Source organism: Mixophyes fleayi, chromosome 9 (assembly GCF_038048845.1).
Source record: "Mixophyes fleayi isolate aMixFle1 chromosome 9, aMixFle1.hap1, whole genome shotgun sequence".
In the NCBI taxonomy this organism is placed as follows: domain Eukaryota; kingdom Metazoa; phylum Chordata; class Amphibia; order Anura; family Limnodynastidae; genus Mixophyes; species Mixophyes fleayi.
The window spans coordinates 117,810,588-117,882,676 of NC_134410.1; the positions used below are offsets into that span (position 1 = coordinate 117,810,588).

Genomic DNA, 72,089 nt, shown 5'->3' on the forward strand with positions numbered 1-72,089 from the left:
GAGGAAAAGTCTGCTGAATGGTGCCCAGCTGGCAATTTTCTTCTAAAAACGGGGGGAGGAGGAGAACCCCTATCTGACAAGTTAATAAATGTCCCACATCAGAGCTAGAGTATGACACTCACATGTCTCTGCCGGGTACTTCCGGCCAGTCAGTCAGCCAGCCAGCAGTAGCCTCGCTTTGGGTTCGCGCCGACGTCATCGTGAGATCGCCCTATCTCGCCCGCCGTGCGCCGTCGCGTGGGTTGCCCCTGGTTTCCGGCGGAAGTAGTTCGCCCGTCTGGTCGACACCGAGTTTCCGTTTCTGGGTCCCGGGCGCAGTGAGTGAGGTCGGTGAAGCGGCGGCCTCCTCCTCCTCCTGTGGGCGGTGGGTGACATGGCGGAGATGGTGCAGGGACAGAGCGCGGTCCCCGTGGGGATCAAGCCTGACGGATTCGCCGACGCGCTGCACCACCGGGTCCGGCAGGTGAGGCCGGCGGGTAGTCCGGGAGAGGCCGCAGCTCGGGCTGGGGGGGAGAGGGTCATAGCAGAGGGGATGGATTGGGGTGGCGGCCTATAGACACCTTCCACCACCACCACCACCACACACGTCTGTGCTCTAGGGAGAGTCAGGCCTGAGGCCTCATCCTGGGCCCAACCCAACTGTCCCATCCCCCCACATCACGGCAGCTACTGCCTGGCCCGCAGAGCTGACACTCTCCATCTGCTCCTCTAGTAACCCTTTCCCCGCCACTGGGCTCCAGCAAGAGTTCTGCAGCTTCCCCCCCACTCCTTGCACTTCACTTACACAACTTTTTTTGTTTTTTTTTGTTTAGTGGACTGATCTGTTTATACCCCCGTGTGGTTGTTCTAAAGCTGGGTACACACTACAGAATTTTCCACCAACTTTTTATGCCGATCGATTTTACATGCGATCGATGTTGCGATCGCTCGGTCCATGGACTGCATACACACTAGCCTTGTTTAGGACGATAAAGGGAAGAGCGGAGGTTTAGCCATGTTGTCGTGAGCGATGACTGTAATTTTATACTCATCGGTCGGAAGTTTATACACACTACACAACGTAAACAAGATTTGACCGAAAATATTAAACGGTACGACCAACCAAATGAGGCGACAATCATCCATTTGGGCAGACTTTCGACCATCGTGTCACTACACACACTGACCCGACTTTTGAACGAGCGGTCGTGTATGTCGGCTGATTGAGTCGATTATTGGACGAAAACCGTGTAGTGTGTACCCAGCTTTAGGCAGTTAGGGTTTCTGCCTCTGTTGTGGAACTACAAGAACCATCATGCCTTCCCCCCCCCCCCCCCCCCCCCATCAGAGGCTGGCAATGCACGCTGGGACTTGTTGTTCTTCAACAGCTGGTTCTCAGTTACTTCTAAAGACTAACATCCTCTTACTCCTTCCCTGTTTACCACTCTATTTGGGGTGTATTGCTGCTTCTTCCATACTTTGCATGTTTTAACTATTTCATATACATTTTCTTTTGACTGTTATATTGGCGAATCTTGTTGCTTGTTAACAAATAAAGCAAAGTAAATGTCTTCTCGCCTTTTCTCTTAGCGGACTCTGCCTTCTTTATTCTAACTGTTCTGTAATGCAGTTTGCTAACAAATCAGCCCGTGTCTGGCCTAGAGTGAAAATAGTTGGGGTATGATGGTTGACCGTTAAGCAGTACATGTGGTGGGCATGTATCCTAGTGGTATACTTTGGGATTGTGTGCTTAAACATTTACATGTTTTGCACACTTACAGTTATTGTTATATTGGTGTCAATTTTTTATTTACATTTTTTGGAACGGTCATTTACAGGCTTGAGGGTCATACTTGTGGCCTTGAAAACATCAAATAAGTTGTCTTTCATAGCACAGTACAGTAAGGGAAAATATAGCGTTTGACATACATGCAAATTAATTTAAATTTACAAACCAACACATGATAACAGTCTACACCAGTGGATCCCAAACTTCCTCAGTCTGAGGCACCCCTAGGGTCTCAATAATTTATTCAAGGCACCCCTATGCCAAAATAATTACCAAGTAGTCCCCCACCTTGCTTACCACTGGCTCTGGCCGAGGCACCCCTGTGAGATCGCCGTGGCACACAGTTTGGGAACCACTTGTCTACACACTAAAGGATCCTGTAAAACTATTTGGGTTTGGGCCCACCAAAATAAATTGGAGAGTACATATGGATCACCAAAGTCACAGCCCTGTTTTGTATGATAGGTGCTTTTAATATATATTTCTATAGCTACTATTCTTTTGGAACCTTTCGTTGTCTTCCGTGTCGTCATCCTTAGAGCACTTACATGATTGAAATTTAACAAGTGGCAATAATGTTTCTAAATGGCAAAATACCATTACATTTTCTATAGTTATACACTCAGGAGTCAAGCAGTATTGACCTTTATATGTGTGGCTTGCCATCAGTACACTTTGACCTTTGCCAAAAACTTTTGCTGTTATGTTGCAAACTTGATCACGTTATTTGAGCGGACGCAACAGCTAGATTTGCGGACCCTACAATTTTAAGGGTGGTTAGTCCATCGTAGAACTTGAGTAGAATAAACCCATTTCTCATGCTAAATCCAGCACTTTGTTTCTCCCATCTCAGCAGAAACTGATAGGTCATGTGGGGTTGTTCTAATTTCAGTGCCCCTAAATGTCACTTTTGTTATCTTAACCAACACCATTCTTCCTTTGCTTGAGATGTGTGTGTATATATTTTAGATGTTAACTTGCATTCGTTGCCGAAACCTTTACAAGATTCATAGAAAAGCAACAGCAGCTCTGGATCATATTTGATCTAGCAACTGATATGCGATCTGGTTGTTTGGTCTAATCCACAACCAGTCAGATTTTTGAATTATTGGACCATTCCCAACATCATTTGGCCATACTGGTAATTTGATAGTTGTGATAAATGACCACCTTGCAAGGGCCCCATCTTTTCTTATTGGCCATGGAAACTGCTTGCATCCTCTTTATCATTAGCTGACCAGATTTTCCAATCAGCTTTGTCAAAATTAATTCAAATTGTTATGGAGCAGAATGATAGATCATTGATAGTGACATGGTTCCAATGTGATTAAAAACAAGTTGAGGCCAGCTTCAGTGTGGAGATCTCTAAACGTTTCAAGGACTCGTGTAGCTATAGAGAATGCTATCGTTAAATCTTGCGTTAACCTTCTGATTTACACTAGAGGAGGTGAACCCTTAAGTAGTCGCCATCTTTGTGTGAAAGCAAATTTTCTCTCTCCTTACCTTCTCATTCACCAGCTGCTGTCTTACTATGATCTGAGCTGCTAGAATATTTTGACCGCATGTTTGCTGTCCATTGCAAAACATTTACTGTATAATAAGTACACATAACTTGTACTTTTTTTTTTAAATAAACAATATAGGAAGGAAAAAATATTGACATAACGCTAACTTAAATGTTAGTAGTGAAGGCAAGTAAAACTTGTTTTTATAAAGATTAAATACACAATCTCAGCCATTGCTTAAAACAACAGAAATGAGGTCAAGTGCAGCTATAGCAGACAGTTTACACCTTGCAAGTACTTGGGGCAGAAATATACTTGTAATACTGCTGTCAATCACTGTCTGATTTGAATTTCCACAATTTAGTTCATAGTTGCAAAACTCGGATTTAGTCTTGAATGTCTTTCAGCATATCAACCTTTTTAAGTGTCTGTACTTATCCCTTCCTTAGTTTACCTCCAGTATATTGTATCCAGTCTTACAACTGTGCCCTAGTACAATATCAAACAGACTTTCAAATGGCATCATCACAGTTACATCGTCCGTCTTGGGCTAAAGCATAAATCAGGTCTTGAATGGGTGTAGTTGTGAGTTTTGTTGTTAGGGCTCATTGATCTCTACGAACACAGGATGCTTAACTGAATATTAGCATAGGTAGCCATAATCTCTAACCTTGAAGCAGATGTTCAGGTCGCCTGTGCATTCTGTGGGGAGATTTAATTGATTCTTGAAAACCACTGCCCTTAAAATACAGTAGGTGGGACAATTTACTGTATAGTACATGTAGAGATGTTTTCTATACTGGAACAGGCCATATGAGCACACAATGTAGGCGTTATATTCTTAGAATCACTTCACGATTTTAATTCTAGCACAATGTACCTAGAACTTTACAACTTACACCAATCTCCTATGATTTTAATTTTTTTTATTTCTCAGGCCAATGATCTAACGGTCTGTTGTCGTGGTTCTCTATTCCCTGTTATGATATGAGCGAGTACCTATTATCTTGCTTGAAGGTCACACAATAAGATTAACTTGGAGAGCGGACTAGTGTTGCTTAGATCCCCTGGTGTCACATTGACTTTCATCTACTTGTACTTCCATTTATTGAAATGTGAGCTCTGTCTGGATTTTGTGATGCTGTGATTCCCATTGGAAAGACCATGACAAAATGATATCCCTTCTGCCATCAGAATTCTCCCTGTGAAATTAACAGCTGTTAATCGAGCCACAGACAGGGTGCTAAATCCTGAAATACACTATATAGTGGAGGAGCTAACCTGGGACAGTGCCCTATTGGACCTCCATGTCAAGCATGTGGCCATTGACCGTTGTTAAGAAAAAGAGTTTCCTTTAGACCAGTGTTGGCTAACCTGTGGCACTCCAGGAGTTGTGAAACTACAAGTCTCAGCATACCCTTCCACCAACAAGCTACTATATATTTGCAAAGCATGCTGGGACTTGTAGTTTCACAACAACTGGAGTGTCACAGGTTAGCCAACACTGCTTTAGGCACTTGGCTTAAACCAAAGATATGAATCTTTCCATTTTTATTTCCAGATCGCTGCAAATTGGCAACCGTCAAGCCAACGCTATTTTCCGTTTACTCTTTTACAGATAGCTGCTAAAATTGATGGAATCCCACACTTGAATAATTCCGGATCTCTCGTTGACCCCACAGTGTATGGATATGGAGTCCAAAAAAGACCGCTTGATGATGGAGGTAAATGTGTCCCACTTTCTTTATTCTTCTGTGCCTGCTCCATAGTTTAATCTGGCTTTTATGCAGTTGTTGGTTTCAATGTGTTCATATTTAATTTGTATTTTCCTTTGCAATGTCTCATTATTTCAAGTACGAGCTGCAAATCGTAGTTTCATTAGCTCTTTGTGGTTATTCTTAACTAAATATGTCCGTCATGCTGTCTTTCAGCCCTTTTCGAATGTTGCTTTGTTGGGTGGGAAGTGCTTCTCTATCTTACATTATTTTGAGCCTGCAAGGTGTGAGTGACAGACTTGTAGACCTGCTCGACAGAAATACACTGTGCGATTGGTAGACCTGGGCCAGAGTTACTGTTATCTGTGTAAACTTTCAGCTTATCAAATACGATTGGGAGAGAAACCTAACAATGTGTCTGTAATAGAGGGGGGAGGTCTGTTTAACTTTACGTTTTAACAAAGCTGCAGTGTATTGTCAGGTGAACACTGAGCTATGTATTAACCTTCACAGTTCATATTTGAACACTTGAAATTTGGGGTTTAGAGGTCCCTTTAAATTGTTTCACCACCCCCCCCCCCCCTCAAAAAATAAATTAATCTGTTGTTGCTAGTTTTTAACATCTGAACCTTAAGAGAGAACCTTTCAGTGAAAGGTGCTTTGTGTGGTTGAGTAGATTCACTGTAGGCAAACGCATCCATAAGGACAGAGTAACATAGCTAATTTGTATAAATAAGTTTATACCAAAGTTTAATGTTTTAAGGCTTTGTGTAATTATGTTTTAGAAGTACTTGTCAGAGATTTATTCACCTATTCTTGTTTAGTTTAATACACAAAACATTGTTGGTTGTGAGTGCATGAGGAGTGTGTTGAGAAAATGGGTTTAACCCTTTTAGGATTGGGGGGGGGGGGGGTCAGTGTAGGTTTAATGTCCCATTAACCTGAATCTTTTATCTCATGGTACTTATATCTACTTCCATTGACCCGGCGGTCCCACATCCAATATATAACTGGTGAGTGGGGGTCTGTGTACCATCTGATAACTGAGACACATTCGGAAAGAAATCTTTGACTACAAGAAATAACGTTGATGTGATTACTTATCTCCTGTACAAAAGAGATGAGACAGATCATATGTCACAATACACCCGGTGTATATACATGTTTACATGCTCTCACATGCCTGTGACATAAAATGCATGCTTTATAAGGAAGAAGTTAGTTATTGTTTAATAAAGTTACAAAAACAAAAAAAAAAGTATGATGGTGAAACACATTCTACATATAAATTTTGCTACGGACCAAAACAGACACCAAACATCGTGTCCTAAAGTTCTCATATGCGGATTGTTGTATAATGAGGTGTGAAGATGCAGTAATACCACTTATATCAAGTTATACTATTGGCAGCTGTTTGTCTTTGCTAATGCAAATGTTTTCACCATTCCACGGCCACCTAAAAATGATGATTGAATCGGTTGTAAAACGCATCCGTCTGTACCGATGCTGCACCGTTCCTTGTAAGCCACTTACAAGCCGACAATCCCTGACTCAGCACAGGTGTCTTAGTGGATCAGTCATGATGACTGCCACTTTTATGAACGAGAAGGGACAGCATTAAATGTAGCCTGTTACTGGCCCTTGAATACCGCCTCGCTGAGTGCCGCTCAAAGGTCACTGTCACACAGACTCCAAAACACCCGATGCAGCATTGGACAAGTGCAGTGACTAATCTATTAACTCACTGCACTGTCTAAGCATTTTGTAGCTTTTTATGCTTAATTTGTGTTTGGGTGTTTTGTTTTTGTTAGTTTTTTAAATACATCTTTTGATCTGTTATGGCGTAATACAGTAGTACTATCAATTAGGATTTTGTTTAAGGAAATGTCTTGTGTTTTAATTTCTTTTTAACACGTTTTTAGGGAGTTACAATATACACTTTGAAAAAGAAAGGTAAAAAAAGCATTAAAAACTTGCTTACTTTTTATTTTACTATTTAATTGCGGGCTCCAATACTTAATGAGAAATGCTATCGCATTTCTTCTGTACCATAGGTTTTCAGCGCTGATTGTTGCGGTATTCAAGGCTCCTTCGAATGCTATGTGGATATAGCCGGAAAGTTAGAGCTTGTTAAAAAATGAACCTTCGTTTACACAATTTGGAGGCAGCCATTTTGTAGAGGAACCGGTTTGCATAAGAAAGCAGCCTATTCGCTAGGAACACATTGCCACAGTGATGTGTCTGGTTCTTAGTAAATTAACGGGGTACGTTCTTATCAATATTGGTTCAGGCCACAATATGGCCATGTCAAACTCGCCTCAGCGATGTCGCTGGTTGTCAGTGAATTGATAGCTAGACCAATAATCATGGGAATGCAGCCTATAGAAGATGGCTGCCTCCACTGTTCCTGGTGCTGCTACTCCTTAGTGAATTGATAGACACTCATGAATAAAATCTTGCGAAATGGATGCCTCCATTTTGTAAGCGGCAGGTTGATTACAAAGCTAAGTCCACCTCTGACGATAAAGCCTTTGTTCTCAAACTGTACAAGCTAAATTATCATACAGGCTAGGCTCCCCCTATATGTTGCGCTGATATTCAGTTGAATCTCTTCCTTTTTAGTATTCATTACTTCATTATATTGTTGCACATGCCTTCATTTTTTACCAGAATTCTACACCTCATAGATGCCCTTCATGACCTCCTTTAGTAAGTCTCTCGGTTTATATTTTATGTAAAACAGCCGATCTAGGTGAGGGGTAAATTAATGCATTTTTATTATGTTCATGCACTACATTTATTTTGCTTTCCAGTATGTGCTGAATGTAATTCTACCAATATGAAGACAGGCCGGGTGATCAGCATATATGGGTCAGACTGTTAAGATGTTCAAACACAGAACTAATAAAGCTTCAGGCTCTGTAACCTCTACTTTGGGAAAGTTCACTATAAAAAGCGAATATTAGGTTTGCACCATTTTACTAAATTGCCCCCAATTATGTAATGCTCATGTGACGCACCCCAAGCTAGCTTTGTTTACCACCCTCTGACAATTTTAACTGGTTTATAGGGTGCTGTTCCTGATTGGTAGGTATGGTTTTAACATTATTGGGTATAATTGAGTATCGTGAGCTTGGCATTGGCAGCTGCGAGTAAAGTTGTGGTCAATATATGTCCTGCTTTCCATGTCCCTACTGCTTCCACTCAGAGGTCAAAGTGGGATTGGTGGCTTAGTCAGTATATCTAAATTACTTACAGCCAATAGGATGCCACCGTCTAGTTTTCACAGCTCCGTCCCAGATGCTTTTTTTTTTGGGAAAAAGCTGAAATAGGACACACCTGGTGCGTTCTGTTGCTCCATGTGCGGTTGGAAATTCTATAGTTTTTATAACTGCATTCTAGAAGTACCTGAAATGACCGCACTTCACGTCCGACGGCCGGTGTGTGTGAGAGTCTTGTTTTTCCGTTTTGAAGTTGAAAAATAAATTTGTGCCTCTTGCCTCTGTAATGTTGCTAGTTCCTAGTGAATTGATGGCCTGGCTATTAGTTTCAACCTGCAAGATGGCTGCCATCACTATATGGTGGAGACCGGTGCACTTTTATCCAGGTTTGCTTGCAGTTTATGTACATTTGCTGCTATATGGAAGTTCTGGCTCGGCAGCTGATAAACCACGGCAGCCATGCTTCTTAACTATAGTAGGCGAGTTACACAGGATTACCTGAATTGTAATTTAAAACAGCAGATGCACCTCATATTCTAAGAACATTTATTGTGCTAAGGAACATAACCGCAGATAGCAATTAATTCTGGGATATTTTTCTCTGTTTTGGGAAAGAAGATCCCTAAACGTAAAATTGTTCTCGAATGGCATTTTATTCAATTTATGAAAGAGGATCTGTGAAGAATGTACTAACTAAAAACGATAATTTAAAAGAAAAAAACTGGGCAAACCTCTGTCGCTCCGCCATTGGTGCTCTGCATGTCAGCTGACATACGGGCAGCAGTGCCGCTCCGCCATTGGTGCTCTGCATGTCAGCTGACATACGGGCAGCAGTGTCTCTCCGCCATTGGTGCTCTGCATGTCAGCTGACATACGGGCAGCAGTGTCGCTCCGCCATTGGTGCTCTGCATGTCAGCTGACATACGGGCAACAGTGGAGAGACTGAGATCTGCCCAGTAGAGTGATTGACATGTCCGTGGCTCTGCTGGGTAAACAGAGGGAAATTATTTTATCTTGTTGTAATATATATATTTTTTTAATTCTCCTTTTAACTTCTATTACTATTTAGTTAACCAATTTCCAACCCTGTGGTGACAGGTTGTCTTTAAACATCTTGTTTTGCGCATCATCTCATAGAATCATTTTGATTTATTTTATACTGAAATTGGCGTTTAGACCGTGAGCTACGTTTTTCCGTACTTTTGGCTGCAATAAAAGAAACGGCATTCCCTTTCTAACTTAGTCTTTATTCAGACAATTGTTCCAGTTTGTTTTGCAATTTGTATGGTAGGACCACAGACAAAGCCATTTCTGCTCTAATGCTGCAGTCTTCTGATCCGTACGGTAAAACGTGAGCTGTACACGTAACCAGGGGCCACTGGTAGGAACGTGGCGTCAGCCCAATCTTTAGCCGTTTTCCGCCAGCACCATGTCTGTGATCTCGTAAAGTGCAAACGGGATATTCCCCAAGTCTGCAGCATTTTAGCAGCATCTTCTCTGTTCCGTTTAGAATGTGGAACCGCTTGAAGTATAAGCTCTTAGAACATTTATCATCTGAATTGACAGCTGTGAAGCGAAACGGGCCACAAATGTCAGGGCTGCATGTACTCTACAAGGATAAATGTTGTGTATTGGACTATTTGTTTATATGATTGAGCTAATGGTGCTGTATACTTTTTAGTCTGATTATTTAGAGGCGTGTCTAGGCTGGAGAGTGACTTCAGTGAGGCATGAAGCGCTATGAACCTCATGCCTCGCTAATGTCACATGGCCTGGCAGGCAAAGTGTGTAGTTGAACAGCTGCAAAGCCACAGGTTTGCTAGGCCCGGTGCATAGTGAGTTTAGTGAAATGTTTCCCGTCCTACTGTTTGCCTGCGCTTTTGTTTACTCACCTCTTAGCCCTTCGCTGCCGCTTGCAGTGTGTATAAATAACATCTGCTGTGTCATTCGATCCTTTTATATTTTCCTGCAGTTGTGGGTTTACACAGCCGTGTGGCACTGTGAAAGTCTTGTACAGCTAGAGGCCCGAGATTGGCTGCTGCGTACGTCTACTGAACAGCTGGTACTCCTTGTAATATAAATAAGACGCTTTATCAGGAGCAAACTGATTGCTCTGCAAATCTCACTATCTTTCAAACGAGGCCTTGGCACGACATAAGGTCCTTCACAACGCTCTGCAGTATTTTAGCTGCTTCCTTTGTGGTTACAGAAAGAACTGGAAAAAATCCGAGATAATGTTCTGTGTTCTCTGGCACTACTTCCTATTTGTCTCCATGCCCTGGGTTGTTTTGTAGTCCATGTAGGTACTCGGTAGGCCCTGTTCAGCTATTGGAGATGAGCCAAGAATACTATTTCATTACGCTCATTGCATAATGTACCATATAACAGAGCATGACCTGTCAGTCGGCAGCAGGAGCGGAGATTTGCGCACATTAGACGCTGCAGTCTTGTGTCCTGGACCGATAGAGGGTGCAGCGTACCCATTCACGGTGCCGCAGTAATGGCACTGGTAGCTTTTTGCTGGTTTCTCTTGTATTAGAATGCTGCAACCTCCTGGATATCTATTCACTTTACCCAATGTGCAATTCACCCAGCGGGAGAGTTTGTTTTACTCTGTAAAGTCCGGGAAAGCTTCCTGCCTATCGGGGATTTTGGCTCCGCTGATTTAATGTGATATTTCCAGCATAAACCCCCTAACCTGATTTATGTAGTGCTTTCCGCATTTGTCTCACTAATTCATCTTTGAATAAGAGTCCTGTGTGTTCCTTCTTTTCTTTCCCCCCACTCTTCTCTGTGTGACAGAACAGCCGGATTGTAAAAAACTGGCACCTGTGAATGATCGTAAGTAGCGCCCCCTGTCTTGAACCTTCTGCATGTGGCAGCACCGTCTATGGCTACAAAGGAACACAACCCTGCCCCTTCTTATAAACTGATTATTTGTCACTCCCCTCTTGTCTTTTGCATGTGGTGGATGGAGATATGTCTCAATAGCAAACGTGTGCGTGGCACTTTTCAGCGAGGTACAGCATGTACTGTGTTTTATGTCCCTGTTTTACATCAAAGAGCTACTAATAGCATTCACATGTATATATGGTCCCAAACTTTGACAGAGCTTGAGTTATTAGATATTGCAGTTGTTTTTCCTGTGCAGGTAAGTACCAGCTATCGTTGTGTTATCAGACTGACTGCAGTGCAGATGCCGTCTCCTAAAGGGGTTATCCGCACAATACATGATTTGCGATATATCAACTATGCAAAAATATATCTCACTTTCCCGTTTCTGCATCCTGACTCTTTTTTTCGCTCCAGCGACCCTGTCATAGAGCTTACAGAAGCTGCAGGTGCTGTGCTTGGGGCCTGCACCAAACACAGATTCACCTACATGGGGCCAGACGTTCTATTTGCTCTGGCGTATGCTGCTATAAACTCTTAATAGAATGCCAGAGGTGAGTGAGCTCCTGTATGGTAACCAAGGTTTATGCATCAATCAGCCATGACACACACCCCTGCGGAGCACTGGGGAGGATGCAAGATGCCTTAACACTCTAGGATAAATTAGGTATATTGGGGTGGGGGAGTCACTTCGTCTGCATTGTCTTGCAACCCACCAATGTTATTAGTAGCTCTAGTTTTATAAGGCAACTTCTACTTTAGGTTTAGTGGCCCTATTTAGTCAAAAACTGGTACTCTGCTCCGCTCCAAGCCTTTGCATGTCTTGCTGAGATCCCTGATTTGGAACTTCCTGTCCTTATATGTCCACTTTGTGTCACTCAACTGCATTCCAACTTCCGGAAATGTATTTCCTAAATTGTGCATAATACATTGGTGATCATATGCTTTATAATATCTGTACAGTGAGCAGTTCTGTGCCTGTCATTACATCATGCCTCAATAGTTCCATTCCAAACCCTAACGCTGGCAGACCTTTCCCCCAGGCTGTTGTATTGTGGGATGATAATCATGTGCATAACATTGACAGGAGGGCTTTGGTGTTGGGGAATTATGGGAAAGAGAAGTAAGCGATGACTCTCAACTGCATGTTAAAGTCTGCATGTAAACTTAGCAATAAGAAGGTGAAGGATTGTAGCATGAATATTATTGTAGGTTAATCTCTTTATGTTTATACAGCTGAAATAAAATATAGGGGTTGTGTGCCTTTTTAATTGAACCATTAAATCAAAATCAAATTGTGTTTAAATGAAATGACATGTACTTAGGGAGGTGTGTGAGTGGTTATTACCTGTAGCCACAAGTTGCTTTATGAACCATTGTTTAGCCTTCAGTAGAGACGTTCACAGAATAGCTGTGAGAGGCGCCCACTACTCTGTATTTGTGTTTTTGTTCAGCAAGGGACAAAGCGTTGAGGTTTCTGCAGTAGTGTAACAACCATAGCAATGTACGCTCATTGGACATGATCTGCCTACACTGCGAACACAACACGATTCTTAAAACCAAACATCAGGGCAAGAACCCAGTAACTAAAAATTGCTTGTGAGCAACACATGTTAAACTCCTGGCACAGAGAGCAGATGCCGGTTCTCTGAATGCACATGGGGGTAGGTGTATCAACCCTCCTAAAAAGGAAAAGTGGAGGTGTTGCCCATAGCAACCAATCACATTCTAGTTGTCATTTATCCAGTACATTCTAGAAGATAACTATAATCTGGTTGCTATGGGTAACGCCTCCACTTTTTCTTTTTTTTAGGAAGTTTGATACATCTACCCCTGTATGCAGCATGTGACGGGGGTGAGTGTGTGCTTTTAGTGTGATCCTATTTTGATTTGGTGCAAAGTTTGTGTTCACACAGACATTTATTTTATATTTGGGGTGTGGGGAAGTTCCTATTATTGTAGCGGTTTTGTCCAGTCGTGTGGATATGAGGGGTTTTGCCGCTGTCTACGCGCAGACCGAGATCTCTATTGCAATAAATCCAATATTGTAGAGTGGTCTGTCGCATCCTAGGGCCAGCGCTGCTTTGAATGTCACATCTCCTAACCAGTGTGACGTTACATCACTACACTGATGTGGGTGGCCATATGCTCACATGAGGCAATCGTATTTAAGATCTTCCCATTATTTCTACAGCGCATAAAAGATCTTGGCAGGGCAGGCCAACAACAGGGAGAACTATCTCTTCTGTTTCCGCTGGAATATATACTTTGCTCCACATATTTTTTAGAAGTGTCTCAGATCTCCGTAGAACTGATGACCGCAGTTTTATCAGTTACTATGAAACATGTCTGACCTGGTAGCCATGTGTCTGCTCTGTAGTTTCTACCGATGGCAGCTTCCTGAGATAAATTTAATATTTGGCAGTAACTTGTTGCCACAAATGTGGTAACTCTGCTTTCTCCTTCAGCAGCATAACTGTAGGGAATGAAAAGTAATCTTTATGTAAAAAAAAAAGAAATGATTGTCCCAAATTGGATCATTTTGATAAACCTTGTGTGGACTGAACCAGTAGAATTAAGGCAATCTTTTGTTCATATGCTCAGTTTCTCTAGTATAGCAGATTTAAGCTGGGTACACTCCTATGCAATCTTACATCAGATGCGATTTCTGCAACGATTTCACAACCACCTGAAAGTTCCTATAAGCATGCGATTCGTGTGTACGCACCTACACAATTTACCTCTGTGATCTTCATCTGTCATAACCATCTGCTGAAAAGATGGTGACTATTTAGATACTCTACAGATATCTGCCTACACTGCTGGTTGTGAGTGCGTACACACTTCCACATTTGTCCCACATCGTTCCATCATCGTTGTTGATTTTTAGGAAGTTTATAAAAACCAAATCAACAGATGCCATTTGTTTTGGTAGGATAAAACATGATGGAAGCGTACACACTCTTGCAATATCTGACTGTTGTTTATCGTGTGATCTGCATGATTCGATAGGTGTACACCCAGCTTTACAGTTATATTTTCTACACATCTTTCATTGAATTGTTCCTGAAGAGATATTTCAATAAAAATTGTTGTTTGGGGGAGCATAACTTTCTGGAAAAATGACAATTTTATGATTTTATAGTTAACATGTCCTATACAAATTACACCAAATAGAAGTTGATTTTCATTTTAAAAAAAAAATAAAAAAATTAAAAGTTGATTGAAGGCTGGACATTGAAGTTGGCAGAATTTTTGTGTGTATACTTGTTTAACCGCGGCTGTATAGATGGAAATGGCCTCACATGTTATGATATGGACGTCTTTACGTAACCATCAAACTTCTGTATCTGTCGCTGTATAGGACAGTAGTAAAGCCGAATGGCTGCTTCTATGGAGCCTTTATGGCCAGTGACCAACTGCATTTTCGGTAAGGTGTTCGGAGAAGGACGACATGTTGCGATTTTTTAAATGGCTACATGTGCGCGCGGCCAGCGTTTGACAGTCAAACATCCAATCTCTGCTCTGCTTTCAGAGTATGGGAACGGTATGACTATTCCAACATGCCTTTTTCTATTGAATCAACTTGTGTTTTAGTGGACTTCTAAATGCAATTCCCAGCTCTTGCATTTTTCCAGAGGTAACCGTAATTTTACATAATTGCCATGCCAGTAATGCCCACATTTTGTCTTGTATCACTAAACCTGATCGCACACAAACCGGTGCAACTACTCGTTCTGAGCATCAAGTCACTTTTGGCCAGAATCTGGCATTCGCCACCAAAACCGTGTGAGCGGATCACATGCCAAGCACGTGGACTTTGTACGCAGTGGTCACGTTCCATTTGCGTTTTCCAAGACTTTCCGCTAATTATCTAATTGAATTGTTATGGCACTTTGTGCTCGTTTGTAGTGCGGTATTGAATAAAACGACCAGTTTCTTAGTTCCAGACTTAAAACGTTTTTTTGAATTTCGTGCTGTCATTAAGCCTCTAACTTGGAGTTTGAAACATTGTGCATATATCTGCTCACAAGGGCTGGCCCTCGCTGTGCGTCACTGGTTATAAAATGACATCACTGATTGGGTCTAGGAAAGGAACGTTAAAGGTGACTTCTGTCTGCTGCCTGTTCGCTTCACATTATTTGCTACATATTTGTATTACAACTTGCTCTTTTGGACTGCTGTTAGGTCTGCTTAAAAATACACCAACCTAATAAAATATATATTTTAAACAGTCTATCCAACATAGATATTGCATGTTTATTAAACTCATTCTGCTGTCTCTATATAAAAGTTTGAAATATTCTCATGTGACACCAACAAAACACACCAGTGTTGGTCCACTGTTAAAAGCATGGTTAATTGTCCATACACACACACACTTACACACACACTTACACACACACACACACTTTATTATCTGTCAGAGTGGCATTTTTGTAGTTTTCATATTAAAGAATTGGTTTGAAGTAGGAGATCATTAGGATTATTTAAAGTGGACCCATCACCGATCCATAGTGGAATAAAACATTTTGTGAGCTGCACCAATATTCCTGATGATACATCCCTTCAAATTACTAGGGACATCGCTAACGCACACATTGGCGTCACTAGTTCTTAGTTAATTGATAAGTTGGTTGGTCCGCAAGATGACTGCATCCACTTGACATGGCTTCTCCACCCTCCAATACTAGAATGTTGGGTGGTCATTTTACATAGTGTTATTTGTATATAGTGTAGACATATTATGGAGCTCTGTACAGCCCAGTCAAGCTTCCAATCTAGTTTCTCTACTTTGACGCACACACTTCGGTTTAGTTTGAAAGCGGATAACTTACCAGGATGTTTGTTTGACCACGAGAGGAAACCTGAGCGTCCGGAAGAAACCCACCCTGATAAGGGGACAATATACAAACTCGGCACAGATAATTGCCCTTCTTGGGTTCAGTCCCCAGTGCTGTGAGTAAGCAATGCTAACCCATGTACTGCCCATATAGTATTAAAAAATGGGTACCTAGACTACATTAAATATCTAAGATAGATTGTGCCGTGGGGCAACAAATGTTTCCCTTCTATACCAGAAACTTCCATTTAACCACAGGGGTACGTGTGCAAATAAGTCACTGTGGGCATCCCGTGATATCGCCATCTGAATCACGTTCCAGTGCCCACTTCTACTACCACTGTCAGCAGCACATGACATGTCCGCTCTTTAAAAGTATATTAATAAGGAACCAATTGGCTTTTGCACTAAGTGATTCTTGTCTCTTTAACATTTTCCCTCTGAAGACCATAGACCTGGACATAGTGGCTACGCTGTAACCCCCCTTATTGGTCACTTCACCAACGAAGCGCTGAATGAATGCCACTCCGAAGTGAACAGGGAATGACTTTACACACCACTAGCATATGGCACAGTGGTGGTATATCGGCTGTTTCCTATTCTGTGTCTTCCCAGACCATTAATGACCGTAGCCCACTTCCTACTAATGGTGGAGCCCTGCAGCCCCTGAATTCCCCGTTTGCCTGCTCAAAACCCCAAAAGACACCATCCTAGGCGACTGCCTATGCCCAAGGCCACCTCTGCTGCAGAGATAATGCTGAGACAGCTACCAGCTAATGGGCACAGTACTGTTGGCTACCTATTGTCTGACAGCTCTCCATTCAGTGCGCTGCTTCCAGCTTCTGTTCAACTACAGACTGCTACCTAGTAAAGAGGTCAGCTAGTCTTCTGTGCAGTCCCTTGCAGTGTAACAGAGTTGATATGACTGCTGGTGACCTGTAGGTTGAGTCTGTCCTGTATTGAGGTCTGTTACACAGCACAGGACTAGAAAGCAGTGTGTGTGCGTCTTTTCTACTCTCCATCATGGCGTACATGCCCTAGCCGGCTCGCTCTGCTCTTGTAGCTGGGCAGATGTGTCTGATGGTATGAACGCTCTGTGCTTGGACAGTTCTCACCAACTTAAGTCTCTGCGAACTGCAACACCTGTTGGCTTTTGTAATAGAGCAGACATTGCCTGCACAGCAAATCACTTTGTAAGTAGACCACACTATAAATAGGACTCCCGCATGACCGGGAGCCCTCTAACCAAACAAACTCCCAGCGGACGCGTTTATGTACAGAGAGCAAAATTCGTGCCTGTTATTTGGGCTATTGATCCGCGTTTATGAGACCAGACATATGTCTTGAGATCCTCTGTTGGCCAGTATTAATGTATACACCAATCTGCCTAATCTTTACATCATGTTTAATTTGGTGGCCAGTGGGGAGGATTTAAAGATTTTTTTTGTGTGTGTTTTATATTCTCAAGCTGTATGGGACACGAGGAGGGAGCCAACAGTGTGTTTTCCTGATTCCCCCCTGCATGAGAGCATGCGATCAATGTCATAGCTCTCGCCCAGCTGGTCTGTGCAATTTATAGAATGTTGATTCCAAAAGGCCCCCCTCCCTTTTCTGTGACATATTTCATAACACATTCATGTCAGACACAGAGCCGAAATGTCTGCGCCCCCCTCCCTCCCTCTCCTAACGGACAGTCTATTATTTTATAGCGAAATTAAGTTGCCTTTTCTAAAATAATACTTTTTTTTTTTTTTTTTCTTTTTTGTTCCCCCCTCTCTTTTGTCTTTTTCTCCTTTTCCACCACAGTTGGCAACCAGCTAGGGGCCCTGGTACATCAAAGGTAAGCTGTAGGCTCAGTTTTATTATTTATTGATCAGAATCTAATTGTTTATTGATCTGCCATCTGTACTCCACTATGAGACAGGCAGTAGATTGAGACGTAGGGGGGAAATAGGAGGATTTTGAGCAGCTAATGTTTAGCACTTGCAGAAATGGGGAACGGTCAATAACGTTTTTGATTTATGAACCAGGGTTTATTTCATCCGACAAGGACCTGTGGGTGGAAGAGGCCATGTGTGATGATGTAATCTACTTTTATTTTTAAACTGTTGTCCAAAAAAAAAAAAAGGCATAAAATTATAGCTCTGTGTATATTTCCCATAAATGTTCTTTCTAAACTAATAGTCAACTAACTTAGGGAGGTGTCAAACCACAACGTTGCATGTTAAAAACAAACAAGCAATGTTTTTGAATTGTCATAGCTTTATTTAACCAGGACACTCGCTGAGCTGTGTGCGGTCCACTGCATGCCTGCTGGGGTTGTACTGTAGTTACTGTTCTAGGGCTTATATTTCACTCTTATCTAGGCCAAGGAGGTTGTGCTGGTAGCACACGTGCATGCACTCTGTCGTGTTTATGTACATTCGTTTGCAGAGACATGAGGAGCTCTGTGCAGTTTGACTTAAAAGTTAAATAGATTAAAACTCCTTATAAATAAGGCAGCTTCTAACTGTCATTTAATAGAATGTACTAAATAAATAACTAGAATGTGGTTGCTGTAGGCAACATCTCCACTATTTCAAATCCGCAGTTTAGTAAATATATCCCCAGGTCTTTCCTCCAACTCTGTTTAATGGCGTTATTTGGGTTAGATCAACTATTTTGTTCATGTGTCTTTAATGATCTACGTGATTTATTATGTTCTCAGGACTGTGATGACAGAAGAATTCAAAGTGCCTGACAAGATGGTGGGATTCAGTAAGTGGGATGTGTGTTTTTATTTCTGGGATTGTTAATTACGTAGCGCGCTCTATCCCTTTACCCCTCTCCTTTCTGACAAATTTTGTACAAATCTCAAGTACCCTACAGTTGTAGGTGTTGTGTCACAAGCTAGATGCAGTATGGTCCCTGCTTGTATTTTGTGTTGTAATTAACTTAAGTTTTTTGTTTGTTTTTTTTATTTTCTTTCTTCCCTTTCAGTAATCGGACGGGGCGGGGAACAGATTTCACGAATTCAGACAGAATCCGGATGCAAGATTCAGATTGCTCCTGGTAAATAGCATGGGGTTTCTGGTCTTCTGTTGCTTCTCTTTAAAGTGTTCCTCATAAATCGTACGGCATGAGCTGTTTTTTAAAGGGACACTCAGAGGTCACGTTGTCCAACAATCCTTCCTCGTTTCTAGTAATCGTGTTTCTTAGAAGATTCTGATGTTGTAGTCTATGGATAACTGGTCCCTAAACAGCAGGCTGTTTAAGGGGGGTTTATAACCCCCTTCTAGTCAGTGAGTAGATGAGCAGACTAAGTGTGATATTGTTGAGCACAGATTAAAGCAATGGTTGTTGAGTAGGGTTTTGGGTGGAATACAGTAAGTTGTGATAAGATTCAGAATGGTACTTACCAGGACTCTGGCAGTTCCCTGATTTGGCAGATTCCCCTCCAGTCATGTGCTCCTCTCTCCTCTGTTAACTTCCAATTCAGGTCAATAGTAAGGGGTGAAAAATGCAGCTGTTTATTTTAAAGGTGCTCCGGATTGGTAGGAGTCGCTAGACCGCTGTAGCCCTCAGGGGACCTGCCAAATCAGGGAGGGATGGTGACGCGGGACATTAACTCAGTAACTCCATCCAAAACTACATTTTACATTTTGGGTGAAGTTATCTTTAAAGGTTGCTTGCTAGGAAAACAAAAATGGGCGGACTTGCCTCGCTGATACGTTGATACGCTGATATACCAGGGCGAGGCCAGTGATGTCACAGTAACTTAAATGACTGAATTCTTAGCTTTTTATTGACCTGCAACCGTTTCCATTGAGTTGGTATCATACTTTTTAATAATCGGCAATGGAATTTCAGATTTAACTTGGAACATTGTGTTTTACCATCACAGTTCCCTCCCGTTTTCTAGCAATGTTTTTATCACCAGATGAGGTTGTAACTCTGGGTTACTACATTATTTTAATGTGCTGTTCATAAGAATCAAGAGAACAGGTTTGTATTTGGTCTCATGGCATCAAAAGTGGATCATGATCTATAGAGATCAGTCAATGGCACAGAACGTGGCATGAAAAAGCGTGTATTCAGTAACAGTTGCAGGAGGCCATGTACAAGTCAGTAATTGAGTTATATAATGGGGTTAAGAGTCCTTTCGCATGCAGAACAGAATTACTTTATTCAGCAGTTGATGACAGATCAGTGTTGGTAAATGCAATTAATATGCGGGTGGCGGACAGCTCTTTAATGATTTCTTCTTGTCTTGCAGACAGTGGCGGAATGCCGGAAAGACCCTGCGTCCTAACAGGAGCGCCAGAGAGCATAGAGTGAGTGCTGTGCGAGACCCCTCCCGCTATATCCCCCCCCCCCCCCGAGCTCCGTAATATCTGTAGTAGTAACGGTACAAGCAGTCTCTCCCTTTTGTATCGAATCGTCATGTTGTGAAGTTTAATCTCTTTCCCTCGTCCTCCCCTCCCTCCTCATTCCCAAAAGCTGCAGTCTCTCTCCCACAATTGCTGTCCTTTTTTTTTTTTGGGGGGGGGGGGGGGGGGGGGGGGGGGTTGACGAGCCGACACAAGTCTTTAAAGGTATCACAGCAGGCAGAGGTGATGCTGTGTGTATTTGGTTTTTTTTGTTTTTTTCTATTTTTGCCTTGCTCCCCATCACAAGCCCTTGGCTTAAAACTGGCATCAGTCAACCATCCTTCCTGTTCTCAGACTCTCTGGAAAGATAACTGGTTTCACTGCACCCCAGCAAGTCTCAGGAGTTTTAAGGGGCGTTTCGAAAGCCCCCTCATTTTGCGCTGGGCTGCTGTGACCGCTGAACTGGAATAAGTGTTATTGACAAGTGCATATTACACAGCAAGCGCGAGAGTTTTCTGCTTTGTTTTGCTTTTTTATTTTTTTTCTTTCCTTTTTTTTTTATATGTATAATACATCCATTACTCTGTCGCTGTCTCTATACAGTGTCTGTTTAACCCGTTCATGGCCATCAGGGTGGTAGTAGAAAACCGCTGGCCATTTGACTTTACAGTGAAGTGGTTAATGACCATTTGTGGTTTATTGTGTCTAACTCCCCATCGTTAAATGATGCTTCCTGGAAGGTAGAGTGTGCTTTGACTATGGGTATATGTGATTGGCAGAGGGGGTAGTGTTCATGCCCTTGGTACAGCTATTACATTAATAACAGGGCCTCTTTTCCTACTACAGTTGAGCAGGGTTGTAATATATTGAATGCTTTCCTGAATTGATGCATCTTCTGCCATCCTTATCCCCTCAGGCATGCAAAGCGTCTCCTAGGTCAAATCGTGGATCGCTGTCGGAATGGGCCGGGCTTTCACAATGACATGGACGGGAATAGCACAGTCCAGGAGATCCTCATTCCAGCTTCCAAGGTTGGCTTGGTCATCGGCAAGGGAGGGGAGACCATCAAACAGCTACAAGTAAGAAACCCCTCCCCCCGGAATTGCATGGGTTAATAGGATTCCTCTCTCCTTGGGTCCATCATCCTCATTATCCCCCAGAACTGTATATGTGTATTTTTTTCTCTCTGTTCTATCCACACCATTTTGCTAATAGTTTTGCGCTGCAGCAGGTATAAGTGTGCAATTATGCTCAGTGTGGAACAGGCTTTGTAGGATGTTAATTTTCAGGAGTGCAGTCTGCTGCTAATTAGCACTTAATTCCTGGTACTCCAGTTCCTTTTAAGAAAATAAATCTTAAATTCTATTTTAGTCTCTCTTCTGTTTTATTGGCAAAATGAAGAGATTGTGGCAGATTAAATTTTTTTTTTTTTTTAGTTTTTTCCCCTCCATACTCAAATGTTATTGTGTGCGAGACAGTGACTGATGATGATCGCTGGTTGCAGTTACTTAATGTGCAATATGGGAAGTAAGATCTGGGTACTGCATGTTTGACTGGAACAGCCGCTGCTTTTATGAATGCCGGCTGTGTGTGATTTTAAAGGGAAGTGCTGATCACTCAATCACTGCGATGTCCCTGACATGAAGAGAGCTGTATATTTTTCCCACTGTATAAGAAATAAATTGCCTTTTTGAAAGTGAAAATGAGGAATTGGATGCAGAGCTATAAAAATCGAGTTAATCTTTAAAAACGCTGGTTGGTGGCAGTAGTAGGTTCATTACCTGGTGGTGACAAGTTGCTGCAATAGGTTGCAGATGTCTCACCTGACAGTCTTGAGCGTGCCTAGTACTGCCTAATGCCTGTGTGCTGATATTGTGATGTAACGTTTGTTAGTAAGTCCTTTTGGAGCCAAGTTATATGGAAAATGTAGCCCCTTGAGGCGCGGCAGGTGGTAACTCCATTCTACAATGCCATACCTTTGCGCACCAGCAGTACAGTTAGGTCCTATTGAATTGCGGTTGACGTGTTACCGCAAACGACGTTCTGCGGAGGAACTTGGTTGTTAATGACAGTTGCTGGTCATGTGTCACGATCAGAAACCAAAATCTGTGGATCTCTTCCAATAGATTACTCCTGTACAGTGTTTAGTAGTATGCTGTGTACAAGAAGCTGTCGCCCTCCTCATCCCCCAGTCTATCTCCTCTGAAAGCCTTAGTACCTAGGCCTCTTGTTCCTCAAGTCATGAAGACCCAGGAGACTTCCCTACACTCAAAGTATAAAGAAATCACAATGGAAATTAAGTTTTTGGTTATTTGTTTTTGGTTTGGTTATTTGTTTTTGCAGTATTTTTGGGAGGCTACATTAATCTTTAATTTGTTACCTATTTTTGTTACTTTTAATATCCAAAATTAGTTATGCTACCATAGAAAAGTGGAATTTGTATTTAAGGCTATAATTCACTTGGGTAGACTGCAAAAAAATAAAAGTGATTCACTGTGAAACGTAACTAGCCATAATTCTCCGTTCCCCACCCCCGGAGCCCTGGGGAGGTGCTCCCACTTTTTCCATGCCTAGTTTATTTGTGCAGGAGCCCCGGACGAAAACTGTGGGTGTGAGCGGGAAGACCAATTAGAAGCCACAATCACACATTGCTGCTTCTGATTGGCCTCCCGCTCTCACCCCCTTTCTGCAGCCACTTTAACACATCCGTGATTCCTAGTAGTATGCAGCTTGCATGTACTGTGCAGCTATAGTTTCACAAGCTGATTTACAGACATGACTGAAAAGCACAGAAGAAAGTCAGAAGGGTAAAGCAATGTATGTAGTAATATATTTAGATGGGTGCATCTAATCTAGAAGATGTAATCACTAGCTGAAAATTAACTGCTGCTTGTTTGCACTATAGAAAGAAAAAAAAAAGCTTTTTTTTCTCTTGTGTTCTCAAATAAAAAAAATAAAATATATTGCTGTTTGTTTGGCAGGAGAGAACCGGTGTTAAAATGATCATGATTCAAGATGGCCCATTACCAACCGGCGCGGACAAACCTCTTCGGATCACAGGAGACCCGTTCAAAGTACAGGTATACAGCAAACAGCAAAGCGTTACTGACTGCTGTGCAGGTTGTATGTTGGTGGCGAATTATCGCCCCCTCAGGCAGGAAAGTGCGCTGCGGGTAAGAACACTGTGTTCAGGTGCACAGTAAAAGTCTTTCAGAGGAATCGTGTTTGGTGCTGTAAACACTTAATACTTCTGTGCTGGTGCTTTAGCTTTTATGGAGAGTTGTGACAGTGGGGGACACAAATGCATTACTTTGTAATGTGCTGAAATGATCTTTCACATGAGAGAGCTTAATACACCTGCAATGGGCATTGCAGTTACATGGTTTTAGAGTCTCCATATTCTGTGATGCCAGGCCTTGGCTTTTTCAGCGTATATGTATTTAAGCAGCAATTTTATATCGTTTTTAGTCTTTTCTGTGAATTATTTAATTTTTACAGTTCCCCTCCATGACCATTAAAAACAATCTATACCTAGTTACTGTTTCCTATTACTGGAAAATACCTCCCTGCAAACTTGCTACATTTAGATTCCAGTGCCAGCTGTCAGCGACCCTAAGCGAACAGCTCCACCACAAGTACAGGCAGCCAGAGGTATTGCAGTCCAAAATAACTGCTTTAGTAATGGTTAGTGATTACTGGGTAAGCATGGGACAGGCCTGTGACTTGACTGTTTCTTTATTGGGTTTTAGCAAGCCAGAGATTTGGTCCTAGAGATCATACGAGAAAAGGACCAGGCTGATTTCAGAGGGGTACGCAGTGACTTCAGCTCCAGGATGGGGGGAGGCAGTATAGAGGTAAGTGGAATTTTATTTCAATCAGTCCAGACACATTCCTGCAAGTTCTAGTTTATTAGTCACCATTTGTGCTGCTACTGTTATTTGGGTTACTGGTATGTACATGGGATTGTGAAACGTTGTGCTATGCAGTAACGGGACTTGTTTCTCCTGCTGCAGAGGGGGGTGGGGGGCACAGACATTTTCCACCCCAAGGAGGCAGATAACTGGGGGGGGGGGGGGGGTGAGGGGGGTTAGTTTGCCTTTTCCTTTCTCTGCTACATATGGAGGGGGGACAGGATGGCGATCGCAGTTTCGCCCACCTGTGATCCAGGAACCCTGTGACTTTCCAGTACGTTACCTTCAAGCATCAGCCGTCTGCCCTTCTCAATGAGCAAATCCACACAGATGTTTTGGTGCTTTGCAGCATTTTGGAGCCCTGTGTTTCTTCCACCTGGTTACTGGTGTACCCTTCTAGGGCCTGGATACCCCCACACTCACTCTCTTGGTTCTCTTTGATAGCCACAGGAAAGGGGTCCAGCTTTCCCCTCCCCCAGTTGAACTCCCAGTGGATTCAAACATCTGATCTATGTGGTGGTGGATTAGCAGACTGTTATACTGGGGGCAGGGAAGCGGATTGGCAGGCGGTTATAGTGGGGAGTGTGTCAGGGAAGCGGAGTAGCAGACTGTCGTAGTGGGGAGTGTGTCAGGGAAGCGGAGTAGCAGACTGTCGTAGTGGGGGGGTGTCAGGGAAGCAGACGGTTATAATGGGGGATGTCATGGAAGCGGATTAGCAGACTGTTGTAGTGGGGGCAGGGAGGCGGATTGGCAGATGGTTATAGTGAGGGTGCAGGAGGGAAGCGGATTAGCAAGCGGTTGGGAGGGGGGCAGAGAAATGAATTAGCAGGCGGTTATAGCGTGGGGGGTGGGGCAGGGAAGCGGATTGGCGGGTGGATATAGTGGGCGGTGTCAGGGAAACGAGTTAGCAGACTGTTGTAGTGGGGGGGTGTCGGGAGCGGATTAGCAGACGGTTGTAGTGGGGGGAGGGCAGCGGATTAGCAGACGGTTCGTTTGTGCAGCCTGCCTCCTAGGGGTGGGATAAATAACCTCATAATCTGTGTCCCCCTGCAGCGTCGGAGATAAGGGTTTAAAAGGGGAGTACAAAAATTGCCTCATGTCAATGTGGAAGCCACAGTTAAACATTTATTAATGTAAATATGCATTTATCCGTCTAATAATGCCAAACTATCGTTCTCTTGTTGCTTTTTTTTTTTTTGTCCTACTTCTTTCCAGTGGTCCTCAGTTGATATGGGAGATATAGCAGAGTTCATGAATGAGGTTTGTAAATTTAGTCCCATTCCATGTGCTTAGTAAGAGACTGTCAGTATAAGACATGGACTGTGCAAGACATGCGTGCTGACTGCAGTCCTGTGTCTGAGCCCCAGGTGCTGCGTTCCTCACGTGCGCCCTCTTTTCATCCTGACCAGGTATCTGTACCGAGGTGTGCAGTGGGCATCGTAATAGGACGAAACGGGGAGATGATCAAAAGAATTCAGAATGATGCCGGCGTAAGGATTCAATTCAAACCAGGTGGGTTCAGTGTAGTTGATGGTGTTCAGTGCGCAGCCATCGGTCGGGTTCATTAACGCTTCCCCCTGTATTCACTCTAGAGGCGCCCTTTCATGTATGTGACTGTCTATTAACATACATCGTTGTTTGCTGACTGGGAGCTGCTGTGATGATCTTTCTCATACTATGTACATATACCAGAAGCACAAGCCATCTGTCAAAGAGCTACTGATATTGTTGACAGATATATATGGAAAGAGTTCAGGGGCTTCTCAGTACTTGAAAGATATTTGAGATAAAACCGGACGGCGGAGGAAGATATTTTCCTGCCCACTGCAGACTTCCTTCCTGTAGATCCCAATGAAGCATACTGCTCTCAATGTAAAATATCTCCTGATCTGTAAAGTTATGGGAGCTTTGTCATATAGATCAGTGGAAGACTTACACTTAGCTTCCTTATATGAGCAGCTTAGGTTCTCTGTTCTCCGTTTATTAATCCAAGTCTGTAACTTGACATGTGGGGTGAACGTTCCCAGAAATGAAGCTGCAGGAAGCGAGCAACTTCTGAATACATATTTAAGCGACTATAGCAACTTGCAGCAGGCCTGGACAACCTGTGGCTCTCTAGTTGTCGGGAAGCTACAAACGGCAGCATTCGGTAGCCAGCCAATAACTGTAAGGATATGCTGGGATTTGTAGTTTCCCAGTACATGGGGGGAGATGCAGCTTGTCCATACCTGACCTACAGTTAAGGGAGGCCAGATGGTACAAGTTTCCCTCTTATGTTATGTTTCTGGTGCGGTGGGTTTCAGTTTAAATACAGGTTGCTTTATTTGAGTCATTAAACACGAGTCTGTATATACCCTTCAGAGTGTTGCACGGATTGTGTTCCCTGGTGATGTAATCTTCCTGTACGCATTAGACTTTTCTCTTCCCAGAAAGAGGAAGTTGTATCAAAGGACAAGTATAGCAGAGGATTAGTTTTTACTCTAAGGAACCACAATGTCAAGTATCCTCTGTTGTGGCATCTGTATTTTTTTTATATTTCTATACTTATTTTTTAATTAAATGCCTGTCATGTAGCTCCAACTATAGGCTTTCAGAAAATGGCAGCACCGTAGATGTCCTGGTGGTCCTATAATCTAAGTAACAGCTGAGCTCCTGCTGGCTAAAGTATAACTAGTGTTATTTGGAGAACTCCGTTCACCTTCCGTGTCTGTAATTACAACTCTTCTGGCTCCCGTTAGACGGCTGAGGGGAATTATTAGCCGTTGTGGAAGGGGTTAAACGCTGTCCTCACCGGCACCTCCTATCTGTTCTGCTCCCGTTTGTAAAAAAAACTAGGTGCTCCTAGAAAAAAACAAAACATTCTTGTAGCTTGTAGGCAGGAAGCTGCAGTTTGTCCTACTGCTGTCGATCTTGCTTCTGCCGGCCTGTTCCTGCTCTACAGCTGGCTGCCGTACATGTGGCTAAATGCTTTGCTTTCGTTGTGTTTACCTCCTGCAGATGATGGAATTAGCCCTGAGCGAGTGGCGCAGATAATGGGCCTCCCTGACCGGTGCCAGCATGCCGCACACATCATCAACGAGCTCATTCTGACGGCACAGGTGAGAGATGCAGGTCACACCGGGGGCCAATCCACACACGGCTCTGGGGACTGGGCACACTGTAGCTGGTAAAACTAAAACCTGATTAAAATGTTTACCGCATCTGGAACTCGGGATTAGTTTATCCTCTTCTGTTGTGGGTATATGAAGGTAGTGTAGCCAATAGTAGACTTTGCTTCAAAGGCATTGACATCAAAACTGTTCTTTGCGTAACTGTTTGGTACATGTGAGTGTGCTGGGCATAGTTTATCTCTCCGTATAGGTTTTAGCACCCTACCATTACCCCCTCTATTGTAACCCATTGACACTCCACCTAAACTGCTTTTACATGAAGGTGCCCAGAGAAATAGATTGTGGGGATTGTGTTTTTTCCATCCCCAACACATTACCCTGCCTGGCACATTCTTCAGGCAAAGTATTGCCCGGGGGGGAGAAGGGGGTTTGGCATTGTATACAAAGCTCACAGAATTAAAATGTGACCGCTCAGACACTGTACCAGTCTAAAGATGCTCATTAATTTCAATTAACTGATAATGTAAGTATGTACAGACGCTATAATGGCTTGAATGATCTCCTGCAGGAACGGGATGGTTTTGGGAGCCTTGCCATGACCCGGGGAAGAGGACGCAGTCGTGGTGATTGGAACATTGGTACGCCAGGAGGAATGCAAGAGATCACCTACACGGTGCCAGCGGACAAGTGCGGACTCGTTATCGGAAAAGGTAGATAAGTGGCAAGAGGGCTTCCTGTAGCGGATAAATATTGGTTTATTGCAACTCTTGTACACGAAGCATATTATATTTGGGCTGTGCCGGTTTTGTGGTCCTAAGCTTTGCTCCTGCCAGATTGGAGTCAAGCACAGGCTCTGCTCACGCATTGGGCCAGATCACAGCTGGACGTGTAATAATCCTTTGTATGGAGCTCCTATTAGCTGAAGTGAGAGACTTTTATCCAGCACTGTAGAGAGCAAAATATGGGTCTCTGAGAAGCTGAAATGTGCTTAAATAGGGGCTGGGTGGTTGTGTTGCATGTTTCATTTAACTGGTATGATTTAATGTATTTACCCACACACTTGAGTTATCTGGTGACGCGGAGGGGAAAACACAATGTTCTGTACATCCGTCACTTACATAGCTAATGCTAACATTATGATTACATTGTATTTGCGTAATACCACATAAAGGGTTTTCCACCTTCAGAAAATGTTTGTGCTCTATACATTACTTTACACACTGTTCTATGCTTTTCCCGAAAGGTCTTCTATCATGTACACAGACTTGTTTTTGTTGCCCGTATATCAGACAAAGCAGTTACAATTGTATCCAATGCAGAAGGTAAAGGTGATCTGTCCTATCCAAGGGCAATGGAAACAAACCACTTTGAGAGCTTGTTCACATGAAAAATATTAGTTGGAAGCGTAGACAAAACCTTTAGGAGTTAGAAGAGCGTTCATCAACCAGTCCTACAGCCTCCCTGCGGCACAGTGTACTGTACTTGGGCAGTCTCCCCCTAGAACACCGTAATATCGCTGAGTGTGAACACTTGTGAACGCTGTTTGTCAGTGTATATATACAGGGCCTTACACTTATACACATACTTTAAAGCTGCTATTATATATAAAGCTTTAAGAACAGACATTTAATTTTTAAAATGAACGCTCGCATGTTTTATAATCTATGTGAAAGTTGTAATTCATTTTTAAAAAAAAGAAAGGAGATAATAGAAAATCACGTAAGGATAAAGCAATGTATTATGTAGAAGTTGTATGTCCAGAACGACAAGTTATTCATCTGAAGGTGGACAAACTCTTGATAGTTGTGTGGTGGTGATCATCCCAGGTTTATCCTCGAGGGCTGCAGAGAGAGAGTGTGACGGGGCACAGAGTGACGTAGGCCCAGTCCCCAGATCTTTTCGCTTCGTTCTTTGCGATAGTCCAATTATTGAATCTGGTTGCCAACAGCAAAACAGCAGTTTAACGTTGCTCCATCTAGATGTCTGGGTGTAAGCGAAGGTTTTCGAAATGGCCTGTAGCCAATCGGCAGTTTGAACCTTTTATTGTATTAGAAACCTCAGTTAAGGGTCCAACTTGTAGTCATATTTCAAAAAGGCAAAATTGGGACACAAATGAGGCCGTCCTATGATTCACCCCGGTCTGCATAAAGCCCTTCGGGGTCCGAATTGGGGACAGTCCTGCCAAAATAGGGATTGCTGGGAGGTATGTTCTAGCCAATCGGAGCTTCAGATCCTCCCTTTAATAGGTGATTTCTGGATGTTTGAGAGAGCAGCAAGGAGACCTTAACAGGTTGTATGGCGGTCTCTAGGATGTCCAGAAGGACTTTCCCAGCTCGCCATTTAAATAGGTATAATCCCTGAGAATGATGAATTATCCCTTTGTATTGCCTAATCATATCCTTGAAGCCACAACACCATCTATTCTGTGCACCCTTGCTGTGTGTTGAATAATGATCCTTATACCTTTCTTTCAGTTTTACGCGTTGTTCTTTATTATATGTTCATTTGCTTTTTAGTTTTAAGATTAGTTTTTTTTTTTTTTTTTATTTGGCCGTCTCTCCGTTGTATGTTCTGTGCAGCGTTCGGGTTTTGTAAGCGCCCAGCATCCATAAATCTCTTGCTGTTTTTGCCTGGTGAAGCATGGGTGTGAAATTCAATTATAATCACAGAACGATTAGCAGCTCGGCCACTTAGGTATATTTAGAACCAATTTGCTTATCCAGCCTGCCCTTTGTACCTGCTGTAAAGCATGGCGCTCTCTGTATTTCAGTTCTTTAAATGTTCGCTATAGCTGTGCGCGGTTCATTTATACAGCAGTGGGAACTCTCCCGGCACAATGTGTGTGACCTGCAACTAAGGGCTCGCAGTTGGTGTTAAGTCAGTTATTCCAAAACTCATTTTGAGGTTTTGTACTCTGCCTATTTCAGAAGTCTTTGCGAGTTTTGCAAATAACCAATAGTCTTGTAGCATAACCCCACGTTATTTTATATAGTCTGAATCTGTCACAATCAACTGTTGGAGTCCAATACTGGTTCTTTGGATCAAGGCTGTGTTTTTTGTTTTTGTGGTTTTGTTTTTTCAATCAAATTCTGTTGTGTTGCCACTGGGCTACCTTGGTTGTGCCTGTTTTCTCTCTCTCAAGTGATTTTTGGATGTAGACAGACCAGCGATCCTACGGAATTGTTTGTTTTTATTCACTAGTTAACCCTTTGTCAGAACGGTTTATGAATATTTGCTGTAAATTGGCTAATGTGACCGATAGTTTCTGTACAGCCTTGGAAGAACAAGTGTATTGGTGCTTTCCTGATTGGTTGGATTACACCTAACTTTTGATGAAGAAGAAGAAAAAAGAAAAGATTTTCCATTCTATTTAGTGTACAAACGGTGATGGACATGGTGTGGCCCTCTAGTCTTCAAAAGGGCCACACGTTACCCTTATTCTCAGTAAGAAGTTCAAATAGTACATTTAGTCAGATAGATCTACGCATATGTAATAACATATCAGCCGGCACTTTAGACAAAGTGTTTCAAGCTACCAACAAATGTGACCGTAGAGCAGGAGAATCCGGGGGCCACAGGTGAAGATTCTGAGGGCCACCTGCTTCCCATCACTGGTCTACACGATCCTCTTGTGCAAAGTTATTTCCTGATCATGGTTCTGTTGACATGATTCACTCTGATAATCTTTGGAGACATGATTGCGGTCTCCTTACCTGGTTGCAGTTTGATACCCAATAGGGTGGTGGTAAAACAAATCACAAAACCTAAACGGCCCTATGATTCGTATTTGATCCATTATGAGAATGCTGTGCTCCTTGTAACCTAGTGGGTGCGAGATGTTGTGAAATAGTTACAGTGAGCCTAATAGTTCTGTCTGGGGTCACCTACCTGCAGTTTGTGGGCTGGATCAATATTAAATGAGCATCAAGTCTCTAGGAACTAGTGACCTCACTGAGGCACGAGGCATTCTATGCGGCAGCGCTGTCACTAGTTTCTAAGGAATTGGATGATTGGTTAATTCTAAATGTCTGCCGCCTCGGACAACAGGGTCACCATAAATTCTCAAGTACGATGGCGGAAATTTGGAGCGCTACCTGTGGTCACACTCGTTATTCCATGGTCACCACACATCACATGCCACAATCGTACTACTGCCATCTCTGTCCTCTCCTGAGATGACTGTAACCCTAATCTGACAATAAGAAACAAACGCATGAAACCTAAATGATACCTTTTTAATGGCAATCTCTTTCCATACATAAGGTGTCGGGTGTTTTGGGATCTATTTGCCAACCCTCTCCCTTTTTGGTAAAAAGAGCCATCGTACTGATAAGTGCAAGTTTCTTTGTGGTAACTTCTGTACAGAGTTGTGATTTCTTTTGCGCTAAAGTTTGTGTCTGATCTATATTAAAATATGACACTGCCTCTATAAGTAGTCTATTGGTGCTCTTAGCCTAGTTCTCATTAACAAACGCTCAATGCTTTCATTCTACAGTAAGGTTTCTCCTCTTAGTGTAATTTATAGTTATGTCGTGTTCCGAGTTTGGGCGCATTCCACCTTGTGGTCTGTGTGCACGTATGTAACAATCGTTCAAGGGGGATATTGCTGTACAAGATGTGAGCGACTTCTTTGCCCATCTAGATTCTGGCTGTCGTTGAGATGGTTTTTAGTTAAGTTCACAACCTTTTGCTAGGATCAGTGGAACAAACGAGGGGGGGGGGGCACTGCTTTACCTGGTACTATCTAATATAACAGATATATTTTTTGTACACACACGTGAGAGGGGGCATTTAAGGAATAGTGATGACTACATGGCTTTTGTGACACTTCAGAGTGTTCTATATCCCATACCTGACTAAAGCTGGGTACACACTACACAGTTTTCGTCAATAATCGGCTCAAACAGCCGACATACGACCGCTCGTTCAAAAGTCGGGTCAGTGTGTGCAGTGACACGACGGTCGAAAGTCTGCCCAAATGGACGATTGTCTCCTCATTTGGTTGGTCGTACCGTTTATATTTTCGTTCCAATCTCGTTTCCGCTGTGTAGTGTGTATAAACTTCCGACCGATCCACAACAGTGAGTACGAAATTAGTCATTGCTCACGACAACATGGCTGTAAAAAGTTGCTAAAGGGACGTCCGCTCTTCCTTTATCGTCCTAAACAAGGCTAGTGTGTATGCAGTCCATGGATCCGAGCGATCGGAACATCAATCGCATGTAAAATCACTCGTCATAAAAAGTTGGTCGAAATTTCTGTAGTGTGTACCCAGCGTTAAGGAATAAGTAGTCTTTAAAGCCTGCACTTTAAATGTAATCAGTTAGCCAATTTAAATGCTCCACTTCCTCCTCCTCATAGTGTGGCTAACAAAATATAACACTATAATGTTTGTTCCCACTTGGGAGAGTTTTTATTATTTTGTTTTTAGTTTGGCCTAAAGAGGAGTAAATGACCGTGGAATGTGTGACCAAATTTGAAAAATCTAATTAGTTATCAAACATGTTATCACTCAAAGCAAAGCAGCGTCTCAGTGGAGTGCTCGTGGCTCTACATAGAACTAATGCAGCCCTATCTGCTTTTTACTTAACCAAAATTGGTGCAAGTCTTATTTGAGTTTGAGATGCTGCCACCAAGCTCCAACTGCATAGAATAGGACCATACACTTTGTTAGCAGCCACTTTGAATGTGTATGCTGAGCGGAAGTCTTGGCTGTGAGATGCCTACACCAAGCAGACGACCCCCCCCCCCCCCCCCCCCCCCCCAAAATCTCCCCCTCGGTCCAGGCCCATTTCCATGATAAACGCTGTGTCACTGACATTCAGGGGCTCTCAGCCCCAGCCTGTCCACACTGCCTTTTAACTGTCTTGATTAATTGCTTTACAATTTGCCACCCAGCTGGGGGCCCCTGATTCTCCCCCCTCTCACCTCCTTTTCTGGCTGTCCCTGTAAATAGAAGGGGAGGGGGAGATGGGACTGAGACTCCCAGACTACAGGGACAAATTGGGACAACTCTGCTGACTAGTATGGGATTGGGGACTGCAGCCCACATGTGAACAACAGAACCTATTTACATGGATAAACAATCCTAATACTTTGACCAGTATAGAAAACCGACCACGAGCTGTCACTTCCCAGAGAAACATACAGTCAATACCAAGACTAGAGTGAAGTAAAACAGATATAGTGTGACGTTAAAATGGAATGTTCTATTATGTGTTTGGTATTGATTATATATTGTGGGAATTTAAGTCCGCATTAACTTTCTGGTCCGCCTATTAGCAGCCCCAGCCCGGATTGTATGTCGTCCGCCTGTGTCGCGATCAGCGCGCACTGTTGGCACTTTTTAAAAATAATAGTTGTGTTAACCAGATAAAGCTGTTTACAGTCAACACCCTATCCTCATTCACTCCATCTTATTCTGTTACACCAGCTCTCACTCACAGGCTCATGTAGTGAAAGGCTCGACAAATTAGAGGTTAGAGGTGACCACATCGGGGGTCCCCTGCTGAGTACTCTTCTCCTGTAATTGATTGGGAGAGCGTTCTGTGGTGCATCTATCCTTTATGATCAGCTAATGGGGGGAGTGGGTCCTTGAGAGGAAGGGGGGGTCTCCATGTATACTAGTAGGCAGATAGATCATTATCCCCATATACATGCTCTGGATTTTCTTTTTGGGAAAGGAGGAGGTGGTCAGTTGCTAGATATAGATAGAGAGATGTGTATGTGTATATATAGATATAGAGAGCTAGATATGTCCTTATTGCATACAGTGCTGCCCCCTGCTGTTTCTCATTGTTTATCAGAATGTACAGAAGCTTGGCTCTTTTTCCACACTAGAGATGGTGGCAGAGGTTCTGTTATCCAGACCCCCATTCGCATGTCCTTCCATATGCCGTGTCTTCCACTGCCTGTGTTGTATACAGGACACGTGTGATCTTATATTGCAGCAGTGTTTATATTCCTGTGATCTGTTTCTGAGCGGTGTTTTAAATGCCAATTAAAGCACAGTATGTAGCCAATACTGGAGTTTTAGATAGATATATTTTCTAATCCTCCATCATTCGGGGCATGTCCCCTCATACACTCAGAGGGGAGTGAGGATTTGGTCCGTTAGTTGTTAGCTATAGTTACATAAATTTGGAATAATGGAATTTACGGCATAAGTGCTGTATTGTTGCAGCTAGATATATAAACCTGCAGTATATAAAGTGGTTGTGGACAGTTCTAATGTCTGTTGTATGATCAGCGCTGAAGCAAATCCTAACAGATCCTTTTTTTTTTTTTTTTTCTTTACCCCCAACAGGAGGTGAAAACATCAAAAGCATAAACCAGCAGTCAGGGGCCCACGTGGAGCTCCAGAGAAACCCCCCACCCAACACGGACCCGAGTGTTCGGATATTCACCATCCGAGGTGTCCCCCAACAGATCGAGCTGGCCAGACATCTCATCGATGAGAAGGTTGGGGTAGGTTTGTGGGTGAATAGATGGAGGGTGCAGAGATACCCAGCTTGTCCTGACTTCTGTTCTAACCCTTCCCTTGTCCCACCTGGTGCTGACCCTTCCTCTGACACCATCACTAGTGTACTGACAACCACCTTGTCTGTCTTCTCATACAGGGCACTGCAATAGGCGCTCCAAGCAGCTTTGGCCAGAGTCCCTTCAACCAGGCGCATGCGACACCTCATCAAAAGTAAGTAGCCTCTGTACATGGCCACCTTTATTCAGACTTCTGCTTTGTGTGTGTGTGTAAATTTGGAAGCACCGGTACTTTGTTGGTCATTCAAATTGTAATGATTGATTTTCTTGTCGTTTTCCAGTGGTCCTCAGGCGTTTGTAACACAGGGTTGGGGTAGCACTTACCAGGCGTGGCAGCAGCCTGCCCAGCAACTTCCAGGTGAGTGGAGGCCGCCGGTACACCCTCTGTCCTAGACAAAGACAAAACACGTGGCTTCTAGTACACTGATTATTTGTAGTTTGTTTCATGTCATTGTATGTTACTTGTATATATCGTAATCTCCTCAACGTACAGCTCTGAGTACAACCTTGGTGCTTTATAAATCATCATCATTTATTGTTATATAGCGCCACTAATTCCGCAGCGCTGTACAGAGAACTCTCACATCAGTCCCTGCCCCATTGGGGCTTACAGTCTAAATTCCCTAACATACACACACAGAGAGAGACTAGGGTCAATTTTGATAGCAGCCAATTAACCTACTAGCATGTTTTTGGAGTGTGGGGGGAAACCAGAGCACCCGGAGGAAACCCATACATACAAACTCCACACAGATAAGGCCATGGTCGGGAATTGAACTCATGATCCCAGTGCTGAGGCAGAAGTGCTAACCACTGAGCCACTGTGCTGCCTAAATTAAAGATAATAATGGCTGAATGTCTCCAACTACATTTCCCAGCATGCTCTGGTCTAGATAGGCAACCTCTGGCTCTTCAACTGTTGTGGAACTACAAGTCACTGGCTGGTGGGGGGCATGCTGGAACTTGTAGTGTGCCACACATTACCCAAGCCGGCTGGAGCAATAATTTATTTTTATTTCTTTTAAAGAAAAAGCCTGTTGCTATTTAGCTATGGGTCATCAGGTGATGCAGCCTTTTTAGTGCAGTGTTATGGATGCTTCTCGAGACTTGCTTTGTATTGTAGTTTACCTGAATGTTCATAGCTGTGTGCCAGAATACCAGAATACAGGGCATTGTCCTAGACGGATACATTAGCAGTCATACATCCTATCACTTGACTATTCTTCCTTTTCACTCTCTATTCGTAGTTTCCAAGGTGAAATGATCATATATGCCCCCTCCCTTTCTCCTTACTCCCACGCAATGGTACTCGCTAATGGAGAGAAGTCACAATTAGGTGTTGCAGCGATTCATAATGCCTACCTGGGGATGTGACGTTGGCTGGTGACAGAATAATGTTAGATATTGGATGTTTAAACACCACATAAGAGCTCGGAGTTCTCCCCTTTCCAAGCGACTCTGGAATGCTGGCGAATGAGGGGTTAATAATTGTAGGAGTAGGAAGTGCCCCATGGTGCAGTGGTCAGACACATACCAGATGTAAAGTTGTCTTATCTCCTGCGGAGGCATTGATAAGGCAGCCTCTCTATTCCCCGGTGAGGCATCAGGCAGGGAACACTTACACATTGTGTGAATATAGTCTTCAATATTGGTCCAGTGGTTTCCTGCAGAGAATGACATAGGGAACAAGCTGGGAGACCTGTTCTGTTCCAGTGGTGTAATCCTTCTCCCATTATGCTGTTTTGAAAGAGTCCCATCGCATAGTCTATTGTCGCGTCGTATTGTTTGCAAGCAACCATTCAGATCCCAACTGGTGAACAAATTCAGCGAGTCCCAACTCCTCCCTCTCCCACCCTAATAAGTGATCTAAACATTTTCTAGTTTTATTGCCTCTAACAACCCCCCGCTTCTCATACATAAAGCGCCCAAACGGGGGTAAATCATGCTGGATTGCAGTCCATTAATTGGCGTGTCCCTCAATGACTTCCCAAAGAAAGGCCATTGATGAAGGTCCTTTTTGTGAGAATTAGCAGGTGGGCACTTTGTGACCTTAAGTCATTCATTAAAGGGACAGGGCCTGACTTGTAGCACTGGTCAACTCTTCACCCGCCTCTCGGCTCTCCAGCTCTGCTCCGTCCGGCTGCAGAATGTGCCTTGTCCAGCTTAACTCTGTTGCACCCCATACGTCTTTTTAATCACATCTATTTACTTGTTTTTAATTACTGAATATATCGTTAGATCAAGTGACCTGCCGTGTTAGTAGACATTGAGCACCGAAAAGACCTAAAGAAAAATTAGACTGAACTCTGCAACCATTAATACGTATACAAGTTTTACTTGTATGTGATATGCATGCACTCGCCCAGACAATTTTTAAAAAAATTCCAGTATCTTAGAACAAGTTCATTGGGGCAGGGAATCCCTATTACCTCTTGTTTTGGCTGCAAGAATTCCCTCATCTTGTGCTCTTGTCTGTAGTACTAGTAATAATTATTTGGGGTTTTTGGGCATATTTGGTATTTATTTATTTTTTTGCTTTTTTTTTTTTTTTTTTTTTTTTTTTATATTTTAGGTCAGTGATATTTGGCATGAGCCATAAACACTAATAAAAAAAAAAGCAAAAAATAAAACACAACACATTTGAAGACCAGTTTAATGTGAAGTCCTTTAGAGAAATTATCTAGTTTTTTGCTTTTGGAAACTTTAGTAAGCTGTTTTAGTGAAATCTCCACACTTCAGTGAAAGTAGAATAAGATCGGTGTCACTTGTACAGTCTCTGATGTGAGCCGACAGATTCCTTTTACTGGTCACCGTCACTTCTGATTGCCCCATTTTGTCTCTTGAAATAAGGTTTTAGGATGAGGCTGTTTTTCCACTGCTGTGCAAAATAAACCTAGGATAGCTGTAACGTGTTTAATCTGTAGGTTTGCTGTATTGACACGAATTGAGTGGGAGGTTCAATCCCAATTTTAGGGGGCGATTCATTTGGCACTGAGGTTTCGTAGTGAGGGCGCAGCTATGTTTTGACGTGCAATACCGCCAATTGTGGTCATTAAAACGCGGCTCATTTTTGCTCTTAAATCTCTACAAATGAATGTTGAGTTTTAATTAAAAATTTAAGGTAGTGACACACTCGGATCTTTCAGTAATTTACAACCTGGGCAGTGCTTCTTCTAACTACTCTTAAGCCATAAAGATATGTATTATTATTATTATTAATTAATAATTAATAATAATATGTAGACGATTGAAATTTCCGTAACATGGATACAATATTTATTTTGCATAGTGTAATAATTTTTCAGTGGTTTAGGCATTGCTGTGCGTTTAATACACTGTGTGTCTACAATAGCCGTTCCACAGCAATCTGGTTCATTTCTGGCTTCCATGGGAGTCTTTTTGCGGGGAGCAGGGGGGCTGAGTAAGATAGCCATGCGTCCAACAGTGGTGATCCTACTGAAACTGGGGTCATTATTCGTCATTGTGGTTGGTTGAAGCCACACTGGACCAGTTACCGTCATAATATCCAGGCTGTGCATATATTACCTAGGCTGTATATGTATCTCCCTAGGCTGTACATATGACTAATGTGCTGCAAAGTCTATATTACCACTGCTTAGACATTAAAGTGTGAAGTCATGTACAGTGATACCATCTGCAGCTTTCTCATACACAGAACATTTATACCGGTGATACTTAAATTACATTTGCACAAAAATAGTTTTGAATGGATGAGGGGAGAGGAAAAAAAAAACCCAAGAATGTGCAAGCGTACACTATATTAAGTAATGTTTCTTTAAACCATACCAGCTGGTTGTGTGTGATTTGACTTTGTACTGCTAACTTTATCCTCTGTAACAAATCTGCTGTTCTCCCGTCTCTATGGGGTGTCGGAAAATGAGCCACAATTTGAGAAAAAAAAATCATTGAGGAGATTTGTCTCTGACTGTTCCAGGGACACAACGTGGCACCTTGTAGCTGACTGAACCCCCCCTTCACCCCCTCCCCCCAAACTAATAATGTACGTGAACCTTTGGTTTACTCTCTGTCCTCTTCTGTTCCCAGGTCAGCAGAGCCAGCAGCAGAATGCTCAGCCGGATTACAGCAAGGCGTGGGAGGAGTATTACAAGAAGCAGAGTGAGTGTTTGTCAGCCATTACATCCACACTACATGCAGGTCTAAGCTAAGGCAGCGCTACGCAACAGGGGGCTCATTCTGTAGGGAGATTTAACTTGCAAGCAGAGCTATGATAGTGATTATTACTATTCGCCCCAGAACCCCCCCACCAGCCACATCCTCTGTGCTCCTCCCTCCTCTGTATTGATGAACTCTCTTGAGGTTGTGTCTATAGTTAGTTATCTTTTCCATCACTGCAGATCAAGCTGCCAGCGCCAGCTCTCAGCCAAGCTCTCAACCAGACTACACGATGGCATGGGCAGAGTATTACAGACAGCAAGCCGCTTATTACGGACAGTCATTGGGACAGACGCAAACCCACAGCCAGGTAGGTAGCACCCACGTTTCCTGTCTAGTGTCTGTACCTCCGTTGAGCAGACTTTTGTATTTTTCCCATCCCTTGATAGGGGGGACTTTTGTCCTGTCTGTCTTAACCGCAGTCTCATGTTCAGCAAATGTATCCTCCTGTTGAAACCTGCGTCTGTCACACGCTCGCCTTCCTGGGTTGTTATTTAAGAGATGATGTGAAAACATCCGTGCAGTGCCATCGATAACGCTAGTCTGACTGTATCCAGGTAGACGAGGAGTAAGAGGAGTCACTTGATAGTTAAACACTTTTATTTAGCATAGGGTTCCCATAAACAGTGATCCAAGTATGCCGTATAAGGATTCCTGCACTGGAATGTTTCTCTTCTATTAAAGGACACGTTCAATTTATTTGTCGTACAGTTGTGTTCGGGGGGATAAGACACGTTTCTAGCACTGCTTGATGGCTGCTGTTAAATAGTGACTAAAAAATGCCTGAGACAAAGCACAATTTGAATGAAAAGCTGAACGAGCTTCCTGCCACTCACTCACTTTCTCTTTACCTTACAGGAGCAGTAGAACAATTGTCTTGTTGATGGCAATATATATTTTTGTTTTTTTCCCTTGGAATCATTGCAGAAGAAGAACCTTAATTTGTAACCAGTTTCTAGATTTGCCTACGTTTTGATGAAGACTTTTTTTTTTTTTTTTTTTTTTCCTTTTTCCTTTCTGTTTGTAAAACACTAGTGATAGGGTTAAATCCATACTGAACTTTGCTAAGAATCAGGATTCTATAATATACTAAAGATAGAAATGTGCTGGGGATATTTTTTTTTTGTTTTTTTTTTTGCTTTTTTGGGTTTGTTTTTTTTTCTCCTTTTTACTTTGTATTTGTTTCTTACCCTTGAAAAAAAAAAGTGTTAACATGAATTCTTTTTGGAACCGATTAGACATATTAAAGAAATTAAAAAAGGATTATTAAAAAAAAAAACAACCAAAAAAAGATAATATATGTATATTCCTCCACTGTGTAGCCCCTGCCCCCCCCTTTTTGGTGCTGATTATTGCAACATATTTGTCTCAAATTTTTTTTTTTGTAGCAATTTGTCTATTGGACAAAGCAGCTTGGAGGTCTTATCACAAAAGATAAAACAAAAATTTACAAAAAAAATATAATTATGTACACAGCTCCTAACAATTTTTTAAATGTGTATTTAAATATTCTTAACTGTAAATTCATTAAATGTTTTACGTCTAATTTTCTGGTATTATGACTGTATTTGATTTTATTGCATTTTTTTTGTTGTTTTTTTTTTAAAGAGAATTATCAATCTGTGTTACTTGGAAATGATTGCTCATTCTGTAAAAGCGAATATTTGAATCCATTTCTTGAGACAAGTGTTGTGTGTAGGGGATAAAAAAGGGGGAGGGGGGGTGCAGGGACATATTTTGTAGGCTTTGTATAATACCTAGGGTTTTGAAGGGTTAATATAAACAAAACAAATGATTGTTAACCCCCTGCTCTTCCAGAGGGCGGCGTAATGCATCGCGGCGCAATGTGATTCGAGCCCCTCTGGCCGGGCAGGGGTGTGTTTTATAAAGCAATGTTTATTAGTTATTCAGTTTCCTCTGTATATCAGACTTCCAAGCTATAACAGGAAATGACTTTTTTTGTGCTGTCAGAAATAAATACTATTATTTTTTAATATGAAAAATTCAGCTGTTAGAATCTTTAATGCAAACACTGTGGAACATTTAACAGTATGAAAAAAGTTTAAAAAAGAATCGTAATAACTATTTTTTAACTCCAGGGTTTGTTCTTGATGGTTTTTGTTTGTTTGTTTTTTTCCTGCTTTTTTTTTGTTTTTTGTTTTAAATATTTTCTTATCTAATTGTCAAATTTATCATAGAAAATAAAATAAAAACTAGTATTAACCACAGTATGTGCTAAACAACAACAACTTTTGATTTAATAAAAGGGATATGATTTTGAATGTTTGTAGTCCTTTTTTTCTCTTGTACAGATTACTTGTTTTTTTTCTTTTTTTTTTCTTTTTTTTCTTTTTTTTTAAAGAAACGGAATTAAAGCTAACTTGTGTGTGCGTGTGAATTAACAATTTAATCCTTGGGAACATTCCGTTTTTTTTTTTTGTTTTTTTTGGAGGGGGGTTGAATTTTACTTTTTTCTTTTATTCCTAAAAATGTTTAACTGTTTAAAAAAAAAAAAATCACAATTGGATAATATTCAGTATGTTACAGAGAGATGTCTTATCTGACAATTGAATTTTACACTCTATATAATAAAAATGCCACAAGGCTGCTTGTGGATGAAAATGTTCTTCCGTCTCTTTCCTTGGTGTATTGGTTTATTATAAGAACCTGAACGCTGTGCCCTTTTTTTATCTATTTTTATTGTGTACTCCCAGCTAACGAAACGGTCACATCTTAATATTTTGTGAAGGTAACCGTTTTGTTTTTTTGTTCCTTAAAGAACATTAATATGATTAATCTGAGGCCAACCCTAATGCAGTTTAAGTTAACTCTGACACAAATATTTTTTTTTCCCCCTGGAGATAGACAATCTGTAGCTCTGACAGCTGATTTATTCTTTAAGAAAGTGGTGTCGAAACTCAGATCTCAAGAGCTACCAACAGTTGTCTTTTTAGGATTTTTTCAAATCATGCAGAGGTGAATTAATCTATTTGGCTGTGTCCGTAATTATCCCACCTGGTTCAACGGACAGACATCCTGAAAACATGAACTGTTGGTAGCCTTTGAGGACTGAGTTTGGACGCCTCTGGGCTAAGATGTGAGGTGTGGATTGAATGATTGGCTGGTCACAACTCTTGTCCAATGAAGTGCCACATTCACTTATTCCAGTCCTGACACTTGAAACCTCTGCTCCGTGCCGTACTAGCCCTCAAACTCTCCCATTCCAGCAACCAGGGGAGCAATACCAAAACGTAGAGGTTGTATGGACCTCCAAAATCACCGAAAATGGAAATTGGACATTGTACTGTTACGTAATGAATGTAATTTTTAAACTGGGCCCTCCATTATTACCTTTAAAGACCCATACATGGTTACTTCATTGCTGAAGGTGGGATTACTTACACTGAGGGGATAGGCGAAGGTGGACATCCCTTGTAAAGTACATTAGTGGGTTTAATCGGCTTTGTCTGGTCTGCACTATTCAGCCTGTCAATTCATTAGGGACTGATGACCGCACTGAAGCAGGAAGTTGTTATACCCACATTGGCGGCCTCCAGTGTGTTGGGACGGGTTCACATTGAAGTCCATTTTATCCATTGGGTTACCAGAAATAGATCTGATATTTTATCAGTATATTAGATCAGTGCAATATTTCTTTTTCTTCACTACCAATGCTGACATTTTAAGGTTTCTTATTGGTTCGCTTTCGACTTAAGATTTTACATTTTTGTTTTGTTTGTTTTTGTTTTTTTTGTTTTTTTAAATGTTCCACTGGATCTTTGACTCTTCCTAGAACATTGACCCGTGTGTCATTAATATACATGATCGGTGACCCATTTATATATAACTTTCTGTTGTCCCTGATGAAATTGGGTGGATGGCCCAATTTGTGAGTGGTCCGTTGCAGTGCCCAGCCTTGAAATGGCAATCGGCACTTTGGAATGATTGGCATTCATCGTGTGATTATACACACTAAGGCGATGTGTGGCTGGCTGGTTGTTCATCGTGTGATTATACACACTAAGGCGATGTGTGGCTGGCTGGTTGTTCATCGTGTGATTATACACACTAAGGCGATGTGTGGCTGGCTGGTTGTTCATCGGGTGATTATACACACTAAGGCGATGTGTGGCTGGCTGGTTGTTCGTGTGATTATACACCCTAAGGCGATGTGTGGCTGGCTGGTTGTTCATCGGGTGATTATACACCCTAAGGCGATGTGTGGCTGGCTGGTTGTTCATTGTGTGATTATACACACTAAGGCGATGTGTGGCTGGCTGTTCATCGGGTGACTGGCCTGATAACCGGAAATATTGCCTATGTTTAAAGGACCCCTATTGAAAGTCGCTATATATATATAATTTGTAAAAGTTCCAGAAACATTGTATCGGATTTGAAGGAAGCTTTAATTCTGGGTGATCTTCTTTCTGTTCGACTTCCTGTCACTAACTCTATGAAAGGACAGAGTAAAACCCTATAGGCAATTACTCATACAGTGTGTTCATCAGATCTTGGCCACTTGAAAGCCTGTCCACAAAATGAAAAAAATGGCAATCCCTGACCCCAATGATAAATGCATTAATAATGCTTGCTAATTGCAAAATGGTGTGAATGCTGTTTGCCTTGAGCACAAGCTTTTAAAATGGTTGATAAGAGATATAACTTGTAGTGAGGTAGACGGTAATCTTAAGTACAATGTCAAACGTATTAAAACTTTTAACCACTAATTATAGCCAGTGACCGTTCTTACCAGGATCGGCGAGTAAGGAGAAGACCTAGCGATCTGTGTGCCTCTCGGATCTGCTTCCGTGTCTACATGTCGTCACCGGTGTATCCTTGTAGTAAGGAGTGAGACTCTGGGTCTGATCAGAATGAATGTCCCTGGTTTAAAATACACCATTTTAGAGGATAAAAATAGAAAGGTAAAAAAAAATATATAAATTGTAAAAACACAGTATATGTTTTCTTTATGACTCCCACATCTAGGTCCAATCACTAGTAACAGTTCACATATTTAGCATCCCTATAATCATTACAATTTGCAGAATAACATTTGAAATATAGTTTGAACAAACACTCATTATCACAGCCTAAGATGGGGAAAGCATTTGGAAGCTGTTTCCCCAGCAGGGCTTCTCGGTAAAGCCCTGCACACTAGGAACATATCAAACTAAAAAAAAAAATAATCTTATTTCATGTTTAGCAGAAATTTAATGCGGTTTCATTGTTTGATTAATTTATATTTTATAATTGTATCCGTGAAGCTCTGTGGCCTAGGAAGGCAAGAAAACATCTTTAATATCTCAACAGGTAAAGAAGGTATCTAATTATGTAAATAAAAGTGACAAATGGGGTATACACCAGTTTCAGTCAATACGATCATCTCTGCTTTTGAAGGAAAGGTCAATGTTAATCACTATTTAAAGGTACTATATCATCTTCAATGCCCCCATCCACACAGCACTTGTGGTAGGATTGTGATGACCATCCCACGATGATGTCTCTCTAACTACATAGAGAACATTCTGTATTGATGTGAATGCTCAATTTTGACTCTTAGTCCCCAACATTCCATTTATAGAAGGTGAACAATACTGTACCGTACTTTGCTGCAAACAGATTATTGACTTAAGGCAGAGACTGGATATGGCACGGACAGTCATACACAAATTAAAAATCATTCTAATTTGTCCTCTAACACGATGTTTCAGTTTAACTTCCCTCTTGTTTACGCAGATGGCGGCTTATGCTTGCAAGCGACTCCGAGTAACTAAGGTGACATCATATAGCTGATCTCTGCACTTGTGGTCTATGATATCACCTTTTAAATTCATACTTACATATATCTCTCTTTGCAAGTTGACATGATCCTTGCTGTCACTAATAACTGGACTATGGGGAGAAAGAGCGAATCTCACTTAATGCTCGTAAGTTCCATTATTAGAGCAACGGGCTGGGGAGGGGGATTGTATCAGTCATTTACAGTTCTTGTCAATATTACCGCAGATCTAGTGGCTGCTCTGTACTGCGATTTCCATCATTGTCCTGTCACGTGCAAGCTGTCAACACTTCTACCAAGCCATGACATAATTGTATATTGTGTGCTGTTCGAGGGTAGAGTGCTCATCACAAAACCTGGATGTTCATAGGACGTGATGATTTATCATTGTACAAATATCGTCCCATACTCTTGTAATCCCTTCATCTCTAGATAAGCCAAACTCTCACTTTCTCCAGAGAACTAATTTGTGTTGTAATATTTCTACTTTCATCAAACCGGTTTTGCTTCTGGTATGACCATCAAAGCAAGAATCTACAGGGAGGGAATTTAGAGGCCCCTTTTATTCTCATCGTGCGTTGGTGCAAATACCGTTAGTTGCTGATAAAAATTGGCAACACCTGGGAGTATACCAAGCATATTGAAAGCAAGGGCTTCCACAAAGATGTGGTTTGTGTATTAATTAAGCACATAACCCAGCGTGGTCAGGATTGTATATGAAAATGCTGGACTGCCCTGGTTGCCTATCGTTCTAGCTACAAGAGTAAAATGCGTTGGCTTGAAAAGGTTGTTGCGCGTTTTGAAAGTTTCTATAGTGCTCAAGACGACTCAACTAGCTGATTTTGAAGACAAAAGGTGTATAAGGTGATGTTTCATCAAATACAGTCCAACGAGAAATCTACAGTGCAGGATATCGGAGTCAGGGTGCAGGGCATATTTGTGTGTCTAGTGGTGCTAAGACGAAAGGCGATGGCCTACAGAACAGCGGATACAGGTGACGTGGTCCGATGACAAACCTAAAAAACTTTAGAGCCCCGAGTGCTTGATCCAAACAATGAAGAGTTCTGGTGGTACCATCATTAGATTGGTTGGATGCAGTCATTCCCTTAGAAGTTAAGATCAATGCTAATCCCTACATAATGTTACTGACGAATCATCTTCCCCCCCATGTCACAGCACTTTTTTCCCCTCATGGGTGGCTGTCTATCCGGATGACGATGATCCCCGTCAACTGAGGGCGTGTGTTGCTCAATGGTTTGATGAGCATGACGGAGAAGTTACCCATATTTCATGGCCTTCCAAGTCACCAGACCTGAACCCAAATGAACATTTATAGGGTATTGTAGAATGATACATAAAAAGTGTCTTCCACCACTGTCTCAAAGGCATCGGTTGAGTGACTACTGCATCCGATCTGCACATTTACAGACTTTGCCAGTAGGCACAGCCTCCGTTAGTTTTCTGGTAAAAGCAAACAAAGTGACTTCATGTTTGTTTGGCTACTAAGAACACTTTTCCAGGTACTTGTTAATTATACGGGCACCACTTACAAAAAAATCTCCACCCACCTGTCATTCAGTTAACCTTTGACCGCAGCTGCTGATGAGAGAGGACGTACAAGGTGCAGCTGGGGCCATGGTGAGGTGATGTCTCTATAGTTTTAAAAAAATGTGGGGGGAGCCAGAATGGCGTGGAGCCCTGCGGAGGACGTGGTTTCCCCTTTTGCAACCTAGGGAGAGAGCTTCACCGACCCAGAACTCGAGTCCATCTACTTAAACTCCAAGATCAACGACCAATAACTACTTTTTGGGAACTCTTTTTTTTTTTTTTTTTTAACTGCTATAGCGACCGTTTTTAGTTAATGCAGCGTGAAAACTTGTGCAATTCAAATTGCAAAAAAGGGAACGCTGCCCCTGCGTGTTAATCATTGTGTTTGCGAGTTTTTAAGGGAGTGAAGGGGAGTTTTAACGCAGTCATGTATAACACAAAAAAAAGGATTGGCATATATTTTCAAACGTTAGAAAAACCATTTTATTTGATAATATCTACATTACAGTACTTTCTTTAGCAGATTTTTTTATTTAACTATTTTTTACGATAGAATCATCATGTCAAAACACATTAGTACATACATATTTTTACCAAAAACATACATAAATATATTTAATTAGTGATCTTGTTTTATTTTTTTTAAATGTTTTTTTTTATTATTTTTTTTCTTACAAAACAATCAACTTTTACATGTTAGGCATTACTGATTAACATACTTTATCTTTTTTTTTTTTTTCATTATTACATGATTTCAAATAGTTTTCTTAGTTTTTTTTATTTTTATCACACCCCAAAGAGGTGCGAGATAAAACAGCATATTGGCCTGTTTAACGCGCCCCTTTAAAAAACAATTCAATAGCTTTTAACGCGGCTGCCTCTCGCACACCCTATACTTTTAATAGACCTTCTACTGAAGCGCGAGAGGACCGTTTCATGGGAAAAAAAAAAAAATGCGTTAAAAATGGAATTGAATCGCGTGTAAAGTTAACCCGCTTGAAAATGATTAAAAAAACAACGTTAAAATGACAACGCAGTGTTAAAAAAATATCTCGCTGACAATTGAATTCCCTCCTCTGTGTAAATAATTGACGTGGAGACGTATAAAAATCAAGTGTAGATCCTATTTATAAATATGTATAGTTCACCATATCCTTTTGTCATAGTATCCCTGAAAATAACAATAATGTTCACTCCAAAAGTAAGTGAACTTCAACTCTCATTGGGATGACTGAGGTTATAGTTTTGCAAGTTGTCTACATTAATATATTAATTTATTTTCAAAAATATCTCCTTTTGTATTTAGTGTAAGAGGTGAATTCTGCAATTGTAGGCACCAATAACGGAGAGTTTATGCCAAGATACCAGTACGAACATAAAAAATTATGTAAAAAAAAAAGCAAAAATATGGCATTCTGTAAACCTACCTATTGTTTTATTTATTTATTTTTTACTTTGAAGATCCTAATATCATCTTACATGTAGGTCATAGCCTGCAAATTGTTGGGAGAAGCGTGGCTATCATTTTGCCAAATGTTCAAGAAAATAAAACAAAAAACACTGGCAGATTGGAGGAAAGTAGGTTCAGAGGTAATTTGAGGAAAAATGACTTCACATAAAGGGTAGTGGATAAGTGGAATAGCATCATACAGTAGAGCAATTTAAACATGTTTAGGATAGACACAAGGATATTACATATGAATTAAGTATCAAATAGAGTTTAAGGTTAAAAAATGGGCAGACTAGATAGGCCAAGCGGTTCTCATCTGCCGACAAATTCTATGTTTCTATGTCTTTAAACATCAAACGTGTAAATTTAAATACATGTAAAGTAATTCTACTTAGAAAATAAATAAAAACATAGAAAAAAATAATATATATATATATATATATTACATATACATACACACAATATATATATATATTCTATTTTATTGTTTTTTACAAAGACAACAATATTGTTAATTTTGTAAATAAAGTTTTTTTAATTTGTCAGAATAATTTCCCAGTTTATTTGATCCATGATACAGTTGAACACAATCAGCTCTGACTTCTCCTTGTGTCGACACTTCCACAGGAATACAGAATTCTAGGCACTTGACGCTTGGATTTGCAGAGACAATAGGAATATCATTTTCATTGCACCTACTTCCTGAGATAAGTATTTATGTTTAGAGGGTTTTTCGGTTTTGTTTTTTTTTAGACATTAAAGATATAAAGGGGATATACCTATCTGCATGGGTCTTAGTCTCCATAGATATCATAAGCAAGTCATGTTTTCATGATTTCCCTGTGTGAATGCATGTGAGAATATTCTTAGATGCATTCTATATAGTCTATAATATACACCATAAAATACAAATATTGTCATTTTCATAATTATCTACAAACAAGATAGAAATCACAAATTTGGACTTGGCAGCAATTTGGACTTGTTTTAATTAAGTTATAGCAATTAAAAAAAAAAAGTTATTTTAGGTTATTTTCTTACATTGGTTTTCTACCCTCAAACAACTCTCGACTGGTTTGTACATGCTCACTCTTCTCTTTTATCAAATATACTGTTCAATCTTTCTGTGGTTTTCATAATCTGAGCTGTTTATTTTCCTTGCCCTTGAACACAACACAGTTAAGCTTTGAACATTTGTATCCACAGAGCGGTTTTGTATCTTATCCAAGGGCTGTGAAAAAAAAAAATCCCCCAAAACTAATAAGGTAGAGTCAGCTAGAGGTAGAAATTCTATATATGTTCATATATCTTTCATTCATCAGTTTCATTTACCATATTTATCTATATCTGTTTTGCAAATTAATACAAGCAGGAACCGTTCTATAAGTCGCTTTCCTAAAATACATATCACAGACATCTAATGATCAGCAATGCCCGGTGAACAATTTAAGATGACAACTGGTAGAACTTTTTTAACAAAGCATCTCACGAATACTCCAAAACAAAAAACAAAAAACAAAAGGTTCATATAATTAAAATCAGCGTCAGGTCACGTCAAGCACAGAACAAAGAAACACGTACAAGGCTACTCCTTATGAGAGGCTTGGAATAAAGAGATAATACACAAACGTTGGCCTTCCAGTCAGAGGCAGGCGGTGGATGCACAGGTGGAGGAGGAGAGAGATAAGATGTACATTGGGTACTTCGTCTGACAGCCAGTGAGTTGCTGAGACAGCCTTTAATGCTGAGTATTGGGATGGGAATTGAAAGTGGAGAATTACAGCAAACATTTGCTTCTAATTTATCTTCTGAGCTCTGTGCCAAAATCACATTTGGCATGGTTGAGAGGGAGTAATTGAGCAATAATGAACTCTGAGGTGTCCTATAATTGAGGACTGAGCATTGCGAACCGTGCCAAAACCATAAATGCCTAAGAATTTGCGGGCGGATGCAATCTTTTAAATATATCTGTAAGTACATCTTAGCAACGTTCCCCTGTGGGATTCCCATACTATGAATTATAGAAATCCCTCATTAGGACTCTTAAGCTTTTATCAAGGGTGGGGCGGGGGGCCGAAATATTAGTACGACCCACTATGGCTGACTTCCATATGAATTAGCTATTAGGATGGCACTTGGGCGCCTTAGTGGCGCCTCTATTACCTGCTATCAGTAGACGATTTTTATAGTCTAGGAGGGGAGCAGGGCCAATCGAAAAAAAGAGCTCACACGATTGTTCCTGCAAAGTGTTGCTTACCCTTTTAGCAGCGAAGAGGGTTTTTTTTTCTTCCTTTTTAAAACACCCTTGCGGCCTTATGTCCTTCTTAATGCAGAATAACAGATTGCGTTTCTTGCTTGTAAAGTGTTGGTCATAAAGGGAGCGGAGGCAGCCATTTTGTGAGCTGAACGGATATTCGTGTGATGACAGCCTATGGACTCACTATGAACTTGGGACATGATTATGGCTCTTTGTCTAGGGATATGCTCACAGCTCGTTGTGCCTCACGCCTCAGTGAGGTCACCAGTTCCTAATGAAGCGAGAGAACAGATATTGGTCAAGGCCACAAAATGGCTGCCGATACTTTATTTAGGTGACAGGTATATTTTAACATGTGTATCTTTGGGGTTCTCCATTTATTCCAACATAGACTGATCTGTGGGACACCAGTACCACATATTTCACCCCTTTCCAACATCATTTCCCAGTTGGACCTATAGGAGGAATTCAATTGCCGGTGATATGGAGCACGGACATCGAACCACGCACGATGCCAGCAATTACGGTAGAAATCTGAGCTCAAAAATAAGCGGAGAGCCGCAAAGTGTCCCACAGACGTTCCAGAGAAGCTTCACGGCTAACAGAATTCCCCCCTTAAAATGTTATGGATGAAACATTGTATTACCAAGGCCGGAGACACGAGGGTATCAAAAACATCCGATTCCATGGCGGAACTACCGTTGGAGACAACGGGGCCCACTGCACGGTGAACTAGCGAGCTGTGGGCCCCGGGTTCCTCCTCCCGGCTTCACTGCACCGGGGGCCCACAGCTCACTAATTCCGCCTCTGTTCTGATTAACATTCACATCACTTAACATAACTTTAAACAGCACCAACCAGGATGCCGCTTGTCCAGGAATGTGTAATCTTTTTCATCCGGGAACACAGATTATAAAGTTAGAACAGAATAATGTGTTGCAAAACTGTCATAAAGAGGTTCTCCGCCTTAAAAAAAAATCCTAATTCTAATTAGTTCCCATCTACCCCAAGTGGTCTTGCTTTCATGCCGTACCTTATATACCCTATACATACAGTAATGCATTATATATCTTTTTTTTTTTTTTTTTTTTTAAAGTTTTATTTTTGAGAAGGTCAATAATGAGCATCAGTCCAAGACAAAATCTGTTACAATCAGGTTATACATATTCAGGGACTAATACAAACATTGTGTATCATAATGAGAATATTGAGATTGACCAAATTTTAGCTATAAGGATAGAAGAAGAAAGAAACAGAAAGGAGGCCAGTCAGAGAAAAGTGGGCAAGATAGATTAGGAGGCGGTGTGGCAGACCGCCAATAGAAGAGAAGAGAAAGAAAGCAGAGCAAGAAATAGAGAAGTGGGGGGAGGGGGGGGAATGGTAGCGGGTTGAGGGGGGATATCAAGTGGAGTGTTTTAGAGGAGTCATAGGGCAAAAGGAATTTGGATTTGAAAAAATGACATCCAAGGTTCCCAGACTTTATTAAATGATTTAGAGGTATTACGCAGTATGCATGTCATAAACTCCATTTTGTATGAGTGCCAAACTCTATTAATAATTGTCTGCATAGCAGGCGCGGTGGGTTGTTTCCAGTTAGTGGCAATTTGACACAGTGCTGCAGAAACTATGTGGCGGAACATTTTTGTTTGGTGTTTAGTTGCGGATAGAATTCCAAGTGGGAGAAGGAAAAATCTGGGAGAGACCGGGATGTCAATCTGTAGAATCTGAGATGCAAAGTTCCGTAGTTCCAACCAGAATGGGGCAATCTTGGGGCACTGCCACCAAATATGGAGGAAGGACCCTTCTGACGAGCATCCTCTCCAACATGAGCTGGATGAGTCCGGAAAGATTTTTTGTAATCTGGTCGGGACCAAATGCCATCGATAAAAAAGCTTATAGGCATTTTCTTTCAGCTTCACACAGATTGAACTAGATGCCGTGTTGGCCTTTATTTCATCCCAAACTTCCCCATCCAAGGGGCCCCCCAGATCCTCCTCCCAGGCTCGCTCATGGGAATCTTGGGTGTCTGAGTCAGGGACTCGCAGCCCTCCATATAGCCGAGATATAAGGCCATTGGTAGAAGATCGCCGGAGGAAAAGTGACTCGAATGAGGTCAACGGCCTGATTCTTAAAGATAATTTAGTGGTGGAATGAAAGTTTCTTAGTTGTAGGTATTGAAAAAAAAAAGTGTTGGGAATATTGAATTTGGTTTTTATGTCTTCGAATGAGGGAAAAGAAGCGTCTGTAGTGATATTATTAAGATAGTAAACATTGTTCCTTTTCCAAAATTCAAAGGACGAGACTATACGACCTGGCAGAAAATCTGGGTTATCAAAAAGAGGAACAATTGGACTAGGAACCGGGCGAGATTAAACTTAGTGTTTGCCCGGTCCCAGATAGAGAGGGAATGCGATACAATTGGGTGATTAAGAGCGGACTGAGGACGTTAGTGCGAGGGAGCCACAGGAGAGAGGAGGCGGAGGAAATACCCAAGCTTTCGGTTTTGATCGAGACCTAAACTCTGGAGGAGCCCGGGGAGTTCCATAAAATACATTGGGCAAGTTGCGCTGCCAAGAAATAGTTTTTAAAATTGGGGACCCCCAGACCGCCCTCCCGCGTCGACCTTTGTAGGGCATTATATATCTTTTTAACTTAATAAAGTGATCAGTTTAATCTGCCTAACCAGGACTGTCCATCACAGACCACCATTACCTTAGACGGACTTCCATGTGTTGATGCCATCAGCCCCGGAGATTGAACAAGTTCAGTAGGCAACGAAGAAATACTATTTCCACGCTACCCAATACAGATTGCCGGGACCGACAACATTTTCAGGGGATCTCATTAAAGGTAACTGTGGTGGATCTCCCAGTAGACTTACCCACATCTGACTGTAATAGGAGAAGTACTAATTTTTGCGAGGGGTTCTTCAAAGGTGGAGAACCCCATTAATAAAATATCTCCTTGTAATTAGTTCTCACAGTGTATTACAGTTATAAAATATAACTAGGTAATCTAAGCACAAGATAATAATACTGATATATTGGTAATTATTAGTGTATTAGTTGGTACTACACAATAGTTTTGCAAAACACTTTCAAAATATTATAGGGAACTATTTTCTGGCTTGGGATTAAAAAACTCCTCCTGTACTCTGTGGATGGCTGGTCTATGATGGACAGTCTCAATGGAGGTGGAATAGTGAGCCACTTTTATAATTAGAAAGGATGTAAAGAGCATTGATTGATGGCGCGGGTCACATGATAGCAGGAACTTGGTCTCTCCAGACACAGCGGCTACAACTCTTGCGCAGTCCTATGCAGCTGGTCTTAACGGGACACTAACCTCAAACATGTTCTGGGATTAACAGTGTCTAGCGCAGTGGACTGTATATGTTATACCATACTTGCCAACTCTCCCTGAATGTCAGGGAGACTCCCTGAAATAGGGGTGATCTCCCTCACTCCCTGAAGAGTCTGGCATTCTCCCTGATGCTGAGCCAGTACAAGACGTGGTTGGCATCGCCATCTGTGGCATGATGACACTGTTCAGAAATTGTGTCCTATGTCCATGTATTGATGCTTATGGAGGTGGCCATTTTTATGGAGACCAAGATTTAATCAAAGACTGACAGATAAGACAACATGACTTCAGTAATTGCGACAGAAATGTAAAAGACACTTCAGTCTCTAGAGATTCATTAGCTGCTTTTCTTTAACGCATATTTGCCTATTCTCCCGAAATGTCCGGGAGACTCCTGCATTTCTGGGAGACCTCCCGGTTCTCGCCCCTGTAATAGATAAGTGACGGGGAGCAGGGCTTAATGACGCAAATATCGCTTCATCATAGCTCCACCCCCTGCTGTAATTGGCCTAAATGGCGACAATTGTTTTGGGGGTCGGGCCAAAATGATGTGATTCTTCAAGCCCCACTCCCGCAAGCCCACCTCCCCCGGGATCTCCCTGAAGCCAACAAGAAAAAGTTGGCAAGTATGTGTTATACATCGTTGTATGTTACCCATCTGGGCAGGCTTTATACAAACTTAGATGGTTGTGTCTGCCATCTCCGACTACTTCCTGTCATATTTTCAGATATGACCACACCCAAAACAACATCATCCATCTGGGCGATGCCCCCAATCGATTGTATTGTGATTATCTCGCCTCAAATAGATTGTCAGGAGAGCTCTGGTCGTATAGGAGGGATTATGGGGGAAGAAAAGGCAAACGGAGGAACTATATTATGGGGAAGAGAAGGAAAACAGTGGAACTATACTGGAGAGAAATGGTTCTGCCAGCAGACTTGTTATCACTTTCATAGAATCTAAGTAAAATCTTACAAGAATATTTTAAACAGTCATGCCTTACATTACAAACATACAAAAGGAAAATAAAAAATTGGGATAAAGTCCCAATAAAGTCCATGGTTTCCAACACTTGCAATAAAAAAAAATTACTGCCAAAATCGTCTGATATATATATTCTTCTTACTGACAATTGTAAATATGAAAATTTTTGCTGACTGACAAAAGTTTTGAAAGTCTGGAATCCATAGCAGGGTAATTAATATCCACTGTATAATGCAAAGGGTTGTGTGTAATAATGTGACATTGGTAGGAGTGTTGTGCGCACTGTAACACTGATCTGCTGCAGATGTCTCTCACCACTAAGATTCTCTTGTCCCCTTACCGTGTCCGGAGCGTCAGTCACTTGTCAAAGACCCTGCTAGACACAATCAGATCGTCAGGGATTCGCGTTTTGCCCTTCACATCGGGATACTAAGCCTGTTTACTCAAGCATTGTTACATTCGGCGGCCCAGATGAGTGTGTGTTGGCTGTAACGCAGACAAAGAAAAAGAAATACTGAATTACAAATTCTAGTGGAAACTTAAGGGCCAGCTTGCCACCCTAGCCAGAAGCCTACGTGGCCTTACCACAAATCCGGGCATGCTGGAGGCACATAGCTCTTGGTATTTACGGTAAAGATTATTTGTTAATAAAATTCAATGTTGGAATTCAGTTCATTACAAACAATGCATATCATGTTCATTTGTGTGAATTATATTTGTCTTTTTTGAGTTTGGAAGATATTTGAGGAGTCTCCTAGAAGGCTGATTTATTGGATCATTATGTTTATGCCACAACATATACAGTGGAGTCATTTTTGCACTTTAATTCACCCTCTTTTAGTTGCAGGTTGTTTCCTTCTAAGCTATTCCTCCTTACCTTATATACCATAGACTGGGATCACAGCTGTGGCAAAGGTCCTGTACACAAAGGAAAATATAGCTACAGGGATAGGATGACCTGAGCCAAGTATTGCATATGGCAGTGGTGCCCAACCCTCAAGTGTCAGTGTGCCATGTCCTGGGACCCCCATGTGTCGGTGTGCCACTGTCCTGGGTCCCCCAGTGTCAGTGTGCCATGTCCTGGGACCCCCAAGTGACAGTGTGCCATGTCCTGGGAACCCCAAGTGCCAGTGTGCCATGTCCTGGGACCCCCAAGTGTCAGTGTGCCATTGTCCTGGGACCCCCAAGTGCCAGTGTGCCATTGTCCTGGGACCCCCAAGTGTCAGTGTGCCATGTCCTGAAAACCCCAAGTGACAGTGTGCCATGTCCTGGGAACCCCAAGTGTCAGTGTGCCATTGTCCTGGGTCCCCAAGTGTCAGTGTGCCATGTCCTGGGTCCCCAAGTGTCAGTGTGCCATGTCCTGGGTCCCCAAGTGTCAGTGTGCCATGTCCTGGGTCCCCCAGTGTCAGTGTGCCATGTCCTGAAAACCCCAAGTGACAGTGTGCCATGTCCTGGGACCCCCAAGTGCCAGTGTGCCATGTCCTGGGAACCCCAAGTGCCAGTGTGCCATGTCCTGGGACCCCCAAGTGTCAGTGTGCCATTGTCCTGGGACCCCCAAGTGCCAGTGTGCCATTGTCCTGGGACCCCCAAGTGCCAGTGTGCCATTGTCCTGGGACCCCCAAGTGTCAGTGTGCCATGTCCTGAAAACCCCAAGTGACAGTGTGCCATGTCCTGGGAACCCCAAGTGTCAGTGTGCCATGTCCTGGGTCCCCCAGTGTCAGTGTGCCATGTCCTGAAAACCCCAAGTGACAGTGTGCCATGTCCTGGGAACCCCAAGTGTCAGTGTGCCATTGTCCTGGGTCCCCAAGTGTCAGTGTGCCATGTCCTGGGTCCCCAAGTGTCAGTGTGCCATGTCCTGGGTCCCCAAGTGTCAGTGTGCCATGTCCTGGGTCCCCCAGTGTCAGTGTGCCATGTCCTGAAAACCCCAAGTGACAGTGTGCCATGTCCTGGGACCCCCAAGTGCCAGTGTGCCATGTCCTGGGACCCCCAAGTGTCAGTGTGCCATTGTCCTGGGAACCCCAAGTGACAGTGTGCCATGTCCTGGGTCCCCAAGTGTCAGTGTGCCATGTCCTGGGTCCCCAAGTGTCAGTGTGCCATGTCCTGAAAACCCCAAGTGACAGTGTGCCATGTCCTGGGACCCCCAAGTGCCAGTGTGCCATGTCCTGGGACCCCCAAGTGTCAGTGTGCCATTGTCCTGGGAACCCCAAGTGTCAGTGTGCCATAGTCCTGGGACCCCCAAGTGTCAGTGTGCCATTGTCCTGGGAACCCCAAGTGTCAGTGTGCCATAGTCCTGGGACCCCCAAGTATCAGTGTGCCATGTCCCGGGATCCCCAAGTATCAGTGTGCCATTGTCCTGTGTTCCCGAGCACATGCGTGTGTCTTTGTACTGTGTCCCGGAGTATCAGTGTGCCATTGTCTTGGGACCCCTGAGCGTTAGTGTGCAATTGTCCACTAAAATGTATTGCATTTCTGACAATTAGGAGACCCTAAAGAGAGGTCCTGTAACCCTGCTTGGGGTCCCGATCCTCACGTTGCACACCTCTGGCTTTTAAGAAGACAGTAATATAGGGCAGGGAATTCCCTATCCTGGTTAATTTGTGGCTATCACAACACATACGATGAAAACAGCTCCACAAAGCATTGGGATTAGATCAGAGGAATAGGACAGATTTTTACTATAATTAAGGGGGGGGAGGTATGTATTATTAACTTTAACTCCAAATTTTTATGACAAATTAAAATATTTAGCAACATAGCAACCAAAGCAATGATCTGCTCTAACCCATAGCAGCCAATCAGATCTCAGTTTATAGTACTCTGGTGTAGTCAGATGAATAGAAGCTACTATCTGATTGGTTGCTATGGGTGCTCATTCTACTTGCCCTATATTTATCATTTATAGCCATCAAGCGTTTAAAAACTGCATGACCCATCGATATGGGCACTTATTCTACATTCCTGTGTTAAAAATGTGTGAAATTTATACGTGTGGAAGTGTAAAAAGGTGATATTATCCCTATTTTTAGGGACTATGACAGAGGGGTGCAGCAGTAGATAAATACTTCTAGTTAAGCTAGGGTACCCAGGGTAATCCTTATTTTTTTGTTGCTACAAGTCTGTAATGTGTAAATTGATAAATTTGGCCAGAACTGAGACTTCTCATACAGCCAGATTAACAGAATTTGTGGGACTAGATTTTCTAGCCTTGTGTTGTGGTATTTGTTACCCAAAAGAAAGCGTGGCTTGTCTCGTATATACAGCACCAATGTTAGGTCACAGGGGTGGCTTGCTATCAATGCAAAAACTTAAGGTCCCCTGTACAGTGTGGCGTACATAAAAATAATCTGCATAGAGGAGTTGGTCAAAAGGAAACTTTTTCTACAACCTCATCACGGAAGACAATATGTGACGTTTGCAAAACAGAATTTAGACAGAAAGGCAGAAATGTTTTGGAACAAAGTGCTTTGCTATATGAAATGAAACAACACAAAAATACACTTTGGAAAAACAGGTGAAGCATTTGAAGCATGGAGGTCTATTGTGCTTTGGGGATAAGTGCCCACGGGGAATACTGTCTGACTACAATGAAAAATATAGTCAACTAAATATTAACAAATCCTAGTAGCTAAATAGCTAAATGTTCCACAGTGAATGAAGAAATTGAAGCTGAAAAAAGGTTGGATATAACATATTTTAAATCAACTATGAAGTACTTGGAGGAAGGAAGGATTACGGTTTGGGAATGGCCTTCACAGTACCCAGAATATTATGGAGATCTGTTCGTAGATCTCCAACAAGCATCACATGCAAGACCTAAGAACATCTGTGAGTTCTACAAGGAAAAGTGGGAGCAAATACCTTAAACAACAGTTTTGCAATACTTCAATAAATGAAATGCAGAACTTAATATTTACTAAATAAACAAAATATTATATATTGCCCACACACATAGGAAACTATGGAATAAAGGATGGAGATTCCAAGAAAGAAAGAAAGTCAAGGCTTTTTTTAATATATGAAGATTAATATAATATACAATTACAATATGGAAGAATAACACAGAAGTAAGTTAGTTAGGGGGCGCTTCGGGGATGGACATTTTGTTCCAATTGAAAATCATTGTGCCTTCACCATGCATGCAACAAAAATATTGACCATCTTAAAAGATAGTCCTAGTTCTTACCATCGGAAATCTTGGAAGGATGATTCCCAGAATCCAGATTTCCATTGCATTTACATTGCCAGAATGACCCCTTTATATTGACAGAGACAGCTCTTCCTACGAGTGTCCTGGTTTTCTGCCCAAGAGAATAAGTGTGAACAGACTCTAACGGTAAATCATCTGGTTTTCTATGATAATATCCCAGAACTTCTTTAGTATCGTTTGCACCATTTCATTCATGGCTATTCTTAATATCATCCTTTTTTTTTCATAATACCAACATGTTCTATAGTGCTGTACATATCTACATTATTCCTATCCCATATCTGATAACGTCTCACTTCTGAGCAGGACATTTCCTTCCTAATTCTTAACTAATCTACAGCCATCTAAAAGTTGAGTTTATTGTAATAATAAACCAAGTTCCGCCAGTATCTCCTGTGTCATCAGTGATGGAAAAGCTTAACAATCATTAGATTTAATTAAATTAAATGTATTTAGGTCCCTAGGGAACAAGAGAAGAGGAAAAAGGTGGTGCTGGTAGATTGCTACAGATAACACACACACTGGCCTCAGGGTTCTTATTTCTGGTAAAACTACCCCTCCATTCTCTGGGGAGATTCCGGAATTCACCGCCTCGGGCGTATAGTCATTAGCTGGGTCCACATTGCAGGCTGATGTCAAGTGAAGGGGAACTTATACAGATACAATCACTTGGCCTCTTTATCATTAGAGAGAAAGAAAGTGTGATGGTATGGTCCAACTAAATCTTAGGAGAAGAATCAGCTGTAACCAGACCTATGGAGAGCAAATTTTAATTATAGGAAGCAATCGAGGGACCTGCAATTAGACCAGGATTTTGGGTCAGACCTTTAAATAGCACATAGGTGATCTGTGCCCAGTGATGATAGAGGTTCCTAGTCCACTAAATGTCTGCCTCCTCTATGCATATGTAACATGTACACTTACTGTTATTAAATGACAGCAAGACACCTGTAGCGAAGCCTTGTGCACACAGCTGATCTGCAAGCAAATTCAGAAGATGATCACTCATGACAAATAATAGAAATGATCAAGTTGATCTGAAAAAGGTCACGATTGGGATTCATGTATATCAGACCCGCTCAGACAAACCCAGATGAAGATCATGCCTCATGTACACTGGTCAACCCATCCTACCTGCTGTTAGGCCATGATACTACTATATATTAAATATAAATTACTTTGGAGTGTAACTGCAAAAGTTAGAAAACATGTTTATTATCCCAACTTGTTGGGATCTGCAGCTGCTTGGCTGATAATTAGCACCTATATTTTGAGCCCCTTTGGATTCAGGGCATTCCCTCCCCTTCCCTGGATACACAATGATATTGGCAACTAGCCCACTGCCGAGAACCCCTGCATTACCCCTCATTCAGCAGTGGCGAGCAGCCCCCAAGTGAATAACTAGGTATAACCACACAAATACTACTTCAGGTACCATTTGTGCACATTCCCAATCAGCCCCTGCTGCCTGCCTCCTGTTCCCCAAACGCCTTCTTAACGGCTCCTGTTTGCTTTGTAGCTTGAAGACTCCCCCCTTTTGAGCCTCTTCACTCTTTTGTCTTTCAGAGGCTTTAAAGAGGTAAAACCTGAGTAAAACCCCATTTGTTTCCATTCTCTTTCAATTGAGCTTTGTACCAAATAGGGCCCCTTGTTTTTACGCGTGCCAGTCACCTGCAGTCCCCTCCCGCAGACCCTCGAGTCTCTTTTCAAGCTCTCCCTTTCTCTTCCCCCCTTTCTCTTTTGACTTTTGCAGAAGCCTTGGTTTAGAAAACGAGATTTAGATTGGGTACAGATTGAGACGCCTTTGTCTCTGAAGAGTTGTACTAAGCTAATTAAATTTGATTCCCAACAAATAAATTTGCAAATCCCCATTAAATTCAGCCCAGCCTTTCAGCAAAACACTTAGCATTCACTCTGGCTCTTTTTTTTTTCTTTTAAACTTCGGAAAATGTACTCCTCATTGAGTAAATCTATTGAAAACATTTGCAGATCTCTTTGTCCGGGGGGTCTCTGAGCTCTTTTTAACCCATTATAAAAGCCCCCCCCCCCCCACATCACCTTCCCTTCCTTCTTTGTGCCAATGAACCAATGCTTGGACTTATAAATGGCACATTTAGGCAAATGTGGGATAAACATTTTTCATGTCAAGATGTTTTCTATCAACTTGGTCTGTTGATTGAAAGTGATCTACAAAAGTTAAAAAAATACACAAAATAAAGTACAAATAAAAATAAATAAATATATAAATTGTTTTAACATGAACAAAGTCCGGAATTAAACGTAATCAGTAGGTTGAACGCTGTCGTGCAACAGAACTTCTGTTTAAAATAAATGTTATGTTTATCAATAAAAGTTTGGAATATGTATTAGTGAAATATTATAAGACATGTATTAAAATAGTAAAAATAATATTATTACATTTCGGTCTGGCAGATCAATCATCATTAGACTGAATGGTTGTAATTTCTCTTTAATTAACACTAAACTGTCCTGCTCCCTGTCGTTGGAGTGTTACAATCTTTTGCTCCGGTCGGTCATGTCCCTGTTCTACTGATCAATACTGTCTGATAGGTCGTCCCACTTGAACTAATATCTTTTTAATGACTTGCTGTGCTTACAGATTTTTGCCCTGAAGCCTGGATTTCTTCAAGCAGATGTTCTAGGGAGAGAGGGAGAGGGGAACAAACCCATCTTCTTTCCATGGGGTGAGGATATAAGAGACTTTCTTGCAAAGTTCAAAGGGAAGACGGGTTGAATCCATCTTCACTTAAACCGTATTTGCCAGATTTAACAAAAGGCTCCATTCTGGGATTCGAAGGGGAGAGCAGGTCCTGAGTCGTGGATGGGGCATGGGGTGGCTTTAGGCTCAGCACGTCGGGTTACAAGACACCATTAGAAATCGCTTACTGTCATGCTTCTTAAGTCACACTCAATAGCTCCCATTGCCATTAATTTTGTTCTTTCTTTACATAAGAAGAAACGCTCTGTCTGTCTGCGTCTCTTGCTGTGTATTCTCAGACTTCTGTCAGAGAGCAAAGGAGGCAATTATTGACTGTGTACATGTGCAAAGAGTTAGGTGTGTGTGAGTCAGCTGTTTTATTGGGTGATTACTTTGTGCATACTCCGTTATTGTAGGTAGATAGATAGATAGATAGATAGATAGATAGATAGATAGATGCCTCAGGCAGCCCCATAAAACCACAGGGGCTGCTGGCCTTCACGGAAAGCACTGGATGAGGCCCATAGCTAATCCGCAACTGATTGACAAAGTTGCCTATAACTATGGCTAGCATGGTATTGAAAAAGGGGCAATTGTTGGGGCACATTTGCTCAAGACAGCTCAACTTGCTAATGTTCCATCTAAGGTGATGCTAGCATGGACCTCTGATGGAAAAACATCATCAGAAAAAGGTCAACAGTGGGCGGAAGTGCTTACTTCACCATCGTGAAACCTGTGCATTCATTTGCAAAGCGCAATAGATGAGCAACTGCAGATCAGTTGACTGTAAATTTCAACCTGTGATACGTGCAGCCAGTTTCATAAAAACAAAAACAAAAAATCACAGCAATATACATAGACAAACCGAGGAGAGGGGGGGGGGGTTCCTAGTGCCTGGAAACCCCCCTACAAGCCTAGGGAACTGTATAATTGAAGTGGCTAGACCCTACCCCTGCTTCACACAGCTGTGCTTGAAAAGGGAGAGCTGCATGCACCTAATAGTGGTGCACGCCTCATTGCCCATGTATATTATGGGGATAGGAAGGCTGTCTACAATTATAGCTACGCCCCCATGCATGCTTGCCACGCCCACTGGCGGCGTGGTGTGGAAACCCCCCTCTACAAATCCTGCCCCTGATATAATGGAATACCAAACGGGGGCGCTACGGAATATGTTGGCGCTATATAAATAAATGATGATGAAGGAGGTGATGTGTGCAGATTAACCGTACTTGTCACCGTGTACTCAACAAATGCACGAGTGCACCTGTGGCTCTAACCTAAAGAACTCTACAGCCCTGAGAACTCGTGTCCGACAGCGCAGGGTTCTGGCGGTCCCGTAATGTTGAGGGGCACAGTCACTACAAGGCAAGGTAAATGCTAAACATTAATTAACGGAAGCAATCTTCTTAATCCCATGTTGCAGCATTTCTATCCTACAGACGGGGCTTGTTACAGAATAACAAAGCCTCCCATCCACAGAGCCCATGTGGTCGTTAAATGGTTTAATGAGCACGACACTGATATTATCTATACCTCACGGCCTTCTCAGTCACCGCAACTAAACCCAATCCAGCATCTATGGGTAATTCTGAAACCTGACACAATGTTCTCTACCTCCAACCAGGGGTCAGTTAAGTGGCTTTGTTGTGGCATCGCTCCTGCCCAAGTCCAGACATTGGTAGACTCAATGCCACAGAGGACAGAGACGCACTGACAGCACGGGCTGCCCAATTACTAAACAGTGACTTTATATTGGTATTTATATTTTTATCTGGGATAGATAGATAGATAGATAGATAGATAGATAGATAGATATGGGAAAGATATCTACAAGATAGATAGATAGATAGATAGATAGATAGATAGATATGGGAAAGATATCTACAAGATAGATAGATAGATAGATAGATAGATAGATAGATAGATAGATATGGGAAAGATATATACAAGATAGATAGATAGATAGATAGATATGGGAAAGATATATACAAGATAGATAGATAGATAGATAGATAGATAGATAGATAGATAGATATGGTAAAGATATATACAAGATAGATAGATAGATAGATATGGGAAAGATATATACAAGATATATAGATAGATAGATACGCTATAGATAACAAATAGATAGAAATGAGATAGATGATAGAGATAGATAGATAGATGATAGAGGTAGATAGATAGATAGATAGATAGATAGATAGATAGATAGATAGATATGGGAAAGATATATACAAGATAGATAGATCTATAGATTGTAAGCTTGCGAGCAGGGTTCTCTTACCTCTCTGTCTGTATGTATTACCCAGTATTGTCTTATTAATGTTTGTTCCCAATTGTAAAGCGCTACGGAATTTGCTGGCGCTACATAAATAAATGTTGATGATGATGTTGATGATGATAGATAGATATATAGATATATACAAGATAGATAGATAGATAGATAGATAGATAGATAGATAGATAGATATTTGTTCTCCCTGGGTTTTTGGGTTTGCTCTGGGCCCTTAGGTTTCCTCCCACAGTACAGAAAAAAACATGTTGGGTCAGAGGTTTTTACAGCCATTTCTGGCAGTTTGTCCCCAGGATCCATAGAGGTGCCCGGAAATATGAGCAGAGATTTCTTACCATAATAGCCAAAAATATGCGCAACTGAACATGGAGGCGCTTAATTAAATCTGCCCTTGTGTGTGTGTGTGTGTGTGTGTGTGTGTGTGTGTGTGTGTGTGTGTGTGTGTGTGTGTGTGTGTGTGTGTGTGTGTGTATGTGTGTGTGTGTGTGTGTGTGTGTGTGTGTGTATGTTAGGAAATTTAGGCTATAAGCTCCAATAGGGCAGGGACTGATGTGAGTGAGTTCTCTGTACAGCACCAAGTATAATATAATTACATAAATAAACGTTACTAAATGATAGATAGATAGATAGATAGATAGATAGATAGATAGATAGATAGATTTAGGAAATGAAGTGGTGGGGAACTAACCAGAAAGGAAACGTACTAAACCATCATTCAATGAGTTGTTAAAACAAAGTAAGAAAAAGTTCCTCTCAGCTCTATATTATTGTCTATTACCTGCCCCAGTCACCATTTAATATAGAAAGCAGCCTTTGTGCGAGTCCCTTTTCTCACTCTTTCATTGACAGCAATAAATGTTTAACCGTAATACATATAAATCAGTCTAAGGCTGTTCAGATGCTATTCATGGAAAAAAAAAAAAACCTGAAAGACACAGAGCTGGAGAAAAAGGGGGACTTAAAAGCCCCCACCCTGGAAAAAAAAAGCAGCTGTAAAGCACTAATCTCCATTCTTACAGTGTCATTCACACTCCCAAGCCAGATATCATTCCATCTATGCAATCCTTTCTTCTGTCTCCCCGCAGAATCGGGGACCATGTCTCGCTGCAGCCTTGTCCGGCTCTGGCCATCCCCTTGTAGACTGAATGAAAAGCTGAATCCTTGGATGTCAAATTGGCCTCAAAAAGACCATACTAGATTGATTTCCTCACAATTCTTCTGCCTGACACTGTGTAGGGTGCTGAATGGGGGATTGCTGGGTCTATGGGCTGGAAATAGAGACGTATTCTGCAAGGGGGGGCAGTGAGTTACAGAGATGCATTTCACTCCTGCCCCATCAACCCTGCAAAAGGGAGTTAAAATAGGGAAGAATAGAGTGTGGGAGAAAAAGAACTCAACCCATTCACACAGCGAGGAAGAAATACACCTCTGAACAATAGCCCAATATAGTGAGGGGCTCTATTAATTGTCATGAATATTTAAAGTACTCAGCAAACTGGGGACGGGGTCTGCCCGGGGTGGGGGGTGAGGGGGCACATGAGCCTTTCATAATGGTATTATCTCAAAGGCATTGGATATTCATATCAACCAAGCCTAATGAACGTATATATATATGTTTAAGTATGATTTAACTGAACTCTTGATGACCAGAAGGACTTACACCCCACCAGCCCCCCTGCTCCACCCCAGAAGTCAGATATGCTCAGTAGTTTTGATTTATTTGGCAAAGTGTTGCTGCAATTCATTTCCACTTCATCGTTGCGTTTGGTGATTTTTGGGGAGAGTGAAGTTAATTCAGCCAACATATGTGCCCGATAGAGTTAGGACTGGCTGGGGGCGACTAAAGGAGGCTGATAAATTAGTGTATATGGTTACTGTGTATAATACTTTGTAGTTAGCAGGTAAGAAAAGGGCACTTGTCAGCTTTATAGGTCGATGGAATGCGTTAAATAGTCATATTCAATGTAAATAGCAAGGGAAATCATATTTAAAAGTAACATAGAAATGAATTGTAGCTACACACATATATATATAATCGGTTGGTCTATTTCAAAACTATCTACCTATTTATCTCATATGTCTATCCCTCTCTCTCTCTCATAAATAGCTATGTTTATTTCATATCTCTCTATCTATTTAATATCTATATGTATTTTTAATATATATTAAAAAGGCGGTTTTATATATATATATATATATATATATATATATATATATATATATATATACACATACATACGTACAAATATGTATATATACACATTTATATAATTTACAGTATATATATATATATATATATATATATATATATATATATATATACATACACATATATACACACACATAAACACACACACACATAATATACACGCAGGTCTGTTTGTTTTATGTACGTTCGCAGAAATATATACTATTCCATAATCATAAAATGTTGTATAGCATCTGTAATTCACAGCCCCGGTGGGGTTGCCGTTTATCTATTTCGATCGTCATTACAGCAGTTTTTAAAACAATGTTATATAAATGCAACACACACACACACACACACACAACACAATGGGTCACTGTAATTCGTATGGTACGGAAATAATGCTGCCTAGGAGTTTCAGCAGTAAGGTAAGATCAGCACTTGTCGGTCCCTGGTTATTAGGACTTCCCTGGATAACTAATCAGTAGAAAGAGGCAATTCTCCTAAATGAGCCAGGTTACAGAAAAATGGTAAGCCCCAGTGCCCCCCTCCCACCTTTAACACAGGAACTGTTTATTTTATTTAGTAATTATTGTTTTGGGACCTGGATGAAAAGGAAAGAATTGGAGGATCTTTGTATACTCCGCAACTCCAAAGAAACAATTTAAATACCCCTCTTTACCACCCGACAAAAAGCGCTGCTCGGGGATTTCGTTTAAGCTTCTTAAGATGAAACAAAAGATACATTGGAAACACACGAACCCTACCCAGGATAAGTTTTAAGAATTGTCTTTTTAGGTGAACACTGGAGAGATCGGTGGCGCGATTGTCCGTTTATCTCCCGAGTTGTTGTCAAGTTTATAGCACAAATAAATCCATTTAAACTTTTCTAATTATAAAGGTATAACGAAAAAAATAAATAAAAAAAGGATTTTATTGCACACTTAAGTCTTACGCACATAAGAAACGCGATGGAATTAAAAAGAATCCAAAATAATTTCCAGTACCTGAGTATAGAATGTGAAGGATCTCACAGGATATTACGGGATAGGAGACTGCACACTCTAGATGTAGTGTAACGACCCTAATCATTAGTGGATAATTAGCGCATCATTGCTAATTGTCCACTAACGATTAGCGTCTTTATGATACAGCTCTAATGACATCTGTACAATGTGCACTCTAACATCCCGAGTTTCTATATGGGATGAGCCACTCTCCAACCAGACCAGGTTTATAATCTACCTTAGCTACTCTACTGGGCTTGGTGTTCTACAGAATACAAGGTTTGGGCTACTCTGGAGCAGGTGCCTGAGGATAGACCTTAAATCTCCACTGGTGGGTTAATGGTGGGATGTGAGGCTGTCTCCCCTCCTCCCACCCCTTCTTCCCTCTGCTCTCTCTTTATCTGGCTGTCTCCCAGAGGGAGGGGGCTCTCATAAGGTTTGCCTTTTTTTTTTTTTTCCTCCTTTGGAACAAGTCTATCTTACAACGTCAGGGAGGTCATTAATAACCAATTAGGAGGGTCATTCGGGCCCATATAAAGAGGGTAGGGCTTTAACAAGGAGGAATCTGGCAAGTCTGTTCTTTGGGAGAGGCAGTGTCTGCACAAGGGGTCTCCTTCTGCTCACATCATTCCTCAGACTGGTGATAGCTCAGGAGTATATTGCGGTTCCTGCGCTCCTGGGTGACACCTGCGGCCAGGTGAAGACTGTCTCCATTTGTCCTGAACTCTCACAAGATCCATGATGGGCTCAGTGCTCCCCGCAGAAGCCTTGGTGCTGAACAGTGGGTTGAAGCAGCAAGGTCTGTCCCTTGCTGAGATGATCACCTCAGACATCTTGCACAGCTTCCTCTATGGTCGTTGGAGGAACGTCCTTGGTGAGCAGTTGTTTGAAGAAAAGAACAATCACAGCAGTCCAAAAACTGCATTCACAGCAGAGGTCCTGGCGCAGTCTTTTTCTGGAGGTGAGTACATATTGGGCAGAAGAGCGTGCACTCATCCACCTCACTTGTCCATGAGCTTAAATTCAATCATCCTTCTATGGACCACACACTGTTACTTTACGCACCGTCTTAGCGCAAAGGTGGTGGCTCTATCTGTTGCAGAACTACAAGTCTAAGCACGCCCTGGCTAGGACTTGTGGTTATACAACTGCAGAGCCACAGATCACCTTCTCTTTAAACTTCTCAGCAACTTTTCTCATCCAGCCTCAATCACTAGTCATCTGGCAAATTCGTTTTGCTTTAGCACTTATTCCCAGCGATTGTTTCTGAATTTATGGGAATTGGATTGAAATGATGTAAATGTTAAAGAACATCTCTTTGTAAATGATCAGACTATGGACTTTCACACAATACATTGCTTGAGCTATCTTTTTTTGTTCTTTACCCATCAAAGCGCAAGTTTTACCAAGCTGCCCTGAAATCTCATCTCATTTTATTTTAGTTTTCTCTCACAAATCCATCCTGACTTTCCCGAATCCAATCCCCCCTTCTCCCCTCCTGTTACCTTCTCCTCCTCCTCACTTTCCCTCTGCCTCTCCCGGCAGCTTAAGCAGGGCGTGTAATAATGCCAGACTGGGGGAAAGAAAAGGTTTTTAAATTCATTTAGTTAACTTGGGATTGACCTGAGAAAAGTTCCCACTTAAACTAACTTAAAAAGAGGGGCACAGAGAAAGGTCCCTTTTCTTTAAGTTGTCTCAAGTTCTTATTCCTCATTCATCAATCTTTGCACAATATACCTCCCTTCTGTTGGCATCCGTGAAGAAGGAATTATCGTCCTCTTTATCGCTTATGTTCCTTTCTTAATTTACCATGAACGCTAATTCCATTAGCATTCAGATTATGTCAACCAACTAATCTCCCCATTTTGTTCCTGAAATTCCTCCATCTTTATTGCACGTCCTCACTACATGATACACAAATGTATAGCTACACTATTCATACAGGCTAATGAATTTAGAATTAGTAATTTCTTTCTACTTGAGTTAAATGAATGCCTATCACTTTAACAGTGTGACAAATCGCTGGACGGGTAGATAGGGGACACTATTTAACCTCTGTCTCGAGAACAAATGCCCTGAATCTCTTTTCTATTGCAGGTACCGTGTTAAATAATAAAAAAAAAATCCTTCTAGCCTGTGAGGATACATTTTAAACGGAGTTTCTCAGAAGTTTGACAATTGCGCAGAATTTACTGCGTTTACTCGGTTGCAACAAAAAGCTGCCGGCAACTGTAGAGATTTTAAATGATCATATAAATAGAGTTAATTGTGGCTCATTTTGTAACATGCAAACAACTGTATTTACTATGACTGTTTTTTTTATATATATTTAAGAAAGAAAATATTTAAGACTTACAAATATTGTAAACTTTTTAAGTACATTTAAAGTATAACTTAGTATTTCGTTCTTACAGTTTATGCATATTTCTTTTGTAAAATAAATCATTAAATAGAACTGGGCGTAAAATGTTCTCTGAATTTTCATTTTAGAATTAATTAGCCGGCGTAATACACCTCTTTATTAGGATTTTATAGGCTAATTTTAGACTTTATTTCAATGCACAAGATAATTTTAGTACATTATTTATGAATTACCGAGGCTTTACATTAGGATCAGTTAGCATTCATGGAGAAAAGGTGGCCATCATTTTGAAGCAGATTTGGTGCTTACATGTGCTAAACCTCTAACAGGTGACAGAGCTGAGGCTGGTTGAGTACGGACCCACTCTCAGATATATTCTGCATGGTTCACCCAACCTGAACTATTACACTTGTGGATTTAAATATGCGCCTCTAGCGCTAATGCCCACCACACTTGGTGCTCGCTAGTTCCAACCCTCTTACAGGTGACAGAGTAATGGCTAACTGAAAAAATTGTCCCATGGTCAGAAATATACTTTACATGGGTACCCCAAGTACACTCTGCCTCAATGATTACATCTTGTGCGTTTAAGAGCGCGCGTCTAGCGCTAATGTCAATGTTCATTTACAGATAGACACTCGGAAATTGCGGACGCGTTTATTTCCCGTAGTAATCAAATTAATGTACTATTCATTTTCCAATTAAAGGGTAATAAGCATTACATTATAAAGAAAATAACAGAGGGTTTCCAAGTTTTCACTCTTTAGTATATGGATTTAGACTTGGTAAATGGTTGGTAAGGTATCTCCGGTAACTGGCTGTACCAACCTTATATATGAGAAGAGCCTATATAGCAAAGGTCTCCTGATTATGATATTTATTGAGACTCTTGTATCCTTTATCCGCAGAGGTACAGAAGTTATCCAGCCTTGTTCTGCCCTCAGAAGTCATCATTGCGCAGAGCTCCATCCCAGGAGAGGGTCTAGGTATCTTCTCCAAGACTTGGATTAAAGCTGGAACTGAGATGGGACCGTTCACTGGGAGGGTCATCTCGCCCGAGCATGTGGACCTGTGCAAGAACAACAACCTGATGTGGGAGGTGAGGACGCAGCACATAACCTATATACTCAACACCATCTGACACAGTTATAATCCGCACCCACGGGTTACGCGTTAGTATATAGGACTTGTGTTTCCAGGTGCAAATTTCTAGTCCTTATCTGTCTCATGTAAGAGCCCAGATAAACCAAAGTATGAGTTCCCCCCAGGGGAGGAACTAATTGAATGAGATTAACTGGATACACTAGCCATGAATACTCTGAACCTGATTAATCACACCGCGGACACTTCACCTTACTGATCCATTTTCTGTGATGTCAGGGCCACTGGGTTAAAGGGACCCTTTGGATGTCTATAAGTCAAACTTCATCTCAATTGTTGAGAAGCTACAAAGATTGAGGGCAGCAAAGGGCCAGGTAAAGCCTTTTGTGTAGGATAATTGTGCTTTACAGGAACTACCCACCTCCTGATCAGCAGATAGGTGATAGGGGGCTGATAAGATCAGTTCTACAGCTACTCTACCCACATTTGGACATTCTTTCTCATTAGAAAATGTTCAGCAATAGGTTCAGAACTTAACCCCAGCTCTTAGGTGCAGATATTTTATATGGATTCCATATCATTTCTACTATAGGTGGGTTAGGATACCCCTTCACACTGTAGCTTTCAAGTCCCTTTAAACAGCTTATCACAATAATCAATTTCAATCACCTTTTAAATCAATTATCCAATTCCACTTGCAATTTAGCAGTATTGCTTATAATAAAACACTGTAAAAAACAGCTTATATGAACTAAATATTGCAGATATATTGGTAAAGTGATTCAATTAGCTTTTAGAAGTTTTTTTATTATTATATATACAAATACAGAGTACATTATATATAATCTGACACACACAGGAGACTCACATTTTTTGGATTTAATTCATTGACTTTGTAATTGATATTATTTGCTGTGCTCTCTTTCAGATGTAAAAAGCAGCACATGTAATATACAAATCAACCCTGACCATAAATGCATTTTATGTAATGTTTTCTCATTTCTCAAAGGCAAAAAAAAACAAAAAACCCCCAATGCATTCCGTTAGTTAAGTCTAATCTTTACTTGTAGGAGGTCACCCTCAAATGCTTTCCAATCTTAAACAACCCAATGGGTTAAATTGTTTACCTTAATTACCCCCTATTTCCTCTTGTAAGCTTAGATGAAAATACTGCAGAGCAGAGGTGCCAAAATCTCTGATAAGCAGATTTGCATAAAGAGAAACAACTTTTAAATAATTGAATGAAAGAAACAGAATACTGATAAGAGACTTGTTGATCTCATAACAAATACAATTGCAATATTAGCAAGTGGAATCTACTCTCAACACTCTAATAGTCAATGCAGTGTTATATATATATATTAAATATATATACGGATGTGACAATTCACTCCCTAATGTAAATTATAAAGATATTTAGTAGCCTGTAAGGTGACTATACTCTATATTACAATCAGCAGGGGGTATATTATCCCTAATAATACACAATTGCTCCTGAAACCTAATACAGTGATAATTACTGATCATTGTTAAGTGTTGCCATCCATCATCTTAATTTATACAGTTATAATGTGCAAAAAATTATACATACATTACAATTTGTGTATTTAACGATCTATCACCCCAGGAGTACAATAGATGTTTTCTGCCAGATCCTGTCCCTCTAGGTTGTTATATATTGAAAGCAATGCATGGCTGATTGAGGAATCGGGGGTTAAAAATAATTGTTCATCTTCTGTATCCTATCTTTGCCGATTCTTTGTAAAGTGCCATGGTG

General features: G+C 41.5%; 2 protein-coding genes across 6 annotated transcripts in view; both read left to right on the plus strand.

Moving 5' to 3' along the window:
* Positions 1-266: 266 nt before the first annotated feature.
* FUBP3 (far upstream element binding protein 3) lies at positions 267-41,673 on the plus strand. 5 transcript variants are annotated; one of them, XM_075185220.1, is made up of 20 exons: positions 268-463; positions 4,892-4,997; positions 12,915-12,956; positions 17,751-17,784; positions 18,652-18,701; positions 18,924-18,995; positions 20,200-20,257; positions 21,210-21,372; positions 23,275-23,373; positions 24,043-24,147; positions 25,420-25,464; positions 25,614-25,716; positions 27,202-27,302; positions 27,883-28,024; positions 34,621-34,781; positions 34,934-35,007; positions 35,135-35,211; positions 38,919-38,990; positions 39,230-39,357; positions 39,906-41,673. In XM_075185220.1, the coding sequence occupies exons 1-20, from the start codon at positions 374-376 to the stop codon at positions 39,912-39,914; spliced, it is 1,731 nt and encodes a 576-aa protein (XP_075041321.1). In that variant the 5' UTR covers positions 268-373; the 3' UTR covers positions 39,915-41,673. The 5 variants fall into 5 exon arrangements, with proteins under 5 accessions (XP_075041326.1, XP_075041321.1, XP_075041323.1 ...); XM_075185225.1 differs by lacking the exon at positions 39,230-39,357 and having other exon boundaries at positions 267-463; XM_075185222.1 differs by lacking the exon at positions 25,420-25,464 and having other exon boundaries at positions 269-463.
* A 25,758-nt stretch (positions 41,674-67,431) lies between these two features.
* PRDM12 (PR/SET domain 12) overlaps positions 67,432-72,089 on the plus strand; it is a 10,604-nt gene continuing 5,946 nt past the window's right edge. Inside the window, exons 1-2 of the mRNA XM_075186081.1 lie at positions 67,432-67,810; positions 70,120-70,310. Coding sequence (XP_075042182.1) covers positions 67,588-67,810; positions 70,120-70,310 — 414 coding nt within the window. The 5' untranslated portion in view covers positions 67,432-67,587. The remainder of the gene's footprint in view (positions 67,811-70,119; positions 70,311-72,089) is intronic.

Bases quoted from the DNA above. Each gene is read 5' to 3' on its own strand.
- FUBP3 (XM_075185220.1), top strand. From the start codon at position 374: ATGGCGGAGATGGTGCAGGGACAGAGCGCGGTCCCCGTGGGGATCAAG. The intron at 4,998-12,914 runs GTAAATGTGTCC...TCTTTTTTTTAG, and splicing joins AAGACCGCTTGATGATGGAG to GAAGTTTGATACATCTACCC. The intron at 20,258-21,209 runs GTGAGTGCTGTG...TTATCCCCTCAG, and splicing joins GGAGCGCCAGAGAGCATAGA to GCATGCAAAGCGTCTCCTAG.